The following is a 64,906-nucleotide window of genomic DNA, read 5'->3' on the forward strand; positions in this document are numbered from 1 at the left end:
TCCCCATGAGCCCTGGCCAAACCGGTCCCTGGAAAAGGTTGGCCACAGCTCCCCCACAAGACGTATGTGAAGGTAAACACTCTTCTGCACATGTTGATCAGCCTCATGACTCAGCCCTGGCCACCCCTCTCCCCAGCAAGAGTCCAGCACATACCCGGCAGGCCCGGTGGACACCCATGATGTGCACCTGTGTCACGCAGATGGCTTGGGCCGGGGGGAGTGTTTGGGGGCCCCCACCTCACCCTCCTGCCTGCTTGCTCTGGGGCGGGAGGCAGAGGGTGAGCTTGTTTACCACTTCTGCTCTGGGCAGTGGTGATGAGTTCAGACTGGCCCATTGCCCTCCACGGGCAGGGCCAGGCCTGAGTCATGGGGATCAGATGACTGTGGAGGCTAAATGGGTCCCATCTTGCAGCCCCCAGGAGATGCCAGACACCCCACCCTTCCCCCAGACGGTGGGCCACCCTTCCAAAGCAGTTGGGCACTCCCAGGCAAACAGGGCGTGGGGAGAGTCCCAAGGTTCAGGCCACCACTGGCCCCTCCTGTGACCAGAGGACTACAAGGCAGATCCTCACCCCTCCATCTCTGCCCAGCTAGGCCCACTCCCCTGAGCACCCATCTAGGAGCATTCCCTGCCCTCTGGGGCATCCTAGTTCAGGCCAACGCCCTCCCAGAATGCCAAGCATCCTTCAGTCTCATGCAAGGCCCCAAACACATCTTGGAAATAAATGAAGAGTTGAAAAAATGGTTGTGTTGGAGATTATGTGACTTCTCCCCGGGCTCAGTCTGCGCCACTGTAAGACGAGTAGGGATCCCTGTTCTCTAAGGGCACTTCCCAGCTGACCTCTGCCCTGGGCCTGCAGCACATGGCAGGCTGATGCAAGCTAAGAGAAAGCCCTCAGCTCTGTCCACCAACAGACTGACAGGCCTTGGCATTATCTGCTGATCAGAAGACCCATGCTCTGACCCTCTCGGACAGTGAGTAACCCAGGTCGGCTCCAGACACTCAGCAACAATCTCACCTTCGTGATGTATTTTTGTTCTTTCAAAGTCTTTTCTAGTACTGCGGGACATTTGATTCCCATTGGAAATAAATTCTTAATGGACTTAAATGCCTCCTCATTTTTTGGAGCTCTGCCAAAGCTACAGCTCCTATGGGACCCCCTCTCCCATAGGCTCCAACTCACAGGAGGTCCGCTCCACTGTTGCCCCAGAACATTTCCCCAGTGGCGTACTGCTGGCTAGGCTTGGATGTGTTTGCCCTCGTCTCCCCAGCAGGACCGCTGGCTCCCTTTGTCAGGACTGGAGCCCTTTGCTCTTGGCACGCGCTCACGTCCCAGCTCTCCACCCTGCACCCCACAGGTGTGGCGCAGACCTGGACACACAGGCAGGTTCAGTCCAGGTCCTGTCACTAGACTTGCTGGGTGGCCTTGGAAAGGCCAGTCCCCCACTGTGGGCATCATCGTCCCCATTGGGGGGGACAATGGAGGGGACTGGAAAAGATGACCCTAAAGGGCCCTCTGAACCCTGAAACTCTAGCGTTTTACAGCTCACCAACGGAGGCGACTGTTCTTGTTGCAAAACAGAATGAGACCTGGGGAAAGAATAAGCACAAGAGCTGGGCTCCCCCCTGTAACCCCCAGTCCCAAGCTGGCACTGACTCTTCCCCATTGCTCCTTTGGCACGGCCCACTTCCTCTCGGCCACCCCCTGGCTTCACTGATCCCCCACACTCTGCCCCACCGCCACCCTGCCCCTGGCGGCCTCCGGCTTCAAGCCCTGACAGTGCCCTGGCCCTCCCCCATCCGCTCCTCTGATCTCTAGCCCTGGCCGCCCCCCTCCCCAGCTGGCACCGCATCTTTCAGCCGCTGTCTGCCAAGCCTGGGCATCGCCCACTCTCCATGCCTGGGCACTGGGGTTTGGCTTTTGCCCCCCCAAACCTTCAAGCCTCAACACTGCCCTCGCCCACCCGCCCCCTGGGCGCCAGAGACTTGCTGACTCCTGCCAAAGTCAGCATGGTCATCCCCCTGCCTCAGGGCCAATTGACACCTCAGCAGCACTGATGGCGGCGCCACTGTCACCCTTAAGCGAGGCTCTCCCAGGGTGACAACTCTATCCACTCTTTGGTGAGAGATGAGGACAGCTTCACTGTATCCTCACTAGCAGCAGCAAAGACCCGCAGCGCTCCCTCATGAGTCCCAGAGGGGGCAGGGGCCCAGCCCTCAGTGGGAAATCCCCAGCTGGGCCGCTGGCTGATAGTGGGGTTTCAGAGGCCACTTGTCAGGACTCTTAGCAGGAAAACTGAAAGCAGACCCTCTGCCTGTGGGCCCAAAACACTGGCAGGCGCTCTCCTACCCCAAAGCAACCCAGCTCTGCCCCGACCCCCACTCCTCTGCAGCACTCGCTGCCTCATTTCATACTGCTGGCTCTTCCCTCTTTCTTTTTCTTTTTTTTTTTTTACAATTGCAACAAAAAGAATTAAATACCTAGGAATAAACTTAACCAAAGAGGTGAAAGATCTGTACACCGAAAACTATAAAACATTTCTGAAAGAAATTGAAGAAGACACAAAGAAATGGAAAGATATTCCGTGCTCTTGGATTGGAAGAATTAACATAGTTAAGATGTCCATACTTCCTAAAGCCATCTATAGATTCAATGCAATCCCTATCAAAGTTCCAACAACATTTTTCACAGAAATAGAACAAAGAATCCTAAAATTTATATGGAACAACAAAAGACCCCGAATAGCTAAAGGAATCCTGAGAAAAAAGAACAAAGCTGGAGGTATCACACTCCCTGATTTCAAAATATACTACAAAGCTATAGTAACCAAAACAGCATGGTACTGGCACAAAAACAGACACACAGATCAATGGAATAGAATCGAAAGCCCAGAAATAAACCCACACATCTATGGACAGCTAATCTTCGACAAAGGAGCCAAGAACATACAATGGGGAAAAGAAAGTCTCTTCAACAAATGGTGTTGGGAAAACTGGATAGCCACATGCAAAAAAATGAAAGTAGACTCTTACCTTACACCATACACAAAAATTAACTCCAAATGGATTAAAGACTTGAATGTAAGACCTGAAACTGTGAAAGTTCTAGAAGAAAACATAGGCAGTACGCTCTTCGACATCAGTCTTAGCAACATCTTTTCAAACACCACATCTGACCGGGCAAGAGAAACAATAGAAAAAATAAACAAATGGGACTACATGAAACTAAAAGCTTCTGCACAGCAAAGGAAACCATCAACAAAACGAAAAGACAACCTAACAATTGGGAGAAGATATTTGCAAACCATACATCTGATAAGGGCTTAATCTCCAAAATATATAAAGAACTCATGCATCTCAACAACAAAATCTACCAACCCAATTAAAAAATGGGCAAAAGACCTGAACAGACATTTCTCCAAAGAAGATATACAGATGGCCAACAGACACATGAAAAGATGTTCAAAATCACTAACTATCAGGGAAATGCAAATCAAAACTACAATGAGATATCACCTCACGCCCGTCAGAATGGCTATAATTAACAAGACAGGAAACAACATGTGTTGGAGAGGTTGTGGAGAGAAGGGAACTCTCATACACTGCTGGTGGGAGTGCAAACTGGTGCAGCCACTATGGAAAACAGTATGGAGATTCCTCAAAAATCAACGATAGAACTACCATATGATCCAGCTATTCCACTGTTGGGTATTTATCCAAAGAACTTGAAAACACCAATTTGCAAAGGTACATGCACCCCTGTGTTCATTGCAGCCTTATTCACGATAGCCAAGACTTGGAAGCAACCTAAGTGCCCATCAAGGGACGAATGGATAAAAAGCTGTGGTATATATACACAATGGAATACTACTCAGCCATAAGAAACGATGAAATCCAGCCATTTGTGACAACATGGATGGACATTGAGGGCATGATGCAAAGTGAAATAAGTCAGAGGGAGAAGGTCAAATACCGTATGATTTCCTTCATTAAGTAGTAGATAATAACAACAATAAACAAACACATAGGGACAGAGATTGGATTGGTGGTTACCAGAGGGGAAGGGGGGAGGGAGGAGGGTGAAAGGGATAATTGGGTACATGTGTGTGGTGATGGGTTGTAATTAGTATTTTGGTGGTGAACATGATGTAATCTATGCAGAAATAGAAGTACAATGATGTACACCTGAAATTTTTACAATGTTATAAACCAATGTTACTGCAATAAACAAAAAATTAAAAAAAAAAAAAAAAAAAGATTTTATTTATTTATTTTTTCCCCCCAAAGCCCCAGTAGTTAGTTGTATGTCATAGCTGCACATCCTTCTAGTTGTTGTATGTGGGACTCGGCCTCAGGATGGACGGAGAAGTGGTGCCTCGGTGCGCGCCCGGGATCCGAACCCGGGCCACCAGCATCGGAGCACGCGCACTTAACCACCAAGCCACGGGGCCGGCCCTCTTCCCTCTTTCTTAAAACCCCTCTGCCCCGTGGTTTTTCAGATTTCTCTTCTAGTCCTTTTTCAAAATGTATTAATTATATCAGGCACATAAAAATGTACAGCTAATAGTAGAGCAAGCCTGAGTGCTCACTCCCCAGCTTAGGAAAGGAATCATGACAGAGAAAACTGAAGCGACCTGTGTCCCCTCCCCTCATGGGTAAGCTCTCTCTTCAGTTTATCGATTATTCCCGTGAGTATTGTATACGTTCACTACATGTGAATATATCCATTTATAATATGGATATATGTTGTTCATGGTCTTCAGTTCTACAGAGATGGAATCATACTGTAGGTATCCTGCTGTGACTTGCTTTTTTTGCTCAACATTGTATGAGTTTTATCCGAATTGATGCACACACTCTAATTCATTCATTTTCACTGCTGTGTAGTATTCCACTGCCACAACTGATGTATCCATTCTTCTGTTAAAGGACATTTAGGTTACTTCTTATCTTGTTTTAAACTGTGAAAGTAATACATGCACATATTCTCATGGTAAAATTTTTAAATAATATAGAATATTGACTAGATGATGGAAACCTCCCTTGACCTACTGCCATCTCAGAAGTAACCCATGTGTATTCTGCAGTCCTTTTTCTAGGCATTAACACGTACACGTTTGTTCATATACACATGTATCTTTTATAAGCTTCTCTCATCTCGATGTCTGCACCTCCCTTTTCTCCTGATGTGCCCATCCTTTCAGTTTCTCCTTTTCAGTCTCTCTCGCCCCACCCCCTTGTCCATCACCTGTTTCTTAAATACTGAGGCTGCTCAGATCTCCAGCTTCAGCCCTTTTATTCTAGTTTCCCTGGGCTGTCTTGTCTCCCCTAGCTTCCCCAGCCCGGCACACTGACCTCCTTAAAGCTCCACCACGTTGTCCCCTGAGCTCCGAGCATCTCCTGGTCCACCTCTTGGACAGTAACCGACATTTCAAACTGTCTGATTGTGCAAATTGACACTCACCAGCTGCTCCCCACCCTCCCAGAGCCTGCTCTCATTCCTCTTCATCATCCCAATGCCTCATCTCTCCGTCCCTCCTGATCTCAGACCTGCTGACACCCTCTGCAGTGACACTGACCCAGCCCTCTTCTGCCCAGGCTCAGGCCCGCCAGGTCTCCTCTAGACTATCACAATGACCTCCTAAAAGCCTTCCCTGTCTCCAGCTCCTCCCCACTGCCAGCCCCTCCCCTTCATCAGCTTGTTGAAGGGAGGAGAGTTTGGGAACCCATGAAGAGAAAAAACAAAATCCCACATAACTCCTTTGTTCTAAAACCTTCAGTGAACTCCCCCGTGTCTGCTGGATAAAATCCACACTCCCCAGCCCGGCATTCAAGGCTCATCTCTCCCTCCCCAATTCCCAGGCAGCCTGAGCAGGGTCTCACTGAACTCAGCATTCCTCTGGGAGCTCCGTCAGCTCAGGTGTTCCAGACAGTGGTCAGGGAGAGCAGACGGGGGCTCAACCCTGAGCCGCACGCCGAGCCCCAGCCAGCCAAGTTACCCAACCCGTGGGTGCTGTCTCCGAGCGGCTGGCTCTGGAGTCTTCCCTGACACAAGAAACAAACTGTTCTGCAGACAGTGGGGTCTGGAGGCTCCACTCGGTAGACAAAGGACAGTGCATTATAATTATATTTTCAATTAGCTGCTCGCTTTTCTCCCACACTCGCTAACCAAGATCCAGGAAGGAAAGGCCCATCTGAATCAAGAGCTTTACTTCTCCCACTAATGGGGTCAGACTCTGGGTGCCTTTATTGCACGTAGGCTCTGAGAGAAGCAAGCACTCAGAAGAGAGACTTCTTCACCGCCACATTTGAGGCAGCAGAGACCAGACCCCACATCTCCCAACAAGGGAGCTTCACACGCCTCCCTCAGCCCTCAGGCCTGAAGCCTCTGCCCCCCACTGAGGTCTGGTTCACTGAACCTTGTCTAAAACACCTGGCGGCAGGGAGCTCCTAGTCTGACAGGAGAGACCGAGTTCCTGTCCTCAGGGGACTCTCATCCTGATGGACAAATATCAGGGAATGCCTAAAATGACTTTCCTTAATCTGGCCTTTCCCGTAAAATATGCATGAGTGCTATTGTTTAATTACACTATTAATAGCAATAATAATTGCCGCCATTTATCAAGGCCTACAATGTGCGAGAGGCTGCATGAAGTTCTTTTATGCTTTATCTCATCTAAATGTCTCAACGACCTTTTGAAGTGAGTATATTATTATCCCCATCTTATGGATAAGGTAACTGAAGTTCAGAAAGGTTATATAACTTGCCCGAGGTCACACAGATGGTGAGTGCTGGGGTCAGAAGTAAAACCCAGAGTCTTATTCTTAACCACTCTGCTATGCACTGCTTCTACTCTTGATTGAAATCCTTCTTGTGGACACCACCCACCCCACCCCCCGCACTGGGCATGCTTGTCTTTCCTTACAGAGCCTAATTGCAAAAAAGATGTGGGCGAGTGGGTGCCAGGGCACTTTGGAGAAACGTGATGGAGAAGGAAGGGAGACAGGCTGATCAGCTCCCAGGGCCCTGGGCCCCTGGCCAAGACCTGCTGTTGGTGGCGGCGGGAGGTGCCTGAGGACAAGGGCCAGGTCAGGGACTGGTTTGAATCCTTCTCAGGACTTTGAGAATTTCTTTCTGAAACTGGGCAATACCTTCAGGCCCTTCCAGAGACACTCTGGGCACAACTGAGGGGCTAGAAAAGCCAAAAGCAAGGCAGGCTTGGGCCCGGTTGTCTGCCCACACAACTTCTGGACACAGAGGGCCACACTCTGTTTGCTCCATCTGCACTGTGGGTGTAGAGACCCCCTTTTCCAAACCGGAAGTGTTCTGTCTAGGACAAGTGTTGGAAGTGTACCCATCCTATAAATGTGATACAGGGGGTCCAGGATTCTTCGTTTCTCCCCAAATGCGCCTGTCATGGCGCTTTCCACGCCACGGTGAAATTGTTAGATGCTTGTCTCTGTTCTGGGGCAGCTCCCATGTTGTAAGGTGCTCCGTAAATCCGCAGTCAATGGATGAATGCAGGAATGTAACCTCAAAGACGTGGGGAAGAGTTGCCTTTTTCAGAGGTCGTGAGCCATTGCAACTACAAGCATAGCGTGCAGACTACTGTCCCAATCATGTCCGCCAGGCGGCTTCTACCCACTACCCTCCCCCTCCGTTGGAAGGATCGCGCTGCCCTCCTCGAGGAGACTCCCCCCCCCTCCCTCTGGCGGCCAGCCTCCTTTACCTCCTGTCCCTCTATCCAGGGGACAGGCCACCGAGTCGAGGACCCAGCTCTTGCCCCGCCTGAATCCGCCAACTCAGCGTTCTAGGACGGGAGATCAGGCTTCAGGAGAAGCTTCCACAGGGGGGCGCTGAAAGGGCGCGGGAAAGCCTGAACAGGGCCCCGCGGCGTCCTCTGGGGTGGTGGAACCCAGATCGCCAGCCGGCCAGCGGCGACCCCTCACCGAAGCCCCCGCTCCTGCCTCCCCTCCCAGCTCCCCTTCTTTCTCCCGCCTGCCCAGCCATTCCCCTCCCGCTCCCGTATGCGTTCTCAGTCAAGGCGAAAGAGCGCGCGGCGGGGGGGGGGGGGGGGGGGGGTGCAGAGCAGGTTCGAATCCCGCCTCTGCCGCATCATAGCTGGGCGGCCTTGTCCCAGGCACTCAGCCTCCCCCAGCCGGCCGGTGACAGGGGGCAGTCAGCCCACCTACTTTGGACGGAGTAGGCGCTCAGGAAACGTCAGCTTCCTGCCCGCATCCACCCTCGTCTCGTGTTTCCCTCTTCTCTGTTCTCCCTCCGCTTTCTTTTCCTTTTTTTTTTTAAATCCCTCCCTCCTGCGCCCTTTCTCTTCTCGGCTCCGCAATCTTAGCCAAACCGCAGTTTTTAGCAATCCTGCGCGCCCACCCGGCGCCCGGGGAGCCTCGCCAAGGCCGCGGCCAGACCGCCTCCCCGCGCCGCCCCCGGCCCAGCCCACCCGGAGGTCGCACCCGGCCCAGCAGTCCCGCGCCCGCGCGCAGCCAGCAGAGGGTCGCACCCTGCCCCGCTCCCGTCGGCCTGGCCTCGTCCTTCCTCTGGCTGCGGAGCCCCAACCCATCCGCCACCAGGACCGCGAGGACGGGCGAGGCGGGGCGCGCGGGCCAGGGCCGTGCCCGGGTGGCCGAGGGCACCGGGCGGGGCGACAGGCTCGGCCGCCAGGGCTGCGAGCGCCAGCCCGACCGCAGCCCGAGGGCACCGCTGCAAATAGCCGCGGTTTCCAGCCGGTGCCCGGCCTCCCTCCAAGCCTTCCGGACCTTGGGGATTTTCTCTTCCTTCTTCCCGCTGCCCTCTCCTCCTGCCTCCTCCCCGCCGTGCACCCACCACATCCTGTCCCACGCAAGATGGTTCCTGCGCTGGGGCGCGGGGAGCCCAGCCAGGGCCGGGAGACCAGCGCTGAGGTCCAGGGTTTCAGAGGTCCAATAATCACAAAATTTAATTTAGGATTAATTGAGCACATACTAGGTGCCAGGCACTGTGCTGAGCACTTTAAGGGTGGGAATTCATGAAATCTTTACCAACACCGGATAACGGTCAGCTCCAATTTGCAGATGGAGAAATTGAGGCTCAGAGAGACTCCTCAGGTCCTAAGGTCACCCCGTTTGGACCTGCAGAATGGGAAACCATCTCCCGGGCCCAGAGGCCCATGCTGTTGCTCTCCTCCAGCCCTGTGTTGCTTGCCCTTGTGGGCCGAGGCTGCAGGGGGAGGTGGGAAGCAGCTGACTGGGGGTCCAGAATGCTAGTCTGCCACCAATTCTCAGTGTCACCTAGAGAAAATCCAACTGGCCTCAGTTTCCACATCTGTAAAATGAAAGGGATGAAAAGCAAAACTCAGTTCCCGTAAGGAAGAACTTGTTAACAATGGAAAACATAAAACGGAACGTGAAGTATTAAGTGGGCAAGTTCAGTGGGAGGCTGAGTGACCGCCTCCTGCAGTGTTGAGACAAACCCACAGACCAGGGCTGGCTGTGTCAGAATTGGGCTGAGATGGGGAATCTGCATTTTAGCAAAGGCAGGGATTCTGAAGTCATCAGGTTTGCGATCCACCAAAAAGATTCCTGGAAGGCGGTGGAGGTGGTATGTGTGGGGCAGGTATCCTCCCCCAGACTTCCATACTTTTCACATTCATCTCTGCCTTTGCTGGCCTGGACTCAGAGTGATGGCACATTTCTTAAGGACCTACTGTGTGCTATGCACACATATATGACAGCCCCACTCCCAGAGAGCTCATGGCATAATCAACCACCATAAGGCAGACTGGCAGGGCTGCCCTGAGCCCAGCTGGCCCCTTTGAGAGAAATGGAGCAAAGCATCTTCTTCCAGGGGGGCACGGCCTCGCGGCAGGCTGTGCAGCTCAGTGAGCAGAATGAGAGCTGGGTTTCACCTCCACTCTCCCTCTCAGCAGCCGCCTCCGTGCAGGACGTAACCCACACAGCCTCTCACCGCAGCCTGCGCAGATCTGCAAGAGAGGTAAGTGGGAGACAGCGGAAAAGCCAGGAAAGGGGCCTATTAATTCTTGCTGGAGACAGGAATAGAGATCAAAAAACTACCGAGGAGGTGAACATTAAGCTGGGCCTTTACGGATGGGCGGGAGTTCACCAGGTAGAAAGGGAAGTCCACGCAGAGGCAACAGCCAAGGCCAAAGCAGCGGGCAAGAAGTCTCTGTCCTGGGAGCAGGTGGTGCAGTGTGTCCGGGAGCAGGGAACGGCTGCAGGGCAGACAGGGAAGGGGGCACACCGTCCCCTTGCCCCCATCTCTATGCCGGCACATACCTAACTGGATATAGCTTATCTGCCAACCAGAGGTATCCTCTCCTAGAGACTGGGAGACGCTGTAGGACAGGGATGGCGTCTTATTTGTCTCACTCAGTGGCGTTAGTAGTAACAGCAATAACAGTTAACGGGTATTAAATATCTACCATCACCTACTGTGCTAAGTGCTCCACAGGCACTACCTCATTTCATCCTCAAACAACTTTGGAAATAAGTGCTATTACTCCTCCCGTTTTACAGATGAGGATTCTAGGGTTTAGAGGGGTTAAGTAATGCGCCTCACGTCACACAGCTACTTAGTGATGGAGCGAGGATTGGAATTCAAGTCTCTCTGACCACAGGCCCTTGTTCTACACTGACAGATGGACAGATGGATGAATGGGTGGAAGAGAGGGAGGAACTAAGTGAAGAAGGGCCTTGAATGCCATGCTAAGGAGCTTGAACTTTATTCCAAGGACAGTGGGGAGACATTGGAATGTTGTCAAGCAGGAAGAGCCAGGCCAGGTTCGGGCTTTAGCAAGATCACTTTGACCACAGTGGGAAGAGAGCTTAGAGCCGATGACACTTGAGCAGGAAGCCATTTTTCTGACAAATCCCAATCCCCACTTGTGAAGAGCCTCATTTCTTTAAGCAGTGTGTTATTCCTCTTAGGGCACACGTGGGGACTACTGACAGAGGGGAACACTGAGAAAAGGGGGCCCAGAGAGGGAAGGGGAGACAAGTGGTGGAACACCAGCTAAGTTTTGGGGAGCAGAGCCCCAGGAAAGGAGGACCCATACAGTCAGTCCACTTCCCCATTTCCAAGATGACAAGGCCCCCTCGGGGCCCTAGCCAGGGCACACACTGCCCCATTGTGCACCTGTCACCAGAGGGAACGCAGCCAAAATTGAGGCGGGTGTTGCATCAGAGAGCTAAGCCCTGGGATAAGTGCTGGGGGGCGGCGGTGAACGAAGCAGCAAGACAGCTGGAAGGACAGAGCACAGCGGAGCTTCCCGCACCCACACAAAAGGAGCCTGAGAGGACGGCCTGCCGGAGGCGGGCGTCTTCAGGCTGAGAGGGGCTCCCAGAGGGTCCCAGGACAGAGCAGCGCCCACCATGCTGCTCTGCCTCACCCTGCTTCTCCTGATGGGGCTGTCTGCGTGTGCTGTGGCAGGTGACGAGGAGTTGGAAATCAGCGCTGAAGCAGGGCCCTGGCTAACCTTGACCCTGGAGGTACCTTTGGGGAGAGGCTCTGCCCAGAGCAGGGGATGATCCATGGTGGAGGGGGCAGAAGATCCTCTCCATGGATGCCAGGAGAGCAGGTTGTACACTGTTACCCCCAGGTGGGTAGGTACACGGCCATGGCCCCTGGCCTGGCCTACCTCCAAAGGGGCACATGCACGAGAGAGTGAGTGAGTGAGAGACAGAGAGTGTGTGTGTGTGAACAAACACTTATTTAACATATGCTATGTTTCTGGCACTGTCCTAAATACTTCATAAATATTAACCCATTTAATCTTCATATCAACCTTATGGGGAAGGTACGATTATTATTCCCATTTCACAGATGAGGAAACTGAGGCACAGAGAAGTCAAGTAGTTTGTCCAAGGTTACACAGCTTCAAAAGCACAACCTCACACCTTGCTCAAGCTGATTCTGTGTTTCTGTACATCAGAAGAGATTTTCCAGAATTTCCTTTCAAGGGGATCAACTTGGGGCAGGATCACTGTTTTATCTCACATGTAGAAGCTTTTATTTCCTGACAAGTACTGGTTTGATAGCTGATCTCTTCTACTAAACAGACCCGAGTGTTGTCACTGGGGAGAAATCTACAAGTTAGAGACACGGCATCTGTGCCCCACCCCATCTGATGGGGGAGACAAAGATCCTGACCGCAGGGAGCTCCCAATCAGACAGGGGGCAGAGGCCAAGAGACTAAACAGGACCAGCGCTCAGGGAAGGCTTCCAAGAAGGCAGTGGGACAAGGCTAAGCCTGACTCCTTCTGGTCTTGGGAGGTGAGAATACTGGAGCCAGAGGGAGAGCCGTCGAGGGAACGACCATTCGGGGTGGGTTTCCTTCCTGGTTTGTCTGAACGTGGAGGTGTGTGCAGTCGAGAAGACGGCAGGCTGGGGAGACCCAGGTTCATGTCTCAGCTTCTCCACTGACTCCACACGACCGTGGGAAGATCATCGCTGCTCTCTGGACATCAGTTTCCTCACCTGTAAAATGGGGGGAGAGGGAAGATGATCCCCAAGGTTTTTTTCAAGCTTTGACATGCTTTACGGAGTCTGTGCCAAGCATCAGGGGACCTGGCCCAGGTACAGGGAAGCCAAGCTGTGTGACGGGGTGCTTTCTATGCAGCCACACGTAACATCATCATCGTTACGAAACATCGTTAGGAAACATCATCATCGATTTCAGCTAGAGCTGCTGGAATTTCCACCCGCAAGCACCGCACCATGCAGCTGGGTCTAATGCTTAGTCTCCTTTCACACTCATTCAACATCCCTCTGCTTCCCAAGACACAGGGCTTGGAATACAGGAACCATTAATACGAGTGAGGTGACAGAAGGAATGTTGGCACCTTCAGGGATGATCTGATTACCTCCTAAGCTCTCAGGGCTCCTCCCCTGCAGTCACCCCTGGAGCTGGGGATTGGGGTTCAATGATAAGGAGGGCTTCAGGTAGGGGCAGGGCACACACTGCCCCATTGTGCACCTGCCACCGGAGGGAATGCAGCCAAAAGTGAGGTGGGTGTTGAATCAGAGAGCTAAGCCCTGGGATCAAGTGCTGGGGGGCGGCAGTGAAGGAAGCAGCAAGACAGCTGGAAGGATAGAGCACAGCGGAGCTTCCCGCACCCACACGAAAGGAGCCCAAGAGGACGGCCTGCTGGAGGGCCCCCCAGAAACCCGGTGGGTGGAGGAAAAGGTGAGTCTTATTTCATAAATAACCATTCTCTCCAGCTTGCATTTGAAGGCTGCCTTTTACCAAGGCAAAGTGGTTTTCATGAGCTTTTCAGAAATGGGTCCAAATCTCCAGAGACTTTCCGGTTCCTGGCCAGGCTGGGTGACTCCAGCCCAAAATGGCTGCCCCGTCATTGAGGTCCTGGAGAGGAGACAGATCGGAAGTGACTGAATTAGTCCAAGGCTTAGAAAACAACCCACTCCTGATCCTGAAAGTTGGGAAAAAACAAGCTAGGAGAGGCAAAGGGGTTTCCACTGCAGCCCAGCCCGGCCTCTGCTGGTCCCCGGAGCTCCAGCACTGCCCCGGGGGACAGCGGGGATGGATGCAAGGGCCCCTGAGCCAACCCCAGCTTGCAGCCTCCGGGCAGGCGGCTCGCATTATTCTAGGGCTCTGTTCCCCTGTCCTCAGCCTTCCTGGAAAAGGAGACCCCATCCTCTTCCCTATTCCCAGACTGTCAGACAAAGAGCCCTCGTCCAGCATTCTGTATCCCACACATGTACTAGGCACTGTGCCAGGCACTGGGGATACAGAGATGTGAACACAGTCTAATGAATGTCACCCACTGTCATTCTCTCCACTATCGAGCCTTCTTCCCTCTCAGCTGAGCTGAGCACGCACTTCTTCAGGGGCTCCGGTTAAGGCCAGAGAGGGAGAGGACTCTGGCCAAAGTCACAAAGGCTAATGGAGGCATGAAAACTTAAACTCACAGCCCTTGGTCCAGAACTTTTGCCCCATCAGCTGAAGGATGAGAATGTCTTTGCCCAGGGTAGAGGCCTCCACCCCAGGCCACATGCCACGTTCCCCATGGGAGGCCCAGGCTCTAGGGCAGGGTAAATCTGGGACAATGAGGGGCGTGTGGGGGAAGAGAAGAGAGCAGAGTCAGAGTGGGGTTGGAGAGGAAGCAGTCTCACCTTGCCTACTGGGTGCCCACCCTGAGTCCATCAGCTGCCCCCTCCTTGTCTATGTTGGAGATATTTCCCAAGATGGAGCAGAACCCGTGCTCTGGAGCCAGACTTCCTCAGTTTGAATCTTGGCTCTATCAGTTTCTGTGTGACCACGGACAAGTCATTTAACCTCCATAAGTCTCAGTTTCCCCATCTGTAAAACGGTGACAAATCATAATCCCTACTACATAAGGTGGTTGTGAAGAGTCAGTGAGATTATGACAGTGTTTGAGCCTTTGAGCCTGATGACCTGGCTTCAGGTTCTGGCTCCGTCTGTCACTTCATAGCTGGTGAACTCCGACAACTTATTTAATCTCTCTGTGCCTCAGTGTTTCATCTGTAAAATGGTTACAGTAATAGTATTTACTTCATGGGGTTTTGGTAAGGATTAAATGAGTTAATACATAAAAGTGCTTAGAATACTGCCCTCCCCGTCTCCTTGCCAACCTCCCCCCAACTTAACTCTAATGGACTCTCTGCTTCTTCAGGAAGACATCCTCCCCAGCATTCTGCTCCAGCTGCAAGAGGTGAAGAGGGGCAAAGCCAGGCAGTTCTTTGGGCTGATGGGGAAGCGGGTAGGAGGTGAGTAACAAAGGGGCGGGCCCAGCAGCAAGTGGTTCTGAGTGGGTTCCGTCACACCAAGCAGAAGCCCTAGCTTAAAGCCCAGGACCCAGGGTCCATTACTCCAGTCTGGTGGGGGTCGCCCACGCAATGGGGTGGGGTAGAGTGTCCATATAAATTATCATCCACACCGGCACACTTGGAAAGTGTTAATTACACCAGGCAACAGCTGTAAATCGGGCTGTCTCCAGCACACGGGGAGTACGGTCACCGTAAGGGTGGTGGCCAGTGCTTCGCACCCCCGCTGGTGCCCTTGCCTTCAATACTGTGGATGACTTTGAAGAGTGGTGGTGAAGCTGGAGATCAGCATCTAGATGTGAGCAAAGCCAGGGGCCAAGCTGCCTAGTCAATTCTCTTTGGCTCACACAGAATTATTAAAATGAACGTCTGTTCCCTGAGGGCACTCTCAATGTGGGAGTCATGTCCTGGGGGGACAAGGAGACAGCAGTTTTGGGCAGAGAACAGTTTTCTCTTTTCTTATTGTCAACATCATATATATTTTTAAGTGGTGTTGGTGAGGGTACCAAGAAACTGGCACTTGAATACACTGTCTATTCGGCGGACACTTTGGTAATATCCATCACAGTTGGACATATGCATACCTTTTGACAACAGTCTCACTTCAGGGAATCTGTCAGACAGAAATGCTATTGATACATAAGCCCTGAGATATTTGGACCAGAGTGTTCATCGCCAACTTTCTTGTAATAGTAAGAATTTGGAAATAACATAAACATCATCAATACAGGAATAATCAAAATATATTAGGCACGTCCGTAGCCTTTGTGGCCATTAAGGATGAGGCAGATCTGTGGAAAGATATGGAAAGATTTCCAAGATTTTGGTTAAGTGGAAAAAGCAACTTATATAACAATATGTATGACTGGAACCTACTTGTTTTTGTAAAAAAAAAGCTACATACTTACACACATATATATGCAAATGCATAGGGAAAGTTCTAGAAGTATAAATATCAAACTGTCAACAGTGGTTACATTTAGGATAGGAAGCAGAAGTAAGGGAGACAGAGTGATGAGGGATTTTAATTTTTACTCTACAAACCTCTACATTACTTGATTCTTTTTATAGTGTGCATGTATTCAAGGACTGCTTTTGTAATAAAAAAATTTCCGATAAAAATAAAGAAGACCAACTTGTGACCAAACACTTTTGGCCTTAGTTTCCTCCTCTACAAAATGAGTTTTGCACTGGGCCATTGCAGAGCTCTCTTCCAAATCCAACAACCCATGAGAAGCAGAGGATGGGGTATAAAAGAAATCTTTCTTGAGCTCCTACTATGCTGACAGGTGATTAAATCTCACAACAACATCCCATTTACCACCAGCGGGGAAACGAAGGTTCAGATAGGTTAAGTCCTTTTCCAGGGATGCCCAGCTGGTGCCACGAGCCAATGCCTCCAAAGTCTGTGCACTTTCCACTACTCCATACCGCCTCCCAGCAGGAGCACCCAAGCGGCTCAGCCACACGAGGACAATGGGCAGTGACTGGAGTTTCACTGAAGACCCACCAAAGGCACCAAATCCCCAAGAGCCATGAGCTCTTCCCACCTCACCAAGACCCGGGGAAGCAGGAAGCGGTACAGTCCTCATTCCTTCTTTCTCCTTCCCCCAGGAATACCTCCCATCCAGCCAGGGGGAAGAACAGGTAAGTGTTGTCCAGACCTTCCCCTCAGCATGCTCCCTGGGGAGGGCCAAGTTGTCCTGGCCACTAACAAGTCAGGGAAGTGGGGGAAGACGCTCTGGCCAGGGGCACACCAGGCTGGCACTGCAGAGGGTGGAGCCAGTGTGGTTTGGCCACACATTAGGCTTCCTGGTTGTTTCCGTAGAGCAGTGGTCTATGATGCCGAGGGAGTAGTTGCAGGAATAAGCAGGAGATGGGAATGAATCTGCTTCTGCCAAAGGTTCAAAATTACCTTGGGTCTAAAGCCTGGTTTTAGAAAAACTAATCAATCCATTTCCCACCCTGCACCTGGAAAGATCTTAAAAGTGCAAATCTAAACAGCTAGTACCTTGCCCAAAACCCTTCAGTGAAAAGATAAAAGCAAAATCAGAAGAAAACAAATGAACCTTTACCCATCACTCCCTCAGTGCCCTCAGGATCAAGTCCAATGCCCTAACATAACTCACCACATCCTCCAGGACCACTCGCACTTACTTGACTCCCAGACCCATCTCTCCTTCCCTGCCTGCCTGCCCTATCCCAATGGAGCTTGTCTCCATGGCCTGGGCATAATGCTCTCCTTGGTGTACTGCACTGTCCTCCTGGGTCACACGGCTCGTGTCCCTAGACTGGAACCCCTGCCCTGGGCAGGTACCAGGTCTGCGATCTCCTCTGTATCCCCAACACCCAGCAGTCTCTGTCTGTTAGAGGCGCCGGTTAGGTGTTTGTGAAACGAAGGGCAGAAGGGAGGGAGAATGGAAGAGAAAGAGGAAGGAATTAATGAATTAATGGGTGAATGAATAAACCAATCCATGGTTTTTCCTCAACTCTCAGGATGATTGAGAAATGACTCCACTTACGAGGCCCCAGCTCTGGCCCTGTCCCTGCCCTCCCTCCCTGCCCAAGACAGCCTTCCTTTGCTGCACTTTCTTTTTCTCTGTCTCTTTTCTCTCCATCACCAGGGGATCAGCAAGGACAAATGGTCCTGGACCTCCCGGGCAGGAGAGGATCACCTACAGAAGGTAGGTGAGAGCCTCTAGTGGATTGCAAGGTATCATGGGAAAGTGGCCAGATACTTTGCTGCCAGTCTCCCTAGCGGGGCCAGGCAGCTGGACAGACAGAACAGGCTCCCCACAAGCCATTAGGCAGAGGCCCCATAGAAGAGAGCAACTGGGGTACAGGGGAGTGGTCCCTTTGATGATCCAGGCCTGATCCAGGCTGCCAAAGCCCTGAAGCTGCACCCTCTCCACCCCTAACACATCCAGGCACATTCTGCTTCCCCCTCTCAGGGCCAGGTGAAGCCACAGAGAATGGTGTGTAGTTTCTCAGACCCTGGTACATGCTCCTTATTCCCTCACTAATCATTGATCATTAGAGAGTCATGCCTTTAGTCTTCAGACATTTTCTGTCTTTAACAATTGTAAATTAGTGCAAATCACCCTGGGAGGGTAACAACCTAAGCAGTTATCAGTTAACACCTTCTGGCAGGGGCCACAACCCCAAATGGGTCCAACTATATGTTCAATAAATGGATGGACAGGCATGAAAGTAGATAAGTGAATCAGGCTGGGGGAAAGATCAACAGCTCAAACTAGCCAGCAGAAGAGGAAGGGTAGGGGGCGTCCCAGATGGTCAAAGATGCTGAGCTCCAGTTTGCCTTCTCTAATGCCTGACCTCTTCCCCCAGAGCTGCAGACTTATGGACCCCTCTCTAGCTTCCCTGACAGAACACCTGCTCCTTCCAACACAGGCTCTTGGGAATAAAGATGGGAAAGTCTTCTATTTTCCCCCAAGATTTTTTTCTAAGTGTTTGAGCCATTCCATTCCAAGAGCCATGGAAGTCACCACAATACCAAATAGAAATGAATGTCCTCCATGCAGTGTGGGCAGGAACCTTAAAGTCATCATTTTTCAGGGCTGGAAAGCAACTTGCCCAAAGTCACACAGTGAGCTAATAACAGAGCCGGCACTAAAAGCTGTGTCTACCGTTTCCTAACCCATGGCACTCTCCACATCCGCAGGAGGGCATTTGGGATTCTGAATACGGATTACCACTTCCCTTCCTTTAGAGAGGATAACTGAGGGTTGGCTCGGTTCTGCTCTGGAGGCGTTTACAATTGAATAATGGAAGATAAGGCAGATGAACCTGTAATTTGATTGCCCTAGATATCTAAAGCCAGAGAAATATGAGTTAGGGACATGGAGGGCCTCGGGTGCAGTGACAAGGGAAGGCCTCCAAAGGTGGAGACAGACAAGACTCCCCTAACCACCATCCAGGTACAGAACCCTTCCCAGGAAGAGAGGACGAGGACCACGGGTCAGAGTGAGATCCCCCATCGCATGCTTCCCAGAGGACGAAACCCCTTCTCTCCCCACCTGGACGTTACAGCTGACAAGCCAGCCAGGCCAACTTTCTTCTCCATGTGTCTCCTGTGCTCAACACTGGTGTGTCCAACCAGGCCCTCTTAACTCTCCGGGGTTCCTTCCAGGACTCTCGGTCTCAATGATCAAATGATCGTGCATAAATGCACTGCGTCACAATCACAAGCTGCAGGGACCTTGCCCTCCCTCAGCACTGAGCTTTTCACTGCATAACAGGATTGAGTCGCACCCACTTCTCTATCTCCTGTGCCCAGAACACAGTAGGGGCTCAATAAACGAATGAACAGTGAATGGCTTCTTCTGTGGTACAGGGTAGAGGGCAGGAATGTGGCCTGGCATGTCAGTAGGACAGGAGACCTTTTCCAGAATTGCAAAGGGAAATACTAAACAGCCCTGGTCTCCACCCTCAGGTGGGAAAAACAGGCTTGGGACACAGGTAAAGACGATGGCCCTGGCCTGAAAACAGACACCCTCTCCCTACCCAGTCATGATCTCAAGGACCCAAATCCAGTGTCTTCTGACTTGGAGAACAATTGAGTCCCCGGTCCTTGATTAATTCTCATGTATAAGGTGGCCCTTCAATTAACTGCTTTGCTTTTGGGACATGGGCAGGCAGTCATTCCCGGAGCACCACTTGCCCTGAGCACTGGCAGGAGCTGCAGTGGGATGAAACAGTTCTCACTCTCAGGGAGTCCCCAGTCTGATAGGGAGACCACTGTTCCTGTCCCAGTGGTTTATAGGCAGGTGGGACAGAGGAACCCCAGATGATTAGAAAGAGGCACATCAGCCAGAATGAAATCCTAGAGGGCAAACTTAGTAATAAGCATCGAGGTGCTCAACAAAGGAATGAGTTGGGAATTGTGTGGGTTCATTAATTCACTAGGCTACATAACACGTAGCTTCCCTGTGTCTCTCTCTCCAAAAAGGAGGAAATGTATTAAGTTTTTTGGGGCATTTGATTCTTTGGGGGTGGGAAGTGGCTAAACTTTTTAAAAGGAAGGGAAGAAGGCATTGGTGGAAAAGGCAGGCCCTTCATCTGGGTGCTGGGGAAGGTTTTAGCAGAGGCCTCTAAGGAGAGGCCAAATGGTGTCAGCACAACCAGCAGGATTCTACTTGACCTGCAGGGAAACAGGCTCTGTCCCAAGACCGTTTATCATGAGCCCTGAACAAACCTGAGGCCTCTCTTCTCCATTCTCACACCTTATCCACGTCCAGTGAGAAATATGAGGGTGGGAGACAGTACACGCCTTCTCCTGACACTACTGCATAATTTCCCAGTTAATGTATTTCTCATTCCATCCACTCCTAGTTTCTAACCCACTAGCATCCCCAGTGTCTTCCCCACTTCACCCCAACCAGTGCTGTGGTCCCAAGAGGTGGTTCACTGTAATAACCCAACTTGAAGGATCAGCAAAGAGGTCTGAAGATTTTATTCTTATGTTTGAAGTTTGGGACACTTAAGAAAAATAGAAGTCACCAAATATTTCCAGAGTTTCCTCTGTGTGCTGGAACTTCGCTAGGAACTCAGATGGGACTGGGAGTATGAAAGAAGTATGAGACTGGAATTTGTTCTTAAAGACCTAAGGACCTTACAGGGGAGTCAAGATGTACTCACTCTGTGCAAAGGCCACACCCTGCTCTCCAATGAGCCTTTTCAAACCCACCATGTCCACTCAAGCTTCTGGTTTCTGCACACACCATTCTCTTCCCATTTTGGTGAATTCTTACTCAGAGGTCAATGTCTCTAAAGCTTTTGCAACCTGGCAACTCCCCATTCACCCCCTCCTCTGAGTTCCTGAAGCACCTTGCACATTCTTCCATTACAGCACTTAATATATGTTGTTATAATAGTTTATTTCCTCAACAGGGTTTCTCAAGTACACAGACCTCATTTATCTTTACCCCAGTGCCAACAATAGTGCTCAGCACACAAGAGGTCCTTGGAGTTTTGATGGACTCACACTTCCTGTCCTCAGGATGTCTGTCTCTAAAGAGCCATGAAGGAGCCAAGGCAATACTAGCTACTGCAATAAATAGCAGCTACCACTTACTGAACGCATATCCCGTACTTCTCAAACTCAACATGTCCAAACACTGAACTCTTGACCTACTGCCCCAATGCTACTCCTGTCATGAGCATCTCTACAAACAGCACTTCCACGTACCCAGCTGCCCAGGTTAGAAACCTGGAGTTACCCTCCAGTCCTCACTCCCCATACCTAATACATCCCCTGGTTGTTGGTTCTTCCAAAATCTATCTCCAATTCATCTTCTTGCTGCCTTCACTACCACTGTTAATACAAGCTATCGTCTTCCCTTGCCAGAAGGGCAGCAGCCTCCTGAAAGACTTGTTTCCCACCTTACTGCCAGACCCATCCCCATCCATTCTCCTCTGCGAGCATGACCTTTTAAAATGGGAAATCAGATCATGTCCATCCCCTACTGGCCACAGTTCAGTTTCCTAGGATATACCCAACATTCTTGTTGAGGCCTCCAAGGCCCTGTGCTCTCTGATCCTTCCCCCTCAACTGCCTCGCTCCTTACCAGGCTCTCTCAGGCCCTCACCAAGTGCTTGCCTGCCTCGGGGTCTCTTGTCAGGCTCTTCCCTTCTGAACGCTGCCCCAGTCCCCTCACTCCTCTCTTGGCCAATTCCTCACTGTTCACGTCCCAGGATAAAGGTCTTTCCTCAGACAGGGCTTCCTTGAAAACTGGACTCAACTAGTTCCCTCCAGTTATGCTTACACACCTTGTTCTTTTCCATTCATAGCACTGATCACAATTAGAAATCATGCATTTAATGTCTCATCCAGGAGATTGCAATTCCACATCTTTTGTGTACAAATGATTATTTGTGCATATATCAGCATTTTGCAAGACCACTTACCTTCACAACCATCCTCATTCTGCAGATGAAGATAAGCCACATGCTTGATGTTACACAAAAATGGCAGAGCCAGGATTCGAGGCAAGGTACCTTCACTCCACAGACTCAACCCCTACACTTAGTTGGTCTATGCCATAATCATACAGACAGATGTCAGGTGGAATTATAAAGATTTCAAGAGGAATTCCTTTTTAGCTGGGCCATTTCAACAGGTAGGAAAGAAACTTCCAAATGCCTGTCCCCCCTCTCCAGCATACTGGTCTCTCAAGAGGCTCCTTCCAGATCAAACCATTTTAGGGAGTGCTACATTCTGTCTCCCTCTTGGAAAAATCCCAAGAGGGAGGTTTTGAGAAGTCCTGAAGTCAAGAAACATACTGATCTTTCACTTTAACTCGGTATTTTTCAAGTCTGACTACAGTACCCTTTCAGCCCACACCGCTTTGTGTTTAATGGGACACTTCGAGGAACGCTGAAGGGGAGGCTTTCCCAATACAAACAGGAAAAGGAATAGAGACTAATCCAGTCGCATGTTGAAGCTGTGTCAGGGAATGATGAAAGCTATGTAGGTTAAGTTAGCTTATGGACACTTGAACTTAATCCAATGAAAAAACGAAAGCCACATGAATTCTTGAGCAGGGAAGTGATGAGCGTTGTCTTGATAGGATATTCTTCACTTTCCCTGATATACTTCCATAAGGAGGTGGCTAAGAATTCCAAGGCCAGGCAGGGACCTCAGAAGCAATTTGACTGACAGTTGAGATAAGCTGAATGACCAAACAGGTGACCAACTGGCTCTGAGGGCGCCATTACATATTATACGATACTACTCCCTGGAGTCACACAAGGTGGTGGCCCTCCTCTGGGCTCAATGGCTTCCCATCACAGGCAGTTGATGGAACCTACAAGGCCAAACTGAATTCTAGCCCTTGAGTTGCAAAAGTTCTTGTTTCACTTACCCATTGCTGTGTATCAAACCATCCCAAAACAATTAATGGCTGAAAACAATATTTTTCATGATTCTTTAGGCGGGCAGGACTCCTGCCCCTCACTATTCAGTTTAGCTCAAGATTCTGGTTTGGAAACATGTCGGCTGGTTTCCAAGAGCAAAAGTGGAAGCTGCCAGAATACCACTTCTGCCACATTCAATTAGTCAAAACAAAAGTCCAGCCCACACTTGAGGGAAAAATAGATCTCCTATTGGAAAGAGCAGCACACATCCAGAGGTGAGAGAAATTGCTGGTGGCCATCTCTGGAGATGATCTACCACACCTCTTTTTTTGTGAGATGATAATGTAGGTTTCTAATAACTTGGAATAGAGTAAACATAAGGTGAGCTGTTTCCAGAAACAACCAACCAGTGAAGAAGAAAGACTGGTTTCCTGGAATGAACATGACTTTTCAAGGATAAAGGTGTTTACATCTCACATAGAACATATGGGAGGAGCAACAGAGCCAAAGTTGTGCAACAGCAGAGGTTATTTTCTCCACTCTTGGGCACAAATAAACAAAGCCCCAAACCCCAGAATGGTGGCAGCATGACCTGCATCTACAGGTATTGCACAAGACAGAAGGGACAAACTGATATTTCAGCCCCAGGGACATTTTTCACCACTGGGCAGTCCTTTGTTTCCTTCTTAGTGACATCCATCGGCATTTTGTTGAAGATACCACAAAGGAAGTGGGCAATTATACTGCCCCCATCAGCAGGAAACAGTCTGGAATAGGCAGTCATACAAGTTTGTAGCAGAAAATGCTGGGGCAAAACCAGTGGAGGTCCAATTCTTAATTCCATGGTCCCAATGAATAGCAAAAGGTAGTTTCTAGAATTTCTAGCACACATATTATTTAGCAGAGGAGTTTTCATTTTATCCTTATAACATGCAAAGCCCTGGACAGCATTTTGTACATATGTGCACCAGAGGCCACAGTGGGCCAGGCCTTCTCCCGCAGCTGTCATGTGACATCACTTGACGGGACCTGTTATTTGAGCCTGAACACACGAACTAGCTTAGGGCCTTGGGTGATGGTGAAGGCAGGCGGAAGGCAGCGTTTCTGCCTTCTCACTGGAGCTTTCTCAAACCATTTCATAACCCCAGTCCAAGAATGGACTTCAAAGGCTCAATTTCCTGAACTGTAGACAAATGTGTGCATATTTGCACTATGTGCATTAAAAAAAAAAAAAGACTCAACACTTTGAATAACTCAAAAGGTCAGAAGAAAAAAAAGGATAAGGACACTGTGAGAGCTATGCTGCTTGATCCCAGCACCTCATAAAAACCTCACTTCCTCAAAGGCTTATCAACTGCTCTTCAAAGGAGGCAAAGGCAGGCATGGTTACGACTACCCTAGAAAAGTTACTAATATACATCCAAGAAGCTGCTTTTCATTTGTTTCATATTCCAGAAAATGTGTACTATAAGCAGGCTGTGGTCTATTTTTCTATAGTGGCTTTTCCCGTATAGCCTCCACCTTGATCTCAACCAACTGGCTTCACATGAACTCCATTCGAGGCCATTCCTAACCCTAGCCAGGGCAATCCGCCCAGAACTACAGGGACAAACCAAAGCTGAGGACAAGTCAAAAGCACCATCTTGCCATATAAAGGGTATACTGTACTGTTAAAAATTACTTAACATGACTCACTATTCCCTTGTGAGAAATGGGAAAACAGGCCCAGAGGCATCAGATGACTCACGACAGCATTGTCAAAAGTGTGGGATTTAGCACTAGAGAATTTGCTCATTCTGTTTCTATAACCCAGCAGCAAGAGCTCTGAGCCTCAAACTTCCTCCTGTGGGAAGGGATATGATACCCACCTGACAGGGCATTTTGGCGAGGACTGAAGGAAACGTGCAAGTGAAGGGACAGTGCTTACTAAACAGCTTGTTCCTAAACCAGACGCAGAGCCAGAATGAGGCACATCTTCTGCTTTCTGGTTTAGATCTCTGGCCCCCAAATGCTGCTTATAGGATCAACTATAATCAATCCTTTTGTCTGAAAGTTTTCACCAATTTACTTTTCTTGCAATGGAAGCCACTAGAATGACGGGGGCCTGTGGATGAAGCAAGGAAATCGAACTAGAAGGGAGAGGATGATTAATCATTAAGTTATCAAAAAAGCTGAGGAAGCAAATGGTAGAGGGGAGGGTGCAGGTTCTCAAGTTGGACAGACCAAAATGAGATTTCTGGCTTCGTTGCCTACTGTGTCACCTTGGGCTCCAAGTTTCCTTCTGCAAAACCAGTGTGAATTCCTACTGCACAGGGCTAAGAGGAGGGTCAAACAGGGCAGGATGAAGGTATCCAGCACAGTATTGAGCATACAGGAAGCAACCAGCACATGCTAGAGCTCCCTTCTTCCTCCACAAATAGAGGAGGTGCTTCCATTTAGAGGGTCTCGGGAGCTAGACCCAGGAATAACTCGACTTTTGCTCCTCTAATGAAGGAGCCTAAGCAGCTGAGCTGCTTTTGTGCAGGTAAAACGGAGTCAGAGGGGACAGAGAATCCGTCTCACTGGACGCTGCCAAGGAAGTGAACACTCTGTTCCCATTACCTGTAAGGGATTTAAACCAGAGAAATCTTCCTTCTATTTTCAGGTGAGGACAGGGGGCGGGAGTCAGTGGAGGCTCGGGACTCAGACTGTGCACAAAATTTCAGGTGCCTTGACCTCTCAGCACTCCATTCTCATGATCCTTATTACCTACTTCAATCTTTTCAAAATGTGAGAGCAGACTTTCCCTTTGATATAAATATTTAGAACAGGGAGATTTGGGCACACATCATTCTAAGTGAGTGTAACAGGGGTCCTTTTATAACCTTCAGCTTCTTTCCATCCCATCCTCCACCCCCAATAAGTGACACACAGGACTCTAACCTTGCAAAGGAGGACCCTTAGCTTGTCTGCTGAGATAGCTTCACATCACTACTAGCCACAGTGAGCAAAACCACCCCAGCAAATATGATTTCCACCCTCCTTCTTTCCACCATACAAATATGTGTCCAGCCTTCCTTTTCCTGCACTGGGTAAATGCAACAGGAAAATTACTTTCAGACATCAGCTACTTTCAGAAATCATCTCAACCCAGGAAAGTCAATGCGTAGAGGCAGTACTGCTCACTATTGGCAAATGAGCTTGGAGATGAGAAGGGATACACCTGTTCCCACCTCCCACAATATCAATTGTACCCACCTATCCTAACTTTCTGCTGGCTCCTCTGCCCTTGAAGTCAGAGGAAAATGAACTTAATGAAAGAATGAATAATACTAACTAATCATTGCTATGCATATCTATTAGTTGGAACCAAAGTGAGGCAGAAAGAACATATTCCAGCAACTAGCCAAGTTCAGAGTAAGAAGTACCTCTATAGATAGCCTGCATCACAGACAAAAAAATTCCACAGCCACAAACCACATCCCTCAATTGAGCAGTCAGTTTACTGCTAGGGAAAATAAACCCCAAGTGCATTTACCATTAGTAGCAGGTCAGCTGCATCATTTTCATATATAAATGAGAGCCCCTGGGTGAAACAGACTTGAGCAGAGAACATGCTTTATTGAGGAGTAGATATAGAACAGCACATTCTACCACATGAGGGGAAGGGCAGCTTCTGTAAAAGGCCTTTACCCCTTAAGAAAACCCCCAGTGAAGTTGCTTTTCGATAAATTTTAACAGTGACACTGAAAATGGCAGGGAGCGGCCATTGAACATGCTTAAAATTAGCTCCCCTAACCCACAGTGAATATAAGTAGTGTACAGAGATGACAAGAGAAAGGCACAAATGACCAGAGTCGGGATTGTGGTAAGGGCTCCACATGAAGACGACAGTGTTGTAGGAGACCAAGTTGGGAAGGGTGACATGTCATACATCAAAAGCTGCCCCAAGATAGCAGGTTATAATGGGCTACAGAGAAATTAGAGGGAGCATCTCTTCCTTCACTTGAACAACACCAAAAATAGACCAGAGAATAGGGGGATGGTGGGAAATCCCAAAAAGGAAATGGAGTTGTTGTTCTTGGAAGGGCATAAGTACTTTAGTCCTAGAGGGAGGGTGAGGCACTGTTGAAAAGAGAAGCAAACCTTGGCAGGGGTGGCCATTCTGCCTTGCTGAGTCATGGGCTGAGATACGGAAGTCATTTTCAATCATTTTCTACTTCTCCGAGGATGTTCAGACAAAATCAATGCAACTTATGTGGAAGTCTAGGTGTGCTATATCAGACTGGTACAGGTGAAAAGGTTTTTGCAGTTATGATTAACCAGTTAACATATGCAGCATGAAAGGGAGAACTGGAAATTATTTTGGCACCTGCAAATGTAAAAAGGGGCAGGGAATAAAGAGAGAGAAAACATTTACTGCTGGACACTTTCTGGTGAGGCAAAAAAAGTATTCATTCCCTTCCACCAAGACACTGCCCACTGCCCAAGGTGAACTCAAACCAAAACACAGCATCACCACCTCTTAATTCTTCTCTCCATCTCATCCAGATATATGATGTTACCAAGACTAATCCCTGGGAGAGTCTTCAAAAGTATTCGGCTCTGGTCAGCCTGATACTGATCAAAAACACGTCTTTCAATAAAAATGGAGGAAAAAATTTAAAGCAAGATGAAATCCAAAGGGAACAGACCACTCCCAGTACACACACACTCAGAAGTGTTACCTCTTCCCTGCCCCTCCAAAAAACACAGGTAAGGAATAACCGGAAAGGTCCTGTTGGTGGCAACCGTACTTGGAGGTCTGGTGACCGGGCGGCAAGAAGCACTATTACAAAGTTTAGAAGACACAACACAACCTCATGGAGCTAGAGAACATGAGGAGAGAACCAGTGACTGGACAGGTACAGTACCAAACAGAACACCTTGGGTCAGTGCTACGAGGGATCTGCACTCAAGTCTAATATAGATCCCATCCAGGCAACCTCACTGAGGCCGAAACAACAGTTCCTCAGAACCAGCGTCTGCAGTGTACATGAAGGTCGGAGCCAGGACAGTCCTGAGGGGGATGGCCTTCCCAAAGGATACTGTACTTGCCAATCACAAGAGCAACAGAAATGACAGACAGATCCCTAGGGTACGGATTCCTACTGCTGGGGTTCGCTGGCTCGGAGTAACAGGTCACTTTAAGTGCCCTTGGGAGGGGTCCATTTTAAACAGCTTGGATCCATGGTTTTATTGGAGTTGGATCTTTTGGCCTCTTTGGCTATCCACTCATCAATCAGGTCCTGGGGGAGAACAATGGGAAAAATTATTATATACATTCAACCAAAATGTCTTTATATATGGATTCCAAAATGACTGTTAGCAAAGAAGAAATCGCCAAAAGTTTAATAACATGCTAAGGAGTAAAAGAGGTGTGAGAAAATTATCTTTCGATTTACAAAATGCTTTCCTACCTAATCCATTTCTTCCTACCATGCCCTCAATAAGACCTGAAAATCATTATTCATCTTCCCTTATTATATACATGAGTCAACTAAAAAAAGTAAAAATGGGGATGAGTTGAAATGGTATCTGTTAAAGGAATTTAAAACCACTTCCACAAGCCCTGGTGTTTAGGAGATTCCCCTCTACAGATGAGCATCAAATGACAGAAGTACTGTGCAACATAAAGCTGTTTAACTGGAGCTGCTTAACTTGTGTCATCCAAATTTGAGACATGAGCTTACCAAAAGCTTCTGATAAGGACAAGGTAGGAGATAATCCTAACAAAGGCATCACTGCATGCTAAAGAAGTGAGACCAAGTAAAAGGTGCATGGAGTAAAACTCCTTTAAGAAGGGAAGGTTACCTTTAGGGTGGTTAAGGCCCCACTGTGCTCCGCTAGGTCTTGAGGGGCACAGCAATGAGCAGGCAGCTGATAAAAACTTTACCTGTCTCTTCAAAACTAGGTGTTTTCCTTTCCAATACTTGAGCATCTGAAGGGCTTGCAGAGTGCTGACAATGTCCACAGGATTCACAGCTGTCTCCTGGCTAATTTCTGAAACAGAAGAGCTACTGAGAACACGGCCCAAGTACAGCTCCTCACCCCACTACCAAGGCTTCCTTTTCCCTTAGAGAAAATCCAAATATACTCCATATGGTTGGAATCTTCGATACTCGACCCAATCAGGTCAGCAAGTGTGACCAGCATTCATCTGACCAGCCCAAACAGCTACAAAACAGGGATATCACAGCAAGAAACCACTCTTAGCCCCTACAGAAATCAAGGTTAAGGACAGACCAAACTAAATTCTTCCACCCTTGCTAAATATACAGGGCTATATTAGAAGCTCCTGCATGTGCCAAAAGACTTGAAGAAGTTTTTCCTCTTCCTTGACTTTTGTTAAAAACTAAAGTGTTACCAACCCAAGATTTGATAAACTAAATCACATTTCCAGTCCCAAGAGCCAAATGCTCTGGAATCCTTAGGCATCTTTAGTGAGGGTCTCTGCAGTGGCCCATATACAGCAGGCCTTTATTTCTCTTATTTAGATGAAACACAGGATGGCATATTATCTTTGAAGGTTGCAAAGCATGAAAGGCGCCAAGCAGAAAAGTCAGGATATGCAGTGGACTTAACACATTGGGCAAGAACCATTCTAAAGAGTCAAAAACCAACCTTTGATAGAAATCTCTTTGCCTTGGAAATTATGCAGGTAACGGAGAAGCACTTCTTTCCAGTAACTGCGATAGCTTATGAGCCCCAGATCTGAGAGTGGACGTTCTGGGGAGCCAACTTTTTCTTCCACTTTGGAAAGCAAATAACCTGCCAGGGGACAAATACACAGACGTTTTCTAGCAACACTTTATATCTCTTCCTAATAACAAAGAACAATGTGCCAACACGGAAGAAGGTTTAAGAAGTACAGTCCCCTTTGCAACATCCATCAGGGTTCAGTTATTCAATGGAATAACTGTGTGGCTGTTGTAGAGCATGCTGCCTTTGTACACACAAAAGGAGAAGAATGTCCGTTGTACATACAAATGTACAAGAATGTACATTTGCATGTACATCTAACAGATATTCAAAACCTCTGGAAGGCTTCACTAGAAACTTTAATAACAAGGATTATCTGCAGGAGTATGCTGGGAACAGGATAGATGGGAACTAAGATGGAAGCCATTTCATTATACATAGCTTTTTATATTTTTCAAATGTTTGAACTTTAGAACAGATTATCTCAGTACCACATATGAAGGAGTAGGGGGAACTCGACTCTCATGAAGCCTCTAGTTCTAACACCTAAACATCTAACATTCAATACTGTGGGGATGCAGTCAGAAAAATTCATACTCTGGGAAACTCTACTGGAAAACTAACTTGCTTTCTTCAACAAATAAATAGCAAAGAAAAAAAAGATATAAAGTGGGAACTTTCAGATTAAAAGTGATTTACAAGCCACATCTATTGATCCCAACATATCAATTCTATCTGGATCTAAGTAAAAATAATTTTTATTTAAAAAAACAAAATCACAAAATCAGAGAAATCTGAATACTGTAATTTATGAATTTTAAGGAATTTTTTGGCTTTTTAGTGTTTTTTAGGTGTAATAGACCTTATCTTTTAGAGACAGCAAAATAATTGAGGGTGGGAATACAGATAAAACAAGACTGGCCATAAAATGGTAATCATCACAAGGGGTTTTATTATATACTATTATTCTACTTTTGTGTGTGTGTGTGTGTATATATATATATATATATATATATATATATATATATATATATGCATGTTTGAAATTTTCCATAAAACCAAGTTTATGAAATAGGTATTACCTATTCAAAGATATACAGTCTCCCACTCCCCTTAGTGGATTATGCCACTTCCTGGTTCATCTCTTCCCAGGTGGCTTAAAAATCACAGGACTGGAAGACTAATTCTAAGAATTCTAATTTTGACTAAAGTATGTCATATGACAGTGGACACTGAATAAAATACAGCTGATTCTCCGTAGGTACAGTAGTTATGTTCTATAAAGTGAACACCGAATTACTGAACACTGAACCAGTGCTCCTAGGGGAAATAGAGGGTCAGGTTCCTGTGAGCCTCTGGTCACATTTTCATCAACCAATCAATATGTAATCTTGTTTTATACATTTCTGTTTAACACCTTAATATATATTGTTGACTCATTAACATTTAAACAATGGCCATGGCCAACAGCACAATAACCTCTGTCTGAATGAAGCCTGTGTAACACAAATATTTTCTCTGTAGGGCACATCACAGACTTTCTGGACAGCATTTCAACACTACACTCAGGGGCCATTTAAAATCAGCAACAAAGCATAAAAATATGAAAAACATGGCACTAATGGACCATGAAAAGGACGCTTGTTTATACTAAGAGAGCTGAAACAAGGCACCTTGTTTGACCTCAGCCTGGAATGTGTGGTGACATTTTTTATTGCTGTGCGTATGTCTGCAAATGACCGCAAAAGTGCCAAGAGTATTGATTTGGGATTACAAATATTCTAGTGAGTAGGCAAATTCCCAAATACAGAATCCATGGTTAATGAGGCCCAAAGCCTCTATCAGGTGTACAGATTGCCTCTAGACAAGTCCTTACAAAACCGAAATCCCTAACATCCAGGAACAGATTTGAAGCCTTAAGCATGTATGTGCTGTTTATAAGTCTCAAACTGGGATAATCCTAAAGAGCTTACTTCACCATTCTCTGTATCTCCTACTATCAGGTACCAACTCAAGATCCTGTATTGAGTGTTCAATGCATTATCAGGTCAGCTGATAATGTTCAGGTTTTTCCCACTTACTCATTCACTTAACAAATATCTGTACATCCACTACATGCCAGGAACTGTAGAGACCATAGGACAAAAAGACAAACAATATTCACACGGTCCCTGCCTTGTGGAGCTTGAAACTCAGCAGTTTCACTTACTGAAATCAATGAGCATCTTGCCATAGCCCTGTCTCATGTACTGAGGCATGGTAAGGATGCAGGACACATTGTAGTTGAGGAATGAATTCTTTTCCTAAAATCAAGAGCAAATAGATAAGCAGGTCATGAGGGTTTGGAACCAAAGGTGTCAGCAGTCACAGAGAGATACATAAGGCTGCTTGTAAAATATCTGGCTAACCAGTCCTGGGGAGTGGCTATCAGGCTCACAGCTGTTACGTCCACACCCTTTATGATGGCCAAAGCCATTAATCCCAAGATTTAACCTAGCTCTGAGGTCTCCAGTCTCATTTTAAGGGGGCTGCCTCTAGGTACTTTTACAGTCACAGAGCAGGGCAAGAAGGTTTAGACTGCTGAGTCAGTCTAGAGCAGTTCTTTAAATGCAATTTTTCAAAAGGGGGCTGCCTACTGGAGAAGGGAGGGATCCCAAACAGTTAAGGCCCCATTCTAGAAGGGGAGGGGGGGTCAAAAAAGTCAAATCACATACTGTATGATTCTATTTATGTGAATAGCCCAGAACAGGCGAATTCATAGAAAAAGAAGGGCTGGGAGGAATTGAGTCAAAATGCGAAGTGTTGCTTATGGGTACGGGGTTTCTTATCGGGGTAACAAAAATTGACCGTGGTGATTGCACAATGGTTGCACAATTCTGTGACTATACTAAAAACTACTGAATTGTACAGTTTAAATCAGTGAACTGTATATTATGTGAATTATATTTTAATAAAGCTGCTATATTAAAACGTCATAAGCAAAATCTGGCCTGAGTCTTTAAAGGGACAGTGGCGTTATGACTGAAGGAACACAGCCAGAAAACCAGGCAAAAGGAATATATTCCTGGTTTTGAGTTAATAACACAGAGGAGGGCAAGGCCAGGAGAGTTGGCTTGACTACAAGATGTGAGCTTGTGGGTTAGTAGGCAGGGCCCTGGCCAGTAATTAATAAGCAGCGCCAACCCACAAGTTCAGAAATGAATAAACTAGAAGCTTTTAATAAAGAACTGCACATTTTCATTAAATAATCTTTGATACATGGATTTGCCCTTTTTTCTTTTTTTTTAAAGGGAAGGGCTGTCATCATTGCCCAGGGTACTGCCTCTTCCTGTCAGTGATTTGAGTCCCCTTGTGCCAACATCAATCACCCTGCTCTGGCCATTAAGTGCTTGATCTCCAGACCCTGCTGACCTTTGAAAAATATCCAATCAGGTGACAGCCAGTGTTGTCCGCTTCTGTCATAACATAGAACAGGAAGGGTTCCACATCATAATATAATGTCTTGTGGTCCAGAAAAAGCTTGGCCAATAGGCATAGATTTTGGCAGTAGATCTGGAAGCAGGAAAACAGAGTTCGTGTGTAGGCAAGAGATTCCTAAACTTATCAAAGGCCTAAAATTAAAGATCATACCATTACTGTTAAGAAAGCAGAAATTGTGTATTTTGGCCAATAGAAGATCTTTACAATCTTCTTTACAAGGTGAAATGGAGACAAAACAAACTCCTTCGGAAACCTGTGAATATACAACACTACCACCCTTCTTTCTTCCGTCACCACTTTTTACCTTGTTTTTCTTGCCATCCACTTCAAACACGGAGATTGAGCCTTTGCGATATATCTCATCCCCGGGTGGGTGTTTCCACACACACTTAGCCTGCAAGAGAACGGAATCCACATCAGGGAAACACACCTTCCCAACAAGACTGCTGCTCAAAAGGGAGAAGGAATCACAGGTCAAATTTAACTAGCTGAGATGACGGACAGTTGGACACACTTGAGAACATACAGCAAAACAGATTTTCTTCCCCCAGCAAAACAATTAAAGGCTTCTAAAGTCACTGTAATATAGTTATGGTATTTTTATAGCAGTTTGGAACAAGTTTTCTGGATTATATTCTGGCACCGTCTCAAACCAGGAGATTAAAATCATCTCTACGTAAATGCCAGATAAATAAAAAATTCCCTTGCTTATTATAAAATGCCTTGGGCCAACAGGAAATTCTTAAGCAGCTTACTTTGAGCAGCTTAGAGTTGCTAAGTAAAGGCAGGAGTACTTCACGCTCACCTTTACCAGTGACTTCTCGTCACCACCTAACCATTATGGTCCTCTTTTTTTCAGATTAGAAAATAGATCCACACTGATAAAAACCATCCCCACCCCCTGCACGAAGCGTTCCCTTTGTTATATAAGGGAACGGGAAGTAGTCCTTCCGTGGCTAAAAAAAAAAAAACCACGGGGCAGCCTGGTGGGGCACTTGGCCACAAGGGGGCACAAGATACCCATTTCCTCACCCTCTATTGCTAGTAAGATTCAGGGCAGCTGGTCAGGCATTTCTATAAATAGGTGAATTCTTGAAAGGTTTTAAGTAAATACATTTACAAGTATCATTTAAAAAACATACGTATGTATATAGAGCATTTACTATTAAATTTTATTGTGACTTTTGATGAAGAATCATGCCCCAATTTGTTACATGTAAATACAAATATTTATTAACTGGAATTGCTTCAAGAAAGCTCCACCTCTAGTTTGTTCCTAACTCCAGCCTTTTCTTCATGCTAGCTCTTTCCAAAATTAAAAACTAATGCAACAATTATTTATTTAGAAACAGAAGCCAAACTGTTGGCCAGACAGCCAAAGAAAGCCCATTTCAGTGATTATGCCTGTAGCAACGGGAATCAGAAGAGGTATGGATTAAAACAGGTTTTTATTTACTGAAACTCAATTTTTATAACTCATATAACAATAAATCCTCAAATATTCAGAATATTTACTTGATTCTCAGATTTATCTAGACCCTTTGTTTCCCCCCCCACTACTATTTCTTACCCTTTCTGGCTATTTCATCAGTTAGTGCCACTAAATAATCAGAAACAAAAAGGAAGAAAAAGGGCATAAATGGTAAGCAGTTCACATCAATAAAAACAACAGTCTCACGTTCACAGAGCAAACTGTATTTTAGTTTATCTCCATGGTCTACAATCACGGAGACAGCCTTGACACCATCATCCCCTACACTCTAGTGTCCTCACCAGTCCCCAGCCATCACCTCCCCTCCAGCACTCGTTCCCCACCCCAAGTAAAGTGTGCTGGAGTCTGGCGTGCTTAATTCACAGCGGTGGTTCTGGGCCACAAGACTATAGACTGTGCGCTCTAGAGCTGGGAACACAAAAAAGCAGCATGGCCACGCTGGGGAGAAAAGCCTCACGACAAAAAGCACAGGAAGCCTGGGTTGTAGATGCTCAGCATATGGAAATCCTGGGAAATGAAGCTAGAACGGGAAGGAAGAAGAGACACCCTAAAAGGCCTGAGTCAATTTATGTTGTGACTATAGAAACAAGAAAAAAGAAAGGTTTCCCTGTCTGACAGACTAATCTCTACCCCTTACCCTTTCCCATCCCACTCTCTGACAGAAATTCCCTTTAAGACAAGACTCGTCATTCCACAACTAGGGAAAGAAAAATGGCTTAAAGCTGCAAAATACCTAGTAAGCCTATTTGTCAATAATAAAATCAGATGCAAGTCTCTATTTCTATTTTAATAGGAAGAACGCTCAGAAACCAGAAAGCACTAAACGAGGGAAAGGAAGCAAAATTTCATAATTTGTCTCCCTTAAATAAGTGTTCATTCAACACACATTTATTGCACATTTATTATTGCCCACGCTAGTTGCTAGGGATACAGAGGTGAGTCCCGTTGTCCCTGCCTGTCTAATGAAGTTTATTTATTTTCATCTAGTTTGGGACACAGAAAAACTATGGGCAGAGGTAATTCATATCCCAAGGAAGAAATGGAGAAGAGCAGGCAGCAAGAAAAAAGACAGGGAGATGTGTATGACAGGACGTCGTTAAGGTGAGCATCAGCCATGCCATAGGCTGTATACTCCCCTGCTCAAATGTGGCTTTCAATTTCCTACGCCTTCTTCCCATTACTGTGGACCACTGAGAGATGCTTGGACTGATGTCATCTAGACAGACATCAAAAGCTAGAGATCCTATAGCTTATCGCTATCATGGTCATGGAACCCCAGACAACTTACCATGTGTCGGCGGAGTATTGTTTGGCTCTTCATGTATTTTAAGCAGAATTCACACATGTAGAGGCGCCCCAGTCGTGCATATTCTTCAGGATACGGAGAATGGTACCAAGTATCAAGCTCATAGCGACCAAAAGCAATTGTTTTAATCATGTTGCTCCCCTCTGTGATTTGGCCTTGCAGCCTCAACTTCTCCTATTGAAGAGAAGAAATCAAGTCAAAGGAGGATTACAATTGATCACCTTTGTTTTTAAAAGCCTGTAGTAAGCTTACGTGCATGTCACCATGCTAGGCTATGGAAAAAAAACTGAAGACAGATTTGGCTTCTAACTCATGAAAAACTTGCATTAAAGAGGGCTACAAGGGCATGGATAATCAGGAAGGCTTATGGAAAACTTACTATCCACACTGCCCAGAGCACAGGTCTCTATACAGAGTGGCTTTTCTCTGCTCCCTACCACACTCTGGGCCTCATCTTTTGAACATCAGAACAAGTCCTTCTAAAATTTCGTTTTTATCAGCCTGAACCAAACTTGATTATAAAAGACAATCTACCACAAATAAAAACTCCCCATCTTTACAAAACATTCTAAAACTAAACAGAAAAGATTATCTAAAACGTATTTTACGTATCTGCAGAAGCTTTTATAAAGCTGTGTGGATCTGTGTGATGCATACCCACAGTGGCCACCCTCTCAACTCAGGTCCTTGAAAAAATATTTTTTAAACATAGACGACGCTTTAATTCTGGAGTCTAAAGTCTGGAAAGTAGAAAATATTTTTGGATCTCTATCCCCACTCGTTGCTACAAGTTAGCTACAGAAATCATTTTTAACATAACCAGGTGGAGAGTTGTGACAGGTTAGCCTAGGAGATGCTGTTCCAGAGTAGGACAGAGAAAAACAGCAGTAACAGCCCATGCCAGCCAAGGGCAGCTATCAAACCCTGCCTCCCACAAAACTTGCAACAAGTCTATTCCGGGATTTTTAAATTAAGTATTCGATATTATTTTGAAAAAAAAAAAAAAAAAAAGGAAGATGACATTTGCTTTACAAACTAAGTTTCCCTGAACACATTTAATCCATTAAAATCAGAGGTCAACTCAATCACCACAATTTTCTTAAAGCAAAGTTGTTGAAAATTCTGCTAGGGTATCAAAACTAAATGTTAACTAACAGAAAACCATCTTAATATATAAAACTTGGCTGTGCTGTGTCAAAGATTAATTCTAATATAGCTAATAGGGGCTGGCCTGGTGGCGCAAGTGGTTAAGTGCACGCGTTCCGCTGCAGCGGCCCAGGGTTTGCAGGTTTGGATCCCGGGCGCACACCAACGCACTGCTTGTTCAGCCATGCTGTGGCGGCGTCCCATATAATGTAGAGGAAGATGGGCACGTACGTTAGCTCAGGGCCGATCTTCCTCAGCAAAAAGAGGAGGAGGATTGGTATCAGATGTTAGCTCAGAGCTGATCTTCCTCACAAAAAAAACAAAACACAACAAAACAAAAAACAATAAAATATCTGACAACCACCTTTTCCATTATCCCTCTTCACTGCTCTTTTTATTCTTTTACAGCAGTATTGCAGTGCTGAGGCAACCCTGCAAAGGGGAGTTCCTGTTTGGGTTAAGAGGACAACAGAAAGAGGTATCTCCCAGTCTAGAGGTTCTCAGAATTGCAAATTACCCAACTGAGACAAAGTGGCTCCTATTGTTTTATCCAGCTTACCACCTCCACCAAACAGGTCCTTCCAGGAGTTGAGGTGGAGAGGGAAGGGACAAGGGAAGGGAGGAGGGGTAATTAATTTTAAATATGAATGAGAAGAAAGACAGTCTCAAATAAGGATAGCTGGGGGAAGGGAAAAGAGATTCAAGCAGCAAGGTACATCCAATTCCCATCAAACTGACTGCTAATCATTTTTCTTGGTAGTTCTAAGTGTCCTTTACAAGTGGTCCTCAGCTTGGAGGTTTTAATACTCACCAAATCCTCTGAAGCCCGGGCTTGTGCTCTTCGGAAAAGATCCAAGTCGTACTCGCTAGTCAGGTTTTCCAAGAGAGGTTCCCGAGTGTTCCCATAGGTCTGCCTGTGTTCCTAGGGAAATAATCAGAGCGTGATACCCTCTGCTTCTGAGAACTTATCTATTTCATTTCAATCGATGTCAACCAAAGGGCCAAGCAGAACCATAAGGTATTTATTTAGTGTCAACTATATGCCAGGCATTATACTAGGCAATAGGGATCGAGCACAAGACAAATCAGGCAGGTTAATGCCAGAAGACACCACTACCTACCCTAGTGAATCTGCAAGGAAATGCTCTTACAACCTCTCCAAAAGGGAGTTTCATTCTTCTATCTCTAAATGAGCACCTCAAGGACCAGAACTCTATGCCTCCTTTTCTTTCTCTGAAAATATGCATGACAGTACAAATAAATAAAATACAACAAACCCAAAGGCACTACAAATTCCTAGAACCTTAAGATCTGGAAGGAACCTTGATGGATATTTCCCCACTTAAAAACAAAACACAGAATCTCTAAGACTTAAGTCTAAGATTTTAGATCTAAAGGAAACTCGGCAGGCAGGAAGGGGCAGTTGGACTAAGCAGTCTTTCGTAAAGTCTTTCACTTGAATTGCTGCACCCACCGTTAGGCTCTCCGCCAAAGGCACTATAATGCTCCCACTTCAGAACTCCAGCCTAAGTGTACAGAAAAAACAGGCTGGCCTTTCTGAAAAACGTTTTACTAAATATCAAGCAAGAACAAAAGAGGGAATAGTCATAGAAAATTAGAAGCATAAAAATAATCCAGTTTTAAATAATTATCAGATCTTACCATTGCAGTTCACTACAAGTATCCCTTCACAGGAAAGAAATTGCACCGTGGAAACTTCTTTTAAACCTTTGATTCTAGCCCTTCCCACTCCTTCCTAGACTCCACCTCTCACCCAGAGAATAGGAGATAATGATTGTTAAATGGATTGGATGGCTCATCCCAGGAAGAACATTACAGATTTCACACATATATTAGCATATGAAGGAACCATTCATCAGTACCTTTACCCCTAGTAAAATTTCTTTGAGTTAATCTGCACCCATCTGATGGATATCTTTTTGAATTTGGACTCTGTATCTAAGATTTAGGTTCTAAGCATTAGTTATTTCTTCTAGTTTCACGAACCTGTTTTTTTAAAAGCTTAAAAAAAAATCCTATCCAGCATTTTACCAGGAAGGCTGGGTCCAAATAACTAGTCCAAACTACTGGAAAGCAGATGATTGGGAGATAAATTTCAGGAACTTTTACCTCAGACACTCTACATGTATGATTGCAGGCAAATTACCTCTCAAAACCTCAGTTTCCCATCTATAAAACAGGTGAAACATCATCCAACTTTGTTACAAAGATTATGGGAGAAACATAACCACAGTGCCTAGCACATAAGCACTCAATAAATGGTGTTATCTATCGTATTATTACCCCCTACCCAATTTGAAAATAAAAACATTGAATAAGACAGAAAAAGCATACAACCTTGCACCCTACAGCTCACCACTAGAGCCCTCCGTCTACAAACTCAACAAATTCACCCCACAGCCCACCAGTCATCTCATATTGGCCCATCTCCCTTTATTCATACGGTTATCATTTTCAAGACAGTGATGACTACCAAAAAAGTAACTACATAGTTTGGCATATTTTTGTCTTAGGGAAGCCATGCTATCTAAATATCCACAAAACATACTTTTCATAATTATTCTAATGACTAAATCAGCAAATATTCCAACTCCACGAAAAAATAAAGTAAAAATACACATCATAAAAAGAGATCACATGCCAATATGTTAACAGTGGTTTATACCTTGGTGGGTGATTTTCCTTGGAATTTTTCTTCTCTATATTTTTGGTATTCTCAATAGTAAGCATTATTAATACATTTATGACAAAATGAATCTTTACATAAAAATTGTCTTATGCAAAAAATTTTTTGAAGAATTTTAATTGAAATGAGGAAATTAGTTCAAAATATTTAAGAGAAAACACAGAATTCAAAACTGTACTTATAGTAATATCCAAATTATGTAAATAAGGCATTACGTAAAAAGCCAGAAGGATATAACCCAAAAAGCTAACTGTGGTAATGTTTATTTCTATACACTTTTCTTAACCATTCTATATTTTCTATTACAAATGTGCATTACTTTTAAAACTAGAAAAAAAAGTAAAACTACAAAAAGATCTATTATAGAATACATTATCCGATTAATACCTTTTATCATGTAGACATTTTATTTTTCCTTAAAATAAGTAGATACTGCTTCGCTTGAATATTTTTCATTATACAGACATCTCCAATATCATGGTATTTGTTTGAGTGGGTGAATTTAACCCTTTAAAGCTCAAGTGAGGTTTACAAACAACTAGATGATTGAATTTTTTTTCATCTAAATTCTAACAGTATTTTGTTTCTCGAAGATTCCTGTTTCCACTCTTAACAACCCCCTTTTGGGGGATTATAGTAAACTCTAACTGCCAGAGAAGAGTCCTTCGAATACCAAATGGCAAACCTGAAAAGCAGAAGCTTAGAAACCAAAAGGAATCAAATGTGAGAGCAAGGCTTCATGCTAATTAAATATTTAACTTTTTCTCACCATGTATTTCTCTTTCTGTTCTTTGCTCAGCCCAGAATTCCTTTTCTTCCTGAGTTCAGCCACCTTTTCCTTATATCGCAGCTGCCTCTCTGTTGGTGCCTAAAAGGAAAAAAGAGAAAACTGAGAAGCTGGCTAGAAAACCCATTATGTAATTAAGTTTCAAAATGAAAGTAACCAAAAAAGGTGGGAGGGGGGACACCAGATGTGTTACATCCATCCTGTAAAACCTACAGCAATTTTAAAGTTCCAAATCAGGTTCCCTCATCACCTAGACCATTACCCTCCCTCTCAGTTAATATGAGTTCAGGAATGTACTTATTTTAATATTAACCCAAACAGGACATAAATTAAGGATGCAAGTCCCCACCAAAGCAACAGGAATAAAACAAGGATCATTTCAATTCAATAGGTATTTATTGTATGCTTACTGTTTTCCAAGTACTGACACAAAAATGAATAAAAATTTAAGAACTGAATAAGAATAGAACCCAAGACAGACAATGAAAAAAAGTGTAGCTACCACTTAAAGAGCACTTATTACTTCCACGCACTGAGGATGGGTACTTTATATGCATAATTTACCCTGCCAGGTAGCTATTATTCACTCCTTTTTATTAACAAAGAAATAAAGTTTAGGGAGGTCTGCTGATCTACCCAAGACCACACAGCTAGAATAAGAGAATCACAGTATTCAAATCCAGATCTGTTTGGCTCCAAAGCCCAACTCCCTCATCACCATGCTTCTCGTGCTATGACTCATAATCTAACCACAACAACAGACATCCATATGATGAGCTACGTATATGTAATGTGAAAAGGGCTAAACTAACATTCTAAGAACATTACTATGGGAATACATGAGCAAGGAATTCATTCATGGTAGAAGATTTGGGAAGAACTCCTACAACAGTGGAGAGTTGCACAAGACCTTGAGGAATAAATACAATCTCTTCTTGGTACAGGTATAGAGTTTTAGGCAGAAAAACAGCAAGAGCAAAGACCAAAGGCATTCAGGGAGGAACAAGGAATTAAGTGTAATCAACAGGCATGAATGTTCAGAGAGGAAGAAGGATTCGGGCAAAGCAGCATCTCGGAAGCCCAGTGAAGAGAGAAGTAGAAGACAAATGACATAATGAACAAGTGTCAAACGCTAAGGAAAAGCCACTGATGACCCTGGAAACATGCCAGCAGAGCAGAGGGGTCTGAAGGTAAATTACAATGGATTAAAAAGTAGATGGAAAATGAGGAAATAGAGCAGCAAGTGTAATCTCCCAAATAATCAGGATTATCTTTTATTATTATTCTCTTATTATTATTATTAGAGATAGCATGATTCCTTCATTTATAAGGTAGAAGTGTTTGTTTCATGAAAATTTACTATTTGGAAGACAAATATGATTCTGAGTTTATGACTGAAGACCAGTCATTTAGATAAACCATAGGAAACCAGAGGCATGGATACACCTAAACACAGTTATGGGGCAGAGGAGATCCAAGACTTGGCTCTTAAACTGTGAACGGCCAGAGCTTTAACAAGGCCCATACCTGGTGCCTGGTTGCATGCCTGTTGTTGTCATCTTGCCTGTGGGACAGCATCCTTTCTTCTATCTGCTTATCCCGGCTCTGTGCTCTCACCTGTAACCATCAACAACGTCAATAAATCCACCTGCTTCTAAGGCTATGTTTACTTAAAGCATAAGAATACAATAGTAATCCCTTGAATTTATGCTGTACTTTGTGTGTGGGTGTGTGTGTGAGGAAGATTAGCCCTGAGCTAACATCCAATGCCAATTCTCCTCTTTTTGCTGAGGAAGATTGGCCCTGGGGTAACATCCGTACCCATCTTCCTCTACTTTACACAGGACGCCACCACAGCACGGCTTGACAAGCGGTGCATCGTGCACGCCTGGGATCCGGCCCTCGAACCCTCGGGCAGCAGAAGCGGAGCCCGCGCACTTAACCGCTACGCCACCAGGAAGGCCCTGTACTTTTACTTTTAAAGGGTCTTCACATTTATTATCACAATCTCTATAAGAAAGAAATAAGGCAAACTCCACATTCTGTTTTCTCAGCCATTAACTGAGAATCAGACAAGTGAAATAATTACAGTCATGTGCCACTTAACAACAGGAATACATTCTGAAAAATGCGTTATGCGATTTCATCATTGTGCAAACATCATAGAGTGTTCTTACACAAACCTAGATGGGATTGTCTACCACACACCTAGGCTAGATGGTATTAGTTTTAAGGGACCACCATTGTATATGCAGTCCATTGTTGACCGAAACGTCGTTATGCAGCGCATGACTGTACAACTAAACGATGGTAAAGCTAAGATTTTAATTAAGTCTGATGACTCTGAGCCTGGACTCTTTCCACTGTACAAGGCATAAGAAACAGTATGAGGAAGCGCAAGAATAAAGTGATGAGCACAAAGAAAAGGTTGGATACCTGGGGTCAAGGCTATAAAGAAACTTAAATCTGTAGTTATGTGATCTTAAATTACATTAGCTCTCCAATAGCTTCAGTTTCATCTTCTGGGAAGTGAGGAACTCATATCCAGCTGCCTGTTCAACTTCAACACTAAAACTCATCATGGTCAAAAGAGAACAACTGACGTCCCCCCTCAAATCTGCTCAACCCTAATTCTTCCCTGTATCAATAAATAGCAGTATTTTCTAAACAATTGATCAGGTCAAAAACTTGAATGTCATCCTTGATTCTTCTTTTTCTCTCACACCTCACATCAAATCTATTACGCGGCTCCCCTCCAAAATATATCCTGAATGCAACCAATTCTTACTATCTCCACTGATACAACACCAGCCCAGGCTACCATCTATTACCTGAACTTGGAGGAGCCTTCCAACTAGTCTACTCTGGGTCAACTCTTGCCCCCTCCAGTCCATTCTCCACATACAAGCAAGCTGTGATTTTAGAAAGTGCTTATGAAATTATATCACACCTCTGCTAAAGCCCTCCAAATGCTTCCCATTGCCGTGACAATAACCACACACTCCTTGTGCCAAAGCCTACAGGTCCTTCACGACCTGGATCCTGCTTCTTCATTTCCCATGATGCTCCAGCCACACACGCATACTTCCGATTCCTCAAACCCAACAGTTTATCCCCACCTCATAGCCTTTGCACTTGCTCATTCTACTTAGATCTCTTCTCGTAGATCCTGACACAACTAACTGCCTCTTCACCATTAGTCATGACTCAGATCAAATGCCAATTCCAGGTCTTCCTAAACGACCCAAGCAAAAGCAGTGCCATACCCCCATCAGCCCTAAACACTCTCTGTATCTTTGGTCTATTTGTTCCTCACAGCATTTATCACTACATGAAATTATTATTTACTTATTAATTTATATGTTGATTTTGCCTCCCCCAGGAGAATGTAAGCTCCTTGAATGCAGTGTTTCATCTCATTCACAGCATCCCTCAGATACCTGTGCAGTGCTTGGGACATGCACTCACAGAAATCTGACTGAATAAAAATGGTAATATCACTGATTGTAACTGTTTACCAGGAAACTCAGAGTAATCACGTATGTGCAAGTACTTTAAAAATGCTAGAGCTTTTAATAAATGTGAGAAATTAGTCTAATGTTTCCATTTGGGATCCTAAATGTAATAAAAATAAATATCTTTCAAAAACTCTCCTGGTCCTCCAAGCACATGTTCCAGTAGTAAAGATGGATTACGCTGAACCTGATTCCCCTTGTCAAGAAGAGAGCACAAAAGAGAAAAAATTCAGGAGATGCTTTCCTTTTTTCAGAATTTTGTTTCCCAAACTAAAATTTTTCTTTTTCTTTTTTAAAAATAAATTGCTTAAGGTTACATGTTCCTATTGCTACAAGCCAACAACTTTTAAAGCTATACCTTAGGAAGACTTTTATGTAAAACCATCCACAGTATCAGATTATTATATTTAAAAACAAGCGGTAGAGAACAACTCTCAAAAAAGAGAGATCACAGTTATTTTCAGAGAAAGAAGTACCTAATACCTTGTCAGCTTCTGACGCAGACGTTGGCAGAGTTGTTCCTGTTTTGATCTGGTCTCAGACTAAGGGAAGATAACTGGAAGACCTACCACTTACTTAAACAGAATGGAAGAAACTGTCTTGCTTATACAAGAGATTTGGAATGAAGAAAAATAAGAGTAAGTGTCCTCAACCTTAAAATGCATACAAGCACTGAAAATATACTACTTTGCTGAAAGACTAAACACACAAAGAAACTTTCCATCGTGTGGTCTACTTGTAAACAAGAGAACAAATTCCTGAATCAGGGAGAATTAATGTTAGCTGGGGAATCTAATTCTTCGCAGGATGAAACTGGCTCAGACAGGAATAAACCCATGACCCCAGCCTTATTAGTAAAATAACCACCACAAAAACAACAATTAATACTTTCCTCTAACCAGCTTGGATAACCTGTCCAAATACTACCCAAGCAATCCATTTAATTAATAACATTTTCAACTCTTGCTTCCCCATAATTAGTTTTCAGTTCCATCCTTGGTAGCAGCCCATATAGGAACATACAAATTAAGATCTTAGGCTCTACTCCTAAATCCATTATTCCAAAATCCCGAAGGTTATTTAGGACTATATTTTTCAAGAATTTAAAACAAGAATAAGCCAAGAGTAGGTGTCATAGAGAGTAACAACAAAAAATGAAAAGTATTCCGCAGAAATAGATGGACAAAGAGAATAATTATGAACAACTTTTTAAAAGTAAAATGTTTTCATAGATTTATAACAGAACTTAACGCATAAATATTGAGATCACATATTTATGCAAATCATTCCTTAGTAGAAAAGGTTCCTAGCAGTCTCTGAAGTTAACTTTCAATGGAAAACATCAAAGCACTAGAAGGTGGTGTTCCAAATATTCCATACATAACCTCCTTGTTATTTCCTTTCAAAGCACCCATTACATTCTATAATTCTTTTATTTGTCTATTTTCTTAAAAAACACAGTTGTTTTTTATGATGTTTTCTCCACTAGAACGTAAGAAGGACCTTGCTCATTTTGTTCATACTATATCCCCATTGTTTAGCAAAGTGCCTGGCAAATGGTAAGCACTCAATAAGTGTATGTTGAATAAATGAGAATACAATTACCTTGCATTCGTCAGCTGAGAGGTTATGATAGAGCGGACATCCTGAAATGGAGAAATGTCTCTCGTGTTTTCCTGTAAGGTGTCCTGTTAAGGAATGGAAAAACTTAATCTCAAGATAGAATAAGTTTAAGCTTAGAAAGTGATATTCTTCTCTATGACAAACTTGTTTATTTGCTCTATCGTTTTTATCAAATATATGTCTGATCACAGATTGAATCCATCAAAGGTAAGTGCTGTTAGGGCCATAACTTGCACACACAATAAATTCTTTTCTTCCACAAGTTGGATCTGGCAATCTTTGAATATACTTGTGACTTGTGTATGTTCAATATAAATTGTAAACTGATGAATGGATAAAGAAGATGTGGTGTGTACACACACACACACACACACACACACACACACACACACACACACGATGGAATACTACTCAGCCATAAAAAAAAGACAAAATCATCCCATCCACAACAATATGGATGGACCTTAACGGTGTTACGTTAAGCAAAATAAGCCAGAGAAAGACAAACACCACATGATTTCACTCATATGTGGAACATAAACAAACACACGGATAAAGAGAACAGATTAGTGGTTACCAGAGGGTAAAGGGGTTGGGGAGTGGGTAAAGGGGAACATATATATGGTGACAGATAAAAATTAGACTCTTGGTGGTGAGCACGATGCAGTCTATATAGAAACTGATAAATAATAATGTACATCTGAAATTACACAATGTTATAAACCATTATGACCTCAATAAAATAATTTAATATACATATATATATAAATTGTAATATAAATTGTTAATTCCTTCTGTTCCGATGACATACTTCTCAAATTCCAAAATGTCATAAAACCATACGTTTATAATAAAGGCACAAAATTACAAGCAGGATTATTTTCTTTTGGTGGAATTTAACTTTCCTATGTTAAATTGATCAAGTCATATGTAATATGTATAATAAGTGTACTTTCCTTTCTATTATGCAATGCTATTCAATCTGAACTTTTTTTTTTTTTTTTTTTGGTGAGGAAGATCAACCCTGAGCTAACATCCGTTGACAATCTTCCTCTCTTTGCTGAGGAAGATTAGCCCTGAACTAACATCTGTGCCCATCTTCCTCTATTTTGTATACTGGATGCTGCCACAGCATGGCTCGATGAGTGGTGCATAGGTCTGTACCCAGGACCTGAACCTGCAAACCCCAGGCGACAGAACCGGAGCACGTGAACTTAACCACTGGTCCCTGAATTGAACTTCTTTTAATAACCAAAGGAAACTTATGAAAAATAGAGAAGGAAATGGCCTTTTCTATCATATAAATAAACCTATTTTGATAATTTTGGACCAGATTAAATATACTCATTTTTTGGGGGGGGAAGGGGGCTGGTTTTGTTTAAAGATTTAGGCTTTTTCTATAATCAAACTTTTAAACAGGCAGTTTGCACCAGGCCCTCTTAAGAGGGGAAAATGTTAGGAATAACAATACAGAAAGCTCATTTTATCTAAAGGAGTGTCTCTTCATTTTTCTATTTTTCATGTGGTTTGTGAAAACACACAGGGAATTGCATAAACATTATTTCCTTTTTACATGTCTCTTCAACCAAAAGGTTTATAAAACACCTAAGATTGAGAGGGATGATAAGACAATGCTAATGAGATAAGAAGATAAATTAGCTAAGCTAAATTGCCAGTTTACAAAAATCTTCACCTTTCCTTCACAGAAAAAAGACATTTAATTTTGGGTAAAGGAGACATTGCGATTTAAAAATTATACAACATGACTTATAGAGTAAGTTTTAAAGGGCAAAAATTGTCCAAGCATTGAGGGAGAGGGGAATTAATATGTGATATGCAGGCTGCCATTTCTCTGGGACTGTATTATTAGAAACGTAATTTCAGATTTCCATACAATCGATCTTAGACACAAAAAACTAACCTCAGTAATCAAAGACCACATACAAAACGTAAAATCCCCACTGCAGCACACCTTTTGAGGTATCAGGCACCTACAACTTCTGAGCACGTTACTCCAGTCATGTCTTATTTTATTATATGTAAGCTAAAACCGAATCTAATGTGTCTATACTAAAAGTTTAAAAAAATAATGACTGATCTACTGACCTAGCAATTCCACTGCTACGAATTTATCCAACAGATTTTCTAGAAAGACACCAAAATACGTACATACAAGGCTATCCATTACAGTATTGTTCAAAATAACTAAAAATGAGAAACAATCAAAATGTCAATGAATATGGGATAATTTAAATAATTTATGAACTATCAATATAATGGAATTCTCTGTAGCCTTTAAACAGATAGACCTCTCAGTGCTAATAATGTAAAATATCCAAAATGTCAAACCACCTATTGTCTATTTTCCTTTTTATGAATAACAAAAAAGAAATATACATACATACACATGCATGCTTATACATGTATAGAAACTTACTAGAAGCATTCATAAAAAACTACCAACAGTAGTTTTATATCTGGGGCATGATTCTGGGGATATGAGTGAAGGAGAACTTTTACTTATGCACTTCTAACGCTCCTGTAGGGTTTTAATTTTTCAAAAGCACATAATACTTTCATACCAAAACTATAACAAAAAAATTAATGACATTCTTTTTCCTAAGATAAAGAGCGGAACAGGATCAAGAATAATTTTGGAAGCTCAGGTTCATACTTTTCAAACTTCACCAGTACATTAAAAACAAAAGTCAAAGTAAACTTTCCTCTGATGCAATAGATTATACTTACCCTCTAGTCTATCCCAAGAGGGCTAAGTCCTGGGCACAAATAACACATAATCACGCCCTACTCTGACCTCACCTCCTCCTCTCCATTCTGGTCTACCTACCCCAGGCATATTGGCCCTAAGTATGCCTGAAACTAGTTAAGCATTCTCCTGCCCCAGACCCTTTGTGCTTGCTGTTCCCTCTACCCATAATGCGTATCCCCCAGATATTCAAATGGCTCACTCTTTCTCACTTCTTTCAGGTTTCTGCTCAAATGTCACCATATCAGAGTGGCTTTCCCTAATCTACCATGTGTATGTGTGTTCGTGTGTGTGTGTGTAATAATATCTTACCCTCTCTGTACTCCCTACTTTATTTTCCTTCATAGCACATATCTCTAGTTGATGTACTATGTTATCTAGCTGTTTTGCCGTCCCTGGTTAGACTGCAAGCTCCATCAGGGTAGGGACTCTGACATGTTCACAATGACATCACCAGAAATTAAAACAGTATCTGGCACATGGCAAACATTCAATAAGAATTAAATAACTGAGGGGCCGGCCCCGTGGCTTAGTGGTTAAGTACGCGCGCTCCGCTGCTGGCGGCCGGGGTTCGGATCCCAGGTGCGCACCGACACACCGCTTCTCCGGCCATGCCGAGGCCGCGTCTCACATACAGCAACTAGAAGGCTGTGCAACTATGACATACAACTATCTACTGGGGCTTTAGGGGGGAAAATAAAGAAAGAAAGAAAGAAATGTGTCTTTAAAAAAAAAAAAAGAATTAAATAACTGATTAAACACAGTACATAAAATAAAAGTAACAATTTAGGGATGCATGGATAAGGTTCCTTTCCCTGCTGTGTGGCAAATAGATCCCCTTCCCCTCTTAAAGCATATTAGCTATCTTTGGTACTAGTGTTTACATGATGATGTCATCTATGCTTAGTTTTTCATTATTTATCCCAAGTAAACTGATCTAGGCCTGAAACAATTATCTTGAGTGACAACTGGCATGGTGTTCAGGGGAACTTCTCCTCTATTTATGCATTTTGATGGGTTGAAATTCTCTGAGAAACTGCTGCTAAGACCAGGAAAGGATGCAAATAAATAAAATACTAGGGAAAACGTACTGGTGCCCTGCATAACAGCAACTTACTCTGTTCTACCTTTTTTCTGAATCTGATGACCACATTCTATGGCTAAATTTGAGATGCAAACCCAGTAGTGAAAGGCCCCTTATCTCCCAATCAGTGCCTTGCAACTCTAGACAAAAGCTTAAGCCCCATATTTGCACCTAAGCTTACCTAAGGAGCACAGATAAGGTTTAAACCATTACAAAAATCCCTCAGTGAGGGGTAAAAGTCATAAGAAAACAATGAAATACTCATTTACCTGAGAAAAAAGTTATCTACTTTATACTTACTAAGCACATAAAGCCACAAGACCTAAAACTACTGGAGTCACAAAAGGCCAGGGTCTCATCTGTACTCTTCCAGCATCACAGCAATCTGTTTTTCTCATTTCCTTAACAGGTATGGCCATATAACCACTGTTCTGCACCAGCTTACCCTCTGTAGTCCTCTCTAAGCTTGAACTATGCACCATACAATGAGGTACTTGGAGGTAACTGGTCTTCTGTTTTGTTTTTGCTGGAAAAAGGAAAGAATTTTTCACTGGGAAAAGCTCTCAATAAACTGAACGGTGAGTCACAGTTAATTTCCTTGCAACCAGATCTATTATTATGGACAACAGGCCAAGAAGCAGAAATACTTTTATTCAAGTGGGCAATTCATTGTTACTTTGAGCATGTGATCACTGAAGTGCCTAAGAAGCTGGGTTGCAACAGAACACTCAACATTTCTGGTTGATCCTAACTCCAGAGGGAGAGAGAACCACAGAACACAGGGTGTCATAAAGCTGGAGCACACTTACCTAGAGAGTTACAGCCTGGGGTAGGACACTTCATATTGAAATTGTAGCTTTCATGGAAGCGACGACGCTTGGGGCGATGAGAGAGATCGCTGCCTGAGTCTTTCAGGGACATGTCCTTGGCAATGCTCTCATCATGAGACACGTTGGGGCTGGAGATGTCTATGTCAGACTCAGAAGAAGGTGCATTTCCAGTTGGAGTTCGAGGTGGAGACTCATCATGATCAGCTGTATTTTTGGTTTCTAAAGTAAGAGCAATTGGTAGAACTCATGAATGGGGCTCATTTATCTAGAAGTTTACTATTCAGAAGAGTTTACAGGCTTCCCAGTTCCTCCTTCTATGCTTTAACCAGTAACTTTTAGCCATTTATCTGCTCTAAGGCTAAACGGAAAATGAAGAGAAACTAACATCATTCCCTTTGTGCAACTTGAATTTCTGACTAAAATTAAATTTGGGGTTTCTCTAATACATTTCACTTACTTCTGTTTCTCCTAAGCCCCCAATCACGGGTAATCAAAACTGGATAGAAATAAATTTTTAAAAAGCATTACCATCCCACTCTCCTTCCAGGAGATATACCGGATGGAAGACTAATGAAAACGGTTGTCTTTCTGGGTGACATTGAACAGACTTGGTGTGAGAGTGTGAATGGACTTGACTCTTAAATTAGCTGTTGGTAATCTAACAATTCTGACTCTAAATCAGGGGTTGCAAACCAAATGCCTACAGGGGCTGAGCAAGGCCAAAGAGACAGCTGATTATCCAACTCACAACGACAACCACTATTCAGCTCCAGCCAATTATCACTGTGGGTGAATGGCCACCTACTGTTCCCAGAGCTTTCCATTTTCAAAAGAAACTAGTAACCCAGGTTTTTATATGAAATCTCTGTATTTTCAAATATCGGCAACAAAAATTTTTTTTTTAATGTAAGTACTGTGCAAGCAAACCAACTGACCATGCTGGCAGGCTAGAAGCTCACCAGTCTGTAACCTCTGCTCTAAGGCCTCTAATTTGGGCTCACCATTCCCCATTACTGAAAGTCACTCCTCCTCAGAAATTCAGAGATAAATGAACTGATAAGCATGGCTCATTAAGCTCATGGCCCTTAGAAAATCTAGTTCAAGCCTTCCTCATCTGTGGGTAAGAGGTCCCCAGTCCCTTTGCCTAGTGCCGGTCTGATCCAATACACTCCAGCTACTCTGAATTTCAAGAATACTCTAGTACCAAACTGTCCTCAGCAAGACATAAGAAAAGAATCAGGCAAACAGCTTTCACCTAGTTGCACTGTGTCAGTATTAGGCATCTATCTGCATGGCCCCATGCCTTCCTTAAGAGAAACTGCCCACACTCTCTGTAATGGGTCCAAATCACACCATACCCACTCACCTCTATCTGAAAAGTCAACCACTTGCTCAGTTTCTGAGCCAGACGAACGAGTCTGCCGAAGTGGGTATTTTTTCGGAGTCACTGGGGTAGGCTGCTGCTGACTACGGGTCACTCTTCTGGTAGAATAAGCAGGCTCCTCAGTGCCAAAAGACTGCAAATTTCGAACAGGGCTAGAATCTGATGCCGATTTTAAAAGATAATAAAATAATTAAGGAAAAAAGAAAGAAATCTGTTTTATTTCCCATCCATATGATTTATTGGCATGTAGGCCCTCCTCTTCATACTTCACAAAATCCAACAAATCCTTTTTATTTATTAAATAAAATATTAATTAAATTACTATTAATTAAATAAAATGAACAAATCCTATTTATTTATTAAATAAAATATAAGCAAAAGAACCTAGATCAGGTATAGAGATGCAAGATAGTGTAGAATCAACAGCTTAGGTTCTGGAATCAAAACTGAATGGGATTCAATCCCACTCCCAACTAGCTGTGGCATCTTGGGCAAGTTCATCTCTCCAAGACTGTTTCCTGATCTATAAAAACAGGAAAATACGAGGGGCACATTCCTCATACAACTATTGTGAGGAATAAGGGAGATAATTTATGTAAAGCACTTACTGTAGATCTAGTGCTTTATAAATATTAACTGCATCCTTTCTTTCTTCCCTTATTCTAATCCACCATAAAACAGATATTCTAATACTAAAGGTGTAACAACATAAAAATATTTCCTTTCCTCAGAGATCGTTTTTCCTTCCTGATTACCCTGACACCCCGAAGCAAAATCATAATAGATTCATAAAGGGTAAGGCAAGAATACACCTTTTACAGTTCTTTTGGATGGCAAAACCTATTCTGAAGCACTCAGCAGCCTTTTTACATCTCCAATCTGATGACGCTTAAACAAGGAATAAAAGAAATTCAAAGCGGAAATTAAAGCATATTTTAAACAAGGAAAAATCCTAATATGTAAATCTTATAGATTATCCAAAGAAAAAAACTGAAATTCTCAAACTTGTGGGTAAAAGTTAGCACACAGCTAAGTTATCAGTATGCATGCCTTTAGGGGGCTCCATTTACAATGCAGTCTACATTTTGCTTTAGAGAGGGCCACCTTACATAGAACACACTAGGAATGGTGCCCCCAGGAGTTGTGTAACTCTGTGGTCATGAAGTATAATAACTAGAAAGAGACCCAGAGCTCATGTATTCCTAGCTATTTTGAATATTTACAACTTTCAGGTTGTAAGAACATTATGCCTCTTCCTTTGCATATACTGTTTCCTTTGCCTATAATAACACTTTCCCATCTTTCAACTTATAAATTGCTACTAGCTTCTTTCAGACTTCCATCTGGCCTAAGTTGGCTGCCCCATAGTATTCTATGCAAACCTCTCTCAGAGGCCTTACCACAATGCACTACCATGATCAGTTTATATATCTACATCTCACACTAAACTGTGAGCTCCTTGAGGGCAGGAACTATGATTTTTCTATCATGGCATGCCAGTACATAACATAGCACCTGAATTATAGCAGCCATTTAATATTCCCATTGTGCTAAAAAAATAAAAACTTAGAAGTTGAGAAATCAAGAGACAACAGGTATACTTCACCTGAAATGTTAAATTCAAAAATAAAGTCAGGAACATTGTTGAGAGAGAATGTTCCCACATTCTTGCTTGAAAAACTGATGTTCTTCTCTGATTTTGCAACATGCACATACAGCAGTAACCAAATCAGCACTATTTAAGTGCTCAAAGTATATTACATTTTTTCCCCCTTAACCCCTTATCATCTATTGATTATCATCTTTCTGTATTAACTGCAACCTTCTTTCCTCCCCGGGGAATCCCAGAGCAGAGCAAGGAGGGGACAGGCATACCCTCCAATCTAAGCCCAGATGGTCAATTGTACTAGAGAAACTTCCAACACTGCGACTCTCAATCCTTTACTACCAAAGCAAAATTCTGGGTATTTACAACTGATAGTTGGGTCAACTATTTCTATCTATTAATTGTGTAACTGACTACATTACAGAATTAAACATAGTTTTAGAAGTGTTGGGCCTCCTCCAATAACAAGTTCAAGAGACTATTTTAAGTCTCTAAGCCTAACCCATTCTAACAGAAACTGAAAAGATAACATTCCCATTTTACTGATAGGAAAATTGTAATTTAAAAAAAATTAAATGACTCAAGACATAATTGTGTCACACAGACTTGGTTCCTTTGGGTCTACAAATTGGACAGCACCCCCAAAAGAACCATTTTGAAAGACCTGACACTTCTGCAGTCACTCTGCATTTTACCAGATTCTGTCATCTACAACCAGGCAACAGACCAGTTTCCACATTGACTAGCACAGTAATATGATGACCAGGGAGTTGACTGTGAGGCATAGTCAAAAAGAAGGAAGGCTTTTACCTTGGGAACTCTGGCTCAGCCGGGCTGAGGAGCGGGTGACTCGGGCAGATCGCCGGGATGTGCCATCGCTCTCTGAACTATCTGTGTGCTCAAGATCTGTAGAAAAATCGGAATCTTCGGTTCCATCTGAACTACTGCCTGCATTCCTCTGTAACACCATAGATCCAGACATTAGCACAGAAGCATTTACTCTGTGGGTTTGTATTAACACTGGAAATAAAACCAACCATGATGCTGAAAACACCAAGTTCAAACCTAAGAAAGGATTCCACAGCCAACTTCCCTTTATTGAGAGCATTTAAATGGAGAAACCTACAAATAATGCCCCTTTATTGAATAAATGAAGAAAGAGAATTAATTCTTACTATATTATCACTAACTCTGAAACAAGTCCATTTGAAGGTCAGTACCACAAACTGGAAATAAAATTATCTAACTCAAAATAGTCTGGCTGACATAACCATGCACTTACAGAAAGTCCAAGGTAGTGAGACAAATGTTAATGCTAGACTCCATTTAACTTTAGGGTAGCTATTGTTCAAAGTCTCCATAAACAGCTATCACATTTTAAAAAACCATACACTAACAAAATATCATGGTCCACAATTCTGATCACAAAAGAACTTAAGCAGAAAAAGAGTAAAATTCTTTCTTATGTTATCTACCTTTAAGTTTCTCCATATGAATGCTTTAAAAAAAAAAAGGCAGCTTACACATGAAGACTCATAGGTATTCAAAAAGAGAGGGTTCTTTTATTATCTTTTTAATTAACAATTATTTGTCAATTATTAGCCTCCTGAGACATATTTAGCCATAAAGATAACTTTTATCAATTGAGCATTAACACTATACTCTTTACTAAACCAGAATAGGAAGAGTATTTGCTAAAAAAACGATACAAAGCTTCAAACTACAAGTCCCCTATTCTTTATCCAAAAACACTTAGGGCCAGTTGTGTTTAGAATTCATAATTTTTTAGATTTTTCAAAGGGAACACTTTGCATATAGCCTTCAAATAACACCCCCTAATCAAACATATTAACATTTCTGCAGCAAGATATAAAAGCAATCACACTAAATGAGACACACAAAAATTATAACTAGCCTCAGGACAGTTTAGAACAGGTTTTGCCACCAAATAAATTACTAAAAAAACTTACATCTTCAAGAGCTCTTTGTATTTGGGAATTGCAGAAAGGGGACTATGGACCTATTCTAAGGCACCAATACTATTCCTGCATTTGGTAAGCCTTAATATAAATACCACCTACTGATGCAGTCATTTTAAGAAACATTAAAAAGTGTAAATGTTTTTTTTTAAAACCTCTGGGAAGAGAAAGATTTCTGCAAAAATGAGCGAGAATACCACCCAGCTTTCCAAATGGCAAGAGTAATCTGCCCAGAAATGAGTGGAGGCCCCAGAAAAAGTCACAGATAGTTGATAGGATGAAGGAGGCGTCTTAAAGGTGGTCTAGTCCAATTACCCAGACATTTGAATCCCTGATCATCTCTGACCATCCCTTCCAGGCCTGACTCTGGAACTCAGCTCTTCTCTCAGGCTTTCACCAATCTACTTCCCATCTTACTCCAGAGCAGACAATTGCTCCCTCACTTCCCTCCCATAACGCTTTGTATATATACTTCCAAATAGAAAATTTACTAGACCCTTCTACAGCCATTTATATGTCTGTTTTCTCCATCAGACTGTGATTTCCTTAAGCCAGGGATCAAATCGAATTAATTTTTGAATCCCCAGCAACCAGCACGGAGCCAAGTAGTCAATAAACATTTGTCGAACTGAATTAGATTTGTTCTGTAGTCCTGGCTCTGCCATTGCCTAATTGAGCGGCTTGAGGTAATCCATTAGGCCTCTGTTCAGCTGCAAAGAGAAGGGATGGGGGTGTCCCTAGGTGATCTCGTAAGTCTCATCTAATTCTAGAAAGTTTCTGATTTTACGAACTGCATTTTCTAGGCGCTGTCCAACTAGGCAAATAAGGAAAAATTATGGCTTAGAGGCAACAGGCCAGAGCGAGATCCCCTGGGAGTGGGCGCTGGTTCTCTACCACCCACTCCTCCGCTTTGTTGTACCCCCCGCCCGGAAAGGAAGGATGCTCCGAAACCCCGCCTCTCCACCTATTAGCTTCACCAGCCGGAAGGGCAGGGATTCGCGCCACCAATCGCGGTCCCGCTAAACCGCGCCCCCACGGGACAGACTGCCAAGCGCAGCCAATCAAGAGAGGAGGGATCGTTCTCCACAGCCAATCCGAGCGCGGTAGGGCCGGGCCAGACACTGCCCCCGCACGCGGGGAGGTGACCGTTGGGCCCAAATGGGCGGTGTCATCAGCCAATCAATGTTCTTCCACACGTTGCAGCGACCAATTAACAAGAAGAACGCCTCCGAGCCAGGCAAGCAGAGGGCGGGAATAGTTGCAGGCATAGGCCGAGGCCAGGGTCGGGCCCACATTTTTCCGTTGGGTACCGACAGAAAAGAGGGTTGCTGAGCTAGGTTCCGGGGAGCGGGAAGTTGGAGCCCAGCCAGTGTGAGGCGTGGCTAACTGCGTCACGTTGCTCAATCGACCGTCCTTAGAAACCCGCCATCCCTCCCGTCCTGTTCCTCTCACCTTCCTTCGCGGCATTGCCGGCGGCTGCGGCCCGACGGTTCCGATTCGGGCAGCGGCGGCAGCAGCAGTAGGAACGGTGGCTCCGGCGGGCTCCGTGGCGGCCTCTGTAGCAGTCCCAATCCTGCGGACGATCCCAAGTGCCTCCTGCTTCACAGCGTCTAAACCCTTCTGCGCAGGCGCCGCGGGCTGAGGCGCTTTTTCCTTCACTTCCGGTTGGGGCTCGCGTCACCTGACGTTACTGGCTAGAGAGGGTGCTGGGAGGTTTAGTTTCTTCCATTGAGGCCAGTGAGCGCCATTTTGGAATGGGGCAAAAAGTGGCACCGATAGAAGAAACCCGGGCCAGCCATTTTTAGTTAGGGGAATGGCTCTCTTTGTGGGCGTGGGTAGCCGTTCTTGTTTGGGGCAGAAGCCTGATAGTTGAAGCTAACGGTTCTCATCTTTACCTTGGGCAAAAGTCCCCTTCCCGGTCGTTTTAATTCTGAAGTCGAGAAAGGAAACCCCCAGAATCCATCAGGTTGCTGAGATTTAACCCATTCGTTGCCTAATTGGCTAAAGGACGTCTCCGTTTAGCATATAAACTCAAAGTTGGGAAGGGATATTTTGCTCAAGAAACTGTATTTTAAGAGCTGGCCTGTGTCTCAAAGTGGTGGGAATGGGGGCTCGTAAAAGGAACGAAGGGGTAGCGTCCATCATCAGGAAGTTTCTTGCCTGGTAGAGGAGACATTGTCCTTGCCATTAGCGAACAGCGAGTAAGTTAGTCTTTCACGTTGCAGGAGGAGGCAAGATCATTCTCCAGAAGCTGTAGCTCCAAAGAATTCCCAGTTTAGTTCTGTGGTGAGCGGCCACCTCCTTCCCCCATTCTGTATGGGTTTGAGAGCCCTGGGTGGCCCGCGGGGGTGGGGGTGAGTGTTGTACCAGAGTTAGAGAAGCATTGAACTCCATATAGCCCAAGTGACCTCGGGAAATCCAGATGCTTGAACTAGGAGTTGGGGGAGGGAAGAAGAGGAAGGAGTATTTTTAGTGAAGCTGGAGCTAAAAAAAAAAAAAAAACAAGCATGGATAGGGCCTGCTTTGAGAGGACCTAGGAAGGAGAAGTTGGTCAAGGAAACAAGACTGGAAGAAGAGCCATAAGCAAAAGCTGGGAAGTGGAGAGCAGGCGTTGAGGATTTTGTCTCGCTGCAGGAAAAGCCTTGAGAGGACCAAAGCTTGGCCAAAAGTGACTGGGTGGAATCCAGGCAAGCTCAGTCATTAAGTTAGGATCCTGGACCCCAGATTCACCTGAGGCCTGCTAAGATGGAGATTTCCCCCTGGAGCAGAACTAAAGAACAAAGCAGCAGAAGGTAAACATCTGATTGATATGCTAAACAGAGGACTCTGAAGAGTTAAAGTTCCAGACTCCTCGCCAGCACTCTCCTTGGGGATATTCTGGGCCGGTGTTAACACAAGCAGCTTTTAGTATTTAGTATTTAGGTTTTAGTGTTTAGTATAAATAGCTTTGAATAACCTACTCAGGTAGAACTGCACATAAGAACTTATTTGACAAGGGCTCACATTTCTTCTTTTGTATTCGTTCAGCACTTAAGCATTTAATTTCACACTATTACTGTTATTTTGCACTTACTGGTGTATTCCTGAGGTCACTCTTGGATGTTCTGGCTCCCTGACTAGTGGGAAGGAGCTCTTGTGTTAAGAGCATACATCAGTTCTTTCATACCATCCTTAATAGTGCTCAGACCATGCCCTAACCACAGTAAATGCTTGCTTGTTAATCAGAATATGTTTACGGGTTCACAGTCTCTGAATGTATAGTACTCAAAGATGGTAAAGTATCCCTCCCTGGAAATTAGTATTTTAGAATAAGATCTTATCCTGACTTAACCATTCATCATACACATACCAGCATTACAAATGGTTCAACATTGGTTAATCTCTTACATTGGATTTTCAAACACTGCAGCTAACACTAAAAGAGTTTACAGTTTCTTTTAGACGTGGTTCTTATCCTTGGAAAGTGTACACTCTGGCGGAAAGATGAAAAAACTAACACCAATAGGAAAGAAATATGATCATAAGGAAAATGTGTACTTAAGATGAAAGTAAAACAGCTAGGTATATTTAGAATGGGGAAGGAGGAATCCTAAAAGCTTTTTTCTTTCTTCTTTTTTTTTTTTTTTTTGAGCAAGATTGGCCCTGAGCTAACATCTGTTGCCAGTCTTCCTCCTTTTTTTTCTCCCCAAAGCCCCAGTACGTAGTTGTAGGTCCTTCTAGTTTTTCTATGTGGGATGCTGCCTCAGCATGGTTTAGTTGAGCGGTGAGTAGGTCTGTGCCTGGGATCAGAACCCGCGAACCCTAGGCCGCTGAAGCACAACACACGAATTTAACTGCTATGCCACTGGGCCGGCCCCATTCCTTTCTCTTTTTTGAACCAAACATAACCTTTCCTTTGGGTGTCATATTCATCGTAACACAATTAGCTCTGGAAGCAGAAATTGATGTTGGTGTCAAAGCCTTTGACCAGTTGCCCCCCTGCCCATCCTCACCCGCCAGACTTCACATAGGTAGCTCCACTGTTCTTCCCGCCTTGACGCTTTCACACAGGCTTTTCTTCCTGCCTGGGTGCATCTCCCAACCTTCGTTAAAATTTACTTTCTTCAGAAAATCTTTCCTGATTTATTCTTTCTAAGGTAGTAGGGCATAACGATATGTTATTTTGTACTTCCTGCCGTATTTATACTTTTCCTTGTATAATTTGGTAGATGTTCTGTTCCCCTCTCTCCTTCCCAAATGAATAATAGGAACATAACTCTTATTTATTTCATTCATCAGCTCTAATAGTGTCAAGTACAGGGCTTTGATGTCAGATCTCGATTTGAATTTCAGCTCTGCCACTTTTTATCTGCATTGCTCTTGGACATGTTTTTCAATTTATCTGGGCCTCAGTTTTCTCATCTGTGAAGTGGAGACACTAATAGCCCCATCACAGTGTTGTTGTCAGGATTAAAGGCGATGATCATTGTAAAGCGCTTAGCACAGTTCCTGACAGAGTAAATGTTCAGTAAATGGCCGTTGTTATTGATATTTATAATTTCAATCCCCCTGGCCGTGGCTATAACATCTTAATGTTTGTGAATATATCTTTACATAGTCTCAATGGTGGTTTGCTTTTGTCTGTTCAACCTCACTTCAGGTCAAGAGACACAGAGTGATTAGCCAGGCCTTATATACCAGGCATCGAGTGACACTAGTATGCACAAAACATCGTGTTTCCCCAGGCCAGTAAGCTTGTTGTTCTAAAACGCTGTAAAGTATTAATGGGAAAACAGAAGGAAGAGCAAGGTTCAGAAGTGATACAGAGGAGGAAGTGGAGTGTTTTGTCTGGAAGGTTTAGGGAAGGATTCATAGAAGAGGTGAAATAAGAGTGGAATTTCATAGGACGAATAAGTTTGCTGGTGGACAAGGAGGATAGGGGCTTTCCACGCAAAGGGAACAGCACGTACAGATGTGGAGCAGCATCGTGTATGGGGGGTGACTAATGGCATGGTGGAGTTCGGGTGGTTGCCAAAAGAAGAGACAGGAATGGTTTAGGGAACCAGTTCATGCTGAGACTTGAATACCCTGCTAAGGAGCCTGGGCTGGAGGTGATGAGGAATCTCTGAGGGACTTTAAGCAGAGGAGTCCCACGATGGGACTTGCACTTTAGAGATTTCTTTCTGGAAGCTGTGAGGGGGACTGATCAGAGTGGCAGGGAGATGGGTTAGAACACTGCAGTAATAACCTCACCCAGAGCTGAGGAGGAACTGAACAGGGGAGGGGTAGTGGGAGCAATCTTTTGTGTGTGTCCTTGTGCATTTTCTTTCTTGTATTTGTATCTTGTCTTCTCAGTTACATTTGTAAGCTCACTAAAAGATCCCTCCATTTCCTTTAAAATGCTCCCCTTGCCAGCAAAATGATAGATATTCAAATACAAAGTGTAGTTTTTTGTTGTTTGCTTCAAAGACCTGAGAGCTCCTAGGGGTTGGGAGCCTTGCCTGGCTGACCACACCATCTCCAGCTTCTCCCTTGCTGCCTAGCATCTAAAAGGGCTCAGTAGGGGGGCAGCCTGGTGGCTCAGCAGTTAGTTCGCGTGTTCCACTTTGGCGGCCCGGAGTTCACCAGTTTGGATCCTGGGCGCGGACCTACTCACCGCTCATCAAGCCTTGCTGAGGCGGCATCCCACATAGAAGAACTAGCAGGACCTACAACTAGGATATACAACTATGTACTGGGGCGTTGGGGGATTTAAAAAGAGAGAGAGAGAGGAAGATTTGCAACAGATGTTAGCTCAGGGCTAAGCTTCCTCAAAAAAAGGGGGAGGGGGGCTCAGTAAATGGGATGGCCACTGCCAGGTGTTGGCTCAGTTAGGAAAGACGTGCACAGAACCTGCCATCCTCTCTCCTCTAAGCCTCTTTTTGACCAGTGATGTCCCTAGGAGGGATTAGGGACAGCAGTTTCCTCTGTGTCCAGATACCTGTCCTGTAAGGTGGGGAAGTGTGCCTTGACCTTTTTAAAACAATGCTAGTGTAGCCAGGCCAATCTCATAACTTCCGGGTAAAAGTTTAGGCCTAGTCTCTATCCCTGTGGGAGAATCTCAGAGGTTGCTGATAAGACCATAATTCGTATTAAAATCTTTTCATTTACATCCGCCTTAAATATAGAGTCAGCACAGTCACTAATGGTCCCTCCTTTCTTACTCTTGCCTGAGATAGCCTGGATCTTCTCTTACCTTCTTAGCCACTTTTTCTTTTTTTTAAAGATCTTATTTATTTATATACTTTCCCCCCAAAGCCCCAGTAGATAGTTGTATGTCATAGCTGCACATCCTTCTAGTTGCTGTATCTGGGACGCAGCCTCAGCATGGCTGGAGAAGCGGTGCGTCGGTGCACGCCTGGGATCCGAACCCGGGCCACCAGCAGCGGAGCGCGCACACTTAACCGCTAAGCCGCGGGGCCGGCCCTTAGCCACTTGTTAATTTGGTTCTTGTATCACCCTTATCCACCACCCACCCCCAGCAGGAAGGGTATTGGGGGAAGGTATTGGACAGATCCCAGCAGGCTCAGGCACAGCTCCCTGCCTCTGCAGCTGGGGTTATAAATAACCACAAAAACTAAACAAATAACCACATTTTGAAAATTGCTAAAAAAAAATTACTCTGATCTTGATTTAATAGCAGTTCTTCTCCCACTCCTGCCCTTCATCTCCTCCCTTCCTCCCCTTATCTACCTCCCCTCGCTGATCCAAGCTCCCTAGGGAAGTCAATCTGAGCACAAAGCCATCATATGATGAAGACATCCTTTTCCGTATTTGACAGGGCCTAAGCCCTCCAGGGCTGTAGTTATAGTTACACGATGTTGTTATGGCAGCAAAGGCCTCAGGGCAACATATGTTCCTGGGTGGTAATCGGGTTTGCTTTAACAGACTGTCTCCCTGGGTTCTCCATGCCCAAATTCACTTATCAAGAAGACTAGGGAATTGCCATTATGGATGGGCTTTCATTTTTTTATTCCAGCAAAACCAAATTCCTCTTTATTCCCCAGGATGGAATGTACCCAGTGATCATGGGTTGAGACTTTTTAGACTGCAGGCATTTTCATTTATTCATTCAACAAATATTTATTGAGCATCTGATAAGTGCTAGGCATCGGGCTGGGAGCTGAGTGCACACTATGAGTAAACAGATGTGGTCCTTCCCCTCCTAGAGCTGATGATTTAGGATAAGTGTGTACCGGAGGGGGCTGAAGGAGTGTAACTTTCACCTGCCCCAACCCCTTCCACCTTTTCAAAAATTATTAACCCAGTGTAATAACACTAAATAAGTTTTTGAGAAAATAAGAGACATCCTTAATCTCACTTCTGCCGCAAAGCTATTTTTATTTTTTGCATATTGCCTTCCAATTTTTCTCCACATGCATACGTTTTATTATATGTGTACAATTTTGTATAGATGCAGTCATTGTTGACATGAAATTTCATATTTTTCACAAGTCTCAACATTTCCTCTGTTTCTCTATAGTCTTCATAATTGTAATTATAACCGCTATGTGACATTGCATTGTGGTACTCTGACATAATGAGCTCTCATTCCCCTATGTGGGATCATTGAGGGTCTTTTTTGTCAGATGATACTGCACTGAGTGCCTGCATCCATAGCTCTCTCCTGTCTTTATTTCTACCGCTTCTATATTGCTTTATTTCTACCGCTTCTATATTGCTTTATTTCTTTCCCCAAAGACTTGACCAAATTTATTTATTTATTTATTCATTTATTTATTTATTTTTTGGTGAGGAAGATTAGCCCAGAGCGAACATCTGTTGCCAATCCTCCTCTTTTTGCTGAGGACGATTGGCCCTCGGCTAACATCTGTGCCCATTTTCCTCTACTTTATATGGGACGCCGCCACAGCATGGCTCAACAAGCGGTGCATCCGTCCACGCCCGGGATCCGAACCTTCCGGGCCGCAGAAGCGGAGCACGTGCGCTTAACCACTATGCCACCGGGCCGGCCCCAAGAGACTTGACCAAATTTAAAGTGTCACCATCATTGTGTGATGGTGCCAATTTTAAAACATTGTTCCCAGGACTGAGTATTACCACTTCATAAAATCTTGCAATTTTAGTAAAAATGAAAACTATACCTCACATGTGCTTTTGATTTTATTTCTAGTTAGGACATACTTCAATCTTCCGTGTGTTTGTTTCCTAGTTCTGTTTCCTCTTCTGTGAAATCCTGTTCATTACTCATTTCTCTACTGGAGTCTTGATGATTTTCTTTTAAGTGAGAGATAGATAGATGCTTTGTCTGAGCCACATTCAGTTATAGAGTCAGTGTTATTAAGAAGGCAGAATATTTGCTTCATAATTATTCTCTAGTATTTTCTCCTCACTCTTTCGCTCCGGCTTCCCAATTAGATCTAGGGGTAAACTGTCAAGTATACGTGCTGTTGAGAAAGAGAATGAGATTGTGACTAGAATGTGTAGATGACAAGGATGAAAGTAGAGAGGGGACAGGTTGTATCTTACCTCAGCAAGAGTTGAGGGGCCACTTTAAAAGCTGTAGTCACTCTTGCCACTATAGAAACCTTGAGATGGTTCTGTAGACACTATTTTCCTGGTGACCTAGGAGAAACTGAGTTCCAGAAAAAAAGTTTTCCAAATCAACTTCAAGAGGATGAAAAATGATGCTGCATTCTGCCATTTGTAAACTGTGTGTCACTTTATTTTTGGGGAGATGCTTTCCCAGGAATGGGGGCTAGGAATAGGTCTTTCTGAGTCATTTACATGTGTTTACCCAATCTCCCTTGTGACTATCTGTCCCCAAATGTGAATCAACTGACCAAGGGCGGAGGGGTGGGGGGGATGCAAGCTACAACCGGGAAAAACCTTTCTCTGTTTAAGGCAAACCAGCACATACATGGTCTAAACCCACAGCCTTGGACTTCATGGTCTTGCTCTAACCACTTGAGGTTACTGACCCCAACCCAGTCTCAGGGCTTAAGGATGATTTTCTTACCGGAAACTACATGAGGATGAGTGGGCATCTGGTCATTTTCTTACCTGCCTAGCCTTGCCAGTAGATGTCACTACACCAAACCACATTCTCCAAAGATAGGCCTGGAAGGAAGGAGAGGGCTTCAGAAAGGCTGAGTCTGACCATCATGACCCTCTTGTCCCATGGCTTCCATTAATACCCCTGGAAAACTATCAAGGATATGTAAATATACACGGTTCCAGGCAGTACTGAGGCCTCAACTCAGCAGGTCAAGACCCCAGGTTCTGGGCAGAGTCAGAGTTCTTATCCAGGGGCCTTCCCCAGATTGGGTGGGGAGCACAGCTGCTGTAGGAAGGGCGGCAGGGTGAGTAGACCATTTAAATAGGGGTACACGTGATAGAGTTATCTAGGAACAAGAGCCATCGTCTTGGGGCTGTTCCAAACGTCACTGTGGCACTGATACCTCAGGCAAAGCACCCCACCCACCCTCCACCCCTGCCCCTCTGTCCATGCTGGCAGGGGCCGTCCCTCACCTGAGGGCTGCCACGCTGGGGCTGGCTTATCAGTTTGTGGCCTCCTCAGTGCCAGCCAGACAGCCACACCACACCAGGACACTGGGAAAGTTCCTAGCAGTTCAGACCATTGTTACTGTTCTCCTTCAAGACAAGTATAAGCAACATTAGTAATCTGGGAAAAAGAGTCATTGTTGTCTCTTCTGTAAAGACTTTCATTCCATGTGCTTCTGTAGGATAAAGACTGAAATCCTCACCTGGCCTGCCGTGTCCTTCATGATCTGTCCTCTGGCTAACTCT

General features: G+C 44.5%; 2 protein-coding genes across 5 annotated transcripts; one reads left to right on the forward strand and one right to left on the reverse strand.

The window, feature by feature from the left end:
* The first annotated feature begins 11,383 nt into the window (after positions 1 to 11,383).
* TAC4 (tachykinin precursor 4) lies at positions 11,384 to 19,388 on the forward strand. The gene is given in 8 exon segments (XM_087441014.1): positions 11,384 to 11,500; positions 14,666 to 14,752; positions 16,431 to 16,472; positions 17,453 to 17,500; positions 18,761 to 18,823; positions 18,825 to 18,950; positions 18,952 to 18,981; positions 18,983 to 19,388. Coding segments are annotated over 8 exon segments (603 nt in total). The 3' UTR covers positions 19,073 to 19,388.
* Positions 19,389 to 26,271: 6,883 nt separating this feature from the next.
* On the reverse strand, positions 26,272 to 56,743 carry KAT7 (lysine acetyltransferase 7). 4 transcript variants are annotated; one of them, XM_087441012.1, is made up of 16 exons: positions 56,570 to 56,743; positions 53,949 to 54,096; positions 51,515 to 51,691; positions 50,128 to 50,367; positions 49,764 to 49,844; positions 45,450 to 45,532; positions 41,857 to 41,946; positions 40,312 to 40,410; positions 37,647 to 37,757; positions 35,672 to 35,863; positions 33,196 to 33,285; positions 32,823 to 32,963; positions 31,621 to 31,714; positions 29,334 to 29,480; positions 28,606 to 28,712; positions 26,272 to 27,958 (listed from the first exon to the last, which is right to left on the reverse strand). In XM_087441012.1, exons 1-16 carry the CDS (start codon positions 56,582 to 56,584, stop codon positions 27,857 to 27,859), a joined length of 1,917 nt encoding a protein of 638 aa, XP_087297138.1. In that variant the 5' UTR covers positions 56,585 to 56,743; the 3' UTR covers positions 26,272 to 27,856. The 4 variants fall into 4 exon arrangements, with proteins under 4 accessions (XP_087297138.1, XP_087297139.1, XP_004434719.1 ...); XM_087441013.1 differs by lacking the exon at positions 41,857 to 41,946 and having other exon boundaries at positions 56,570 to 56,742; XM_004434662.3 differs by lacking the exon at positions 49,764 to 49,844 and having other exon boundaries at positions 56,570 to 56,741.
* Positions 56,744 to 64,906: the final 8,163 nt, after the last annotated feature.

The sequence above is a fragment of the Ceratotherium simum genome, chromosome 16 (genome assembly GCF_057802395.1).
Source record: "Ceratotherium simum simum isolate JZ-2026a chromosome 16, ASM5780239v1, whole genome shotgun sequence".
Lineage (NCBI taxonomy): Eukaryota > Metazoa > Chordata > Mammalia > Perissodactyla > Rhinocerotidae > Ceratotherium > Ceratotherium simum.

Bases quoted from the DNA above. Each gene is read 5' to 3' on its own strand.
- KAT7 (XM_087441012.1), bottom strand. The intron at 33,286-35,671 runs GTAAGTTGTCTG...GTTCTCTTGCAG, and splicing joins CAATACTCCGCCGACACATG to GCTAAGTGTGTGTGGAAACA. The intron at 27,959-28,605 runs GTAAAGTTTTTA...GTTCTCCCCCAG, and splicing joins ACCTAGTTTTGAAGAGACAG to GACCTGATTGATGAGTGGAT.